The 70,452-nt window shown below is 45.6% G+C and overlaps 5 protein-coding genes across 8 annotated transcripts in view; 3 read left to right on the plus strand and 2 right to left on the minus strand.

Annotated features, from left to right (window-relative positions):
• LOC124661189 (ethanolamine-phosphate cytidylyltransferase-like) overlaps positions 1–3,585 on the minus strand; it is a 4,520-nt gene extending 935 nt beyond the window's left edge. The window contains exons 1-6 of the mRNA XM_047199047.1: positions 3,182–3,585; positions 2,234–2,469; positions 1,908–2,044; positions 606–677; positions 429–496; positions 146–263 (exon numbers count right to left, since the gene is read on the minus strand). Of these exons, the coding sequence (XP_047055003.1) occupies positions 146–263; positions 429–496; positions 606–677; positions 1,908–2,044; positions 2,234–2,469; positions 3,182–3,552 (1,002 nt within the window). The 5' untranslated portion in view covers positions 3,553–3,585. The remainder of the gene's footprint in view (positions 1–145; positions 264–428; positions 497–605; positions 678–1,907; positions 2,045–2,233; positions 2,470–3,181) is intronic.
• Positions 3,586–23,441: 19,856 nt separating this feature from the next.
• LOC124661481 (protein FLX-like 1) lies at positions 23,442–27,068 on the plus strand. Of its 4 annotated transcripts, none has more exons than XM_047199338.1 (5): positions 23,442–23,533; positions 23,719–23,926; positions 24,555–25,094; positions 25,195–25,334; positions 26,279–27,068. In XM_047199338.1, the coding sequence occupies exons 3-5, from the start codon at positions 24,559–24,561 to the stop codon at positions 26,998–27,000; spliced, it is 1,398 nt and encodes a 465-aa protein (XP_047055294.1). In that variant the 5' UTR covers positions 23,442–23,533; positions 23,719–23,926; positions 24,555–24,558; the 3' UTR covers positions 27,001–27,068. The 4 variants fall into 4 exon arrangements, with proteins under 4 accessions (XP_047055294.1, XP_047055297.1, XP_047055295.1 ...); XM_047199341.1 differs by having other exon boundaries at positions 26,282–27,068; XM_047199339.1 differs by lacking the exon at positions 23,719–23,926 and having other exon boundaries at positions 23,452–23,533.
• A 931-nt stretch (positions 27,069–27,999) lies between these two features.
• LOC124662807 (pentatricopeptide repeat-containing protein At3g09060) lies at positions 28,000–34,883 on the plus strand. The gene is made up of 5 exons (XM_047200601.1): positions 28,000–30,163; positions 30,791–30,927; positions 32,334–32,485; positions 34,389–34,537; positions 34,770–34,883. The coding sequence occupies exon 1, from the start codon at positions 28,000–28,002 to the stop codon at positions 30,142–30,144; it is 2,145 nt and encodes a 714-aa protein (XP_047056557.1). The 3' UTR covers positions 30,145–30,163; positions 30,791–30,927; positions 32,334–32,485; positions 34,389–34,537; positions 34,770–34,883.
• Positions 34,884–36,370: 1,487 nt separating this feature from the next.
• LOC124661312 lies at positions 36,371–37,482 on the minus strand. The gene is made up of 2 exons (XM_047199177.1): positions 37,117–37,482; positions 36,371–37,033 (listed from the first exon to the last, which is right to left on the minus strand). Exons 1-2 carry the CDS (start codon positions 37,447–37,449, stop codon positions 36,587–36,589), a joined length of 780 nt encoding a protein of 259 aa, XP_047055133.1. The 5' UTR covers positions 37,450–37,482; the 3' UTR covers positions 36,371–36,586.
• Positions 37,483–45,518: 8,036 nt separating this feature from the next.
• On the plus strand, positions 45,519–49,160 carry LOC124668557 (coronatine-insensitive protein homolog 1a). Its single transcript, XM_047205674.1, has 3 exons — positions 45,519–46,053; positions 47,487–47,961; positions 48,046–49,160. Exons 1-3 carry the CDS (start codon positions 45,542–45,544, stop codon positions 48,850–48,852), a joined length of 1,794 nt encoding a protein of 597 aa, XP_047061630.1. The 5' UTR covers positions 45,519–45,541; the 3' UTR covers positions 48,853–49,160.
• Positions 49,161–70,452: the final 21,292 nt, after the last annotated feature.

Genomic DNA, 70,452 nt, shown 5'->3' on the forward strand with positions numbered 1-70,452 from the left:
GCATCATGTGACAAAACAAAATATGTGAGGGTCCGCTAGCAGAAGATCTCTGCATTGTATTCAATTATCTTCAAACCATATGCTTGAAACTAACACTCAGGTTCAAGAAATAGACTAAATCAACTTGCAAAATTTTGTAACATACCATATCCCTTGAAACTTCCCATGGTGCGCCTATTATAACTTCATCGACGTAGCGACAAGCAAGTACACTAAGGGTACGCTCATGGAGGTGCATGATAGGACAACAGCCTCTTCTTTCCCTGGACAACTGGTTCTCATAAGCATGGCAGCTAACCTTATACAAGACAAGCTACATGTTTTCTCTTTTTTTTTTTTGTAGTAACACTCGTAACAATATATATTTGATGCTAATTTATGCTCAAAAAATCCCTTAATAATCTTAAGTGAAGATATTAAATAAGCACCTGATGGCCTGGTCATCATGAACACCGACAAGAAGGAAGTCACCAAGTTGCCTGGCAATTCTTAGGATCTACATTAGACAGTAACATCTAGGTTTAATGACAGCATATGAACCACACCAAAGACCATCTTCTGTGAGGTGTTGAGAAAATAATTTGCATGAGAACCACAAAAGGTACCTCAACATGGCCGGCATGGAAAAGGTCAAATGCACCATCTATATACACCACGCGAGCACCTGGCGAAGGAGCCTGAATGCACATGAGTACTTCTCAATAAATGGAACAGAATGGCATAGTCAATGTAATTCTGCCAAGGGTAGCAGTAAGACCATGGATAAAACGGTACAGTTGAGGCATTAAGTAGTATTTTTACATTTGGTTAAAATAAAAGGGTGTACCCAGTGCTTAAAGCTCGGCCTACCTCCCACCCTCAGGGTGCAAGCGGTAGCGGGCCATCTGCGGCGCCGCAGATTTAGGCCCATTTAAATACATACGCGGGCTCCCACAGAAAATGAAGAAAAATAAGCGGCGGATGCGGGCCAGCCCGCAGTTACCGCATAGTGCCGCGAATCGCAGCTCGGGGCGGCGGATGCGGACCGGGGCGGCGGCGGCGGAGGCACGGAGCTCTTCCTCTGCTTCACCTCCCGCCCCACCATCGTCTACTCTGGCTTGCGCCCCTCCGCCTCCTCCAAGGCCTTCAGCCCCGGCCGCGGCGGCGCCGGCGCTGCGCCCGTCTCCGGGAGCCTCAAGGGGGTCCAGTCGCCCATGTTCCCAACGGGTACGACGGCGGCGTCCGGGGCCCGACGCGGTAGGATGGAGGCCGCCGAGCCCTCCTCTCCCAAGGTCACATGCATCGGCCAGGTCCAGGTCAAGGGTGGCAAGCGCAAACCCAAGTACGGTTCCGCGGCGTCCGCCGCCGCGCTGCACTCCCTGTCCCGCCGCGATGTCGGCGGGGGTCTTGGATCGGAGTACAGCTTCGGGCGTGTGGACGACCGGAACAGCGGCAAGAGATGACCGGGACAGCTGCGCTCTGCTCTCCCTTGTGCGAGCGCCCGCGCTCTATCGCCGGCGACAAGAAACGTCATAGGGAAGCAAATGTACTAATGTAGTACTACTAGCAAAGGCAGGGAGGAAATTCCAGGAAAGCCGATTGATTCGCTGCGGCAGAAGCGGTCTCCGCGTACACACGCGAGAACCATGCGGGCTGCCGCAGGCGGCCCACTGATTGGCTGTGGACAGATGCAGAAAACATGCGGGCCCCCGCATCGTGTCCCACTTGCAGCCTGATCCCACCCAGACCCCACAATGTGTGGGAGCTTTCAGCACTGGGTATGCCATTTTTTAACATTTGGTTACATTAACTGAAATATATCAGGACATTTTTTCCTATAAGTGCCTAAAAGGCTGATCAATAAAGGAAGTATCAAGTAAGAATAATAAGCAGCAACAACTGAGACGGAGTTCCTTAAAATCTCATACCTGCCCATTTGAAAACTGCATTATCCGGCGGGAAGTTGGAAGAAAATTGGAAAGCTGAGGTTTCTTCTGATCGCATGATTCAACTCCAACATTTTCATTACTGCCCTGTTTATGCTTGAATGTTAGCAATATTCTCCCTGTGTCGAAAGAAATTGTTCCCATGTAAGATTGCAATGGGCAAGAAAATGATATTGTCTAGGATGAGCATGGAAAGCATTTTTCAAGCAACGCACGGTATGCTATTATACAAGATTATAAACAATATGCATCAAGAGTATCCTATCCAAAAAAACTAGTGGCATTACTAATCCATATGGTCATCTTACCGACTATATCGGTGCTTGAAACACCTTCAGTTCGCCTGATTTGCTTGTATCGTCCAGCCTTCTTTGCTAACGCATAAGCATCAGTTCCATCAGGTAGAAGACAAGGATCGTCTCCATGTATAATGTAATCAATGTTGTATTTACTGAAGAGCGTATTCATGAATTCTTCTGTAATTTCATAGGGCGCATTGGGAATGACCTCATCCACCCACTTCAATCCACTGACAAGTGTCAACCTAGAATATGAAAACATAAATACACACATAATAGTCAGTGAGCATATACATTTATCAAAACTTAGTAATTCAAAGTTACTGCAAAAATAAGACAGAATTAGACCATCTCAATACTTTTATACTTCGCGGGGACCAAAAAGCCCGAAATTGATCTTTTGAGGCAGAGGTAAAGGTAACCTAACTTCATCAATGATATAATTGAGCATACGCAAGCGAGATAACTTCATATGAGAACTGAGTTCTAGCTCAGTGGCAAGGCAAGCGAGTGCGCAGCCAGCCCACCCGGGTTCGAATCCCCATCTCGCGGTAATTTTGCAGGGAGGGGTGAACTTTAAACCGGGTTATCATCCTAGCGTCCATCCGCTGGGAGAGTCTCATCCTACCTAACAACGTATAGCCAAGGGAGGGATCATTCCCCCGTTGGTCAACGTTTTTATAACTGAGCATACGCAAAATAAAATTCAGATGATTTATGCATGAGAAGATTAGCACAGAATCCCAACTCTTGCAGCTAACTTGCAATATTAGATACATAAATAATGAGAAAGACGCGAAATCCAGGTATTCGGACAAATTTCAGAGAATATGGCATACTAGTACTTATTTCAACAAGGTTTCCAGATAAATTTGCTATACTACTGCTAACGCCATCAACGCGCTCTATTGAAACAGAATAACGTATTTCACAGGACAAGGGAAGCAGTGTAGTTACCTCTCTTCCATGGAAAGCACGGGCGGACCCTTATTCGCCACAATCTCCTCATCACTGACAACTCCCACGATCAGCTGATCTCCCAGCAACTTGGCCTGTCGCAACGCATTTGCGTGGCCATAGTGCATGAGATCAAAGCATCCATCCATGTACACTCTCACAGGCCTTTGCCGTTCCTTCTTCTTGGGAAGTTGTCCTAGATATGGCCAAAAGTATGGAGCAAAAGGAGCACCAATTCCTCCAAAGTAGCCCGTAGATAACCAAAGAATTGCTACGGTGACCATAACTCCCCCGATTCCGAAAAACTGGGAATAATACCCACCATTCCAGAGCCCCTGGTTGTTCTCAAACGCTAGCATACCCATCATCATCTTGAGGAGTAGATGCACTGCCCTGGTATTGCTACTGAAAAGAAAAAAGTATACAGCCAAAATGAGATTTCACAGTAGATGCATCCCCCCATGGCAAGAAACGGTACCATAGATGTAAATTAATGGAAACAAAAAAAAAACCTCGCTGTCCAAACTTTTGCAGCCCAAATATTTATGCTGTGTTTAGAACAAGAGAGTGACCCGAAAGTAGTATGCACCGCTTTCAATAGTTAATTGTGAAAGGTCAGATGGATGTTGGACGTATAACCAGAACTAACTAAATTTGCGCAACGTGGTTAGCTAAGAAGTCACGTTGACAGAATCGTAACCACCAGACATTTTGGAAAGCTACAGTCTGAGCGCTGGAGAGTTCAGAACAAACTTGTATTTGCGTTGAGTACAAGTTACATAGTAGCAACTAGTGGAGCTCAGGAATCCATGAGTTCTTTTTTTTCTATGTACAAACGTTTGTCACGCAACAATCTGAAGCAACTGATCATCTAAATTTGTACCACAAGGGGGAAAACCTGGCAAAATGGGACCATAATCTTCAGCTGTTGAAACCTCGAATTTCTCACAATAATCGAGCGAGGAATAATCTGGTTCCCACTGCAAACAGCCTAGCTCAAATTCAATTATGCACGCAACTAAGCAGAATCTAGAGCGGCGTGGGCTCAACCGCGGGCAGGAGCACGGACACAATCACGGGACAGGAGATAGAGCGAAGCGGCAGCTCAAATCGCCCCACCAGTGAAATGCTAACTTCAATGCCGCAAACAGAAGATATAATCAAATGGCGCAGTGCACGCGCGCGTCCACCCGCCGACGATCCGTGGTCAGATGCGGCATGGATCGATCGGTGAACCGAAAGTGGGGGGAAGGAAAAAAAAACAAGCAACACCTAGAAATAATTTATCGCGATTTTGTTTCCCTTGAACAGCGAGGCGCGAGATTCAGAGAGAGGGTAAGAAAAGGCGCGCACCGGAACGAAGGGGGCAGGCGGCAACGGCGGCGGCCGAGATCGGGCGACGGGTGGCGTGGGGATCTCCGCCGGGGCGGGGCCGGCTGTGGCGCGGGCCTCGCGGGAGAACCCGTCCGTTGGCGCGGCGGGGCGGGGGAGATCTGCCACTGCCGCGACGCGGTGCTGCGTGTGGCGCGGCGCGGGGCGGGGCGGCGAAGAATCCCTGCGTCTGTCTTGTCTCCGCCCGTCCCCGGTTTTTCAGGGGAAGAGCCAGCCAGCCGGAGACGAGACGCGCACGGGACGAGACGAGACGAGACGACAGCTCTTGTACGTCTCGCAAATTGGCGTGTGGTGCTGTGTGTGGGCTCCTCCCCTTCACCAACTGCTTCCCCCACCCTGCGCGCTCGCTAAATATCCGCGTCTCACCTCACGTGTGCTCTCATGTTCTCTTCTCCCATCTTGCTGATTTTGCACCGGCTTGCAAATTAAAGGTTGGTTTTGTGAGGGGCTCTTTCCACTCCAAAAATTCTTAGAAGGCAGGGGTATTTTTTTCTCCCTCCCAGTTTGTCGTGGTTTCGGTATCCCAAGGAACACGGGTATCTCGGCAAGATCCTTGAGGTTATCAGCCCACAGGGGGCTAGAAGCAACGCTCCAAGCTCAACAAAGCCATGGCGACGTCGGAGCAGCACGACAGAGAGAGACACGATCTTACCCAGGTTCATGACCCTCGTGATGAGGTAAAACCACAACGTCCTGCATTGGTGTGTATTGCTACGGCTCCGAGAGGAGTATGGTGTTACAAGGTGGTGACCAGTTCTTCCCAGCTATAGATGGGATCTACTCTAGGTGGAAGACGATGGCATCTAAGTGGTACCTTCGCCGGATCATAATCCACTTCTGCTGGGCAGCTGCCTCTCCATTCATAGCGGCACTAGCCCTCCTCTCCCAGAAAATTTGGTAGAGGGGTAACCACAAATATGCCCAAGGAAGAGGACAGTTGTCCCTAGCTAAGCCCATGGATCTGGTCCATGGCCACGCCAAATGCCTTGGCTCACATGGGTGGTTGTGGACGATGTCGACACCCCTGTCGTACTCACCGCCCACCCCGCACCTTTAGGGAAAGGGGGCAACGGCTGCTTCACTTTATGCAGGCAAACTTGGAACTTCTCTTATCTTATCTTCTGGGGTGTGTCACGGCTGGCGTCACTGCTCGTCAGCTTCGTCAATACGCAACTAGCTTGCGAAGGACCCCGCGCAGCATCTTGATGACCCACAAGTATAGGGAATCGCAACAGTCTTTGAGGGAAGTAAAACCCAAAATTATTGATTTGACACAAGGGGAGCCAAAAAATATTTATAAGCTTTAACAGATGAGTTGTCAATTCACCTGCACCTGAAAATAGACTTGCTCGCAACAGTTTATCAGTAGTAACAGTTTTATAGCAGTGGTAGTAGTGAAGTAACAACAGTAATGAAATGAAAACAACAGTAGCGATGATTGCAGTAGACAACATGATTAAATATTGTAGGCACATGAATGGATGAACAGGGCGCTGCATAAATGAGATAGTTCATATAATAGCAAGACACATGCATTGCAAGTAATAATGATATAAGCATCCTATTATAAGATAACCATAGGTGTGTGTTCCTATTTAGTCGCGTGTGCTCACAATGAGAAACTTACACGGCATCTTTTATCCTACCAGCCCGTTGCAGCGGGGCCTCAAGGGAAACTACTAGTAATTAAGGTACTCCTTTTAATAGAGTATCGGAACAAAGCATTAACACTCCATGAACACACGTGGTCCTCACATCATAGCCATCCCCTCCGGTTATCCTCTGTGTCACAACATTAAGCATAGCAAGTTGCAACAATGTCAAAAATACTAACACCGGATACTAGGCACTATGCCCATAATAATCTTATAGCTATTACATGACCAATCTCATCAAATCCCTACCATCCCCTACAACCTACAACTGGGAATTACTCACACATGGATGGTTGATGGAGCGGCGATGGCGATGATCTCCTCCAAATTCCCGTCCCAGCAGGGTGACAGATCGGAGTTTCTGGTCCCGGATTGGGGTTTCTGGTGGCGACGGAGCATCGGAACTCTTTCTGGAAAAACGTCGAACCCCCCGGTATTTTCAGGTCAGGGCTTCTTATAGAGCGAATGAGAGGTCGAGGGGGTGGCCGAGACTGCCAGACCACCCCTAGGCACGGCCAAGCCTGGCCCGCGCCTAGGGAAGGTGTAGGCCCCTCGTGGGCCCCCTCCGTCTCGTCTTCTGGCTCCGTGAGTCTTCGGGTGAAATATGGATTTTGCGATATTTTTTGGAAATTTTCCTGAAAGTTGATTTTCTGCGCAAAAACGAGACACCAGAGCAATTCTGCTGAAAACAGCGTCAGTCCGTGATACGTCTCCGACGTATCGATAATTTCTTATGTTGTATGCCATATTATTGATGATACCTACATGTTTTATGCACACTTTATGTCATATTCGTGCATTTTCTGGAACTAACCTATTAACAAGATGCCGAAGTGCCGGTTCTCGTTTTCTCGCTGTTTTTGGTTTCGAAATCCTAGTAACGAAATATTCTCGGAATTGGACGAAACGAAGACCCAGAGGCCTATTTTTCCACGGAGCTTCCAGAAGACCGAAGAACATACGAAGTGGGGCCACGAGGTGGCTAGACCACATGGCGGCGCGGCCAAGGGGGGGCCCGCGCCGCCCTGTGGTGTGGGCCCCTCGTTAGCCCCCCGACTCTGCCTCTTCGCCTATATAAAGCCTCCGTCGCGAAAACCCTGAGGCGAAGAACCACGATACGGAAAACCTTCCAGAGCCGCCGCCATCGCGAAGCCAAGATCTGGGGGACAGGAGTCTCTGTTCCGGCACCCTGCCGGAGGGGGAAGTGCCCCGGAAGGCTTCTCCATCGACACCGCTGCCATCTCCACCGCCATCTTCATCACCGCTGCTGCTCCCATGAGGAGGGAGTAGTTCTCCATCGAGGCTCGGGGCTGTACCGGTAGCTATGTGGTTCATCTCTCTCCTATGTGCTTCAATACAATAATCTCATGAGTTGCCTTACATGATTGAGATTCATATGATGATGCTTGTAATCTAGATGTCATTATGCTAGTCAAGTGAGTTTTACCTATGTGATCTCCGGAGACTCCTTGTCCCACGTGTGTAAAGGTGACGAGTGTGTGCACCGTGTGGGTCTCTTAGGCTATATTTCACAGAATACTTATTCACTCGTTGAATGGCATAGTGAGGTGCTTATTTATATCTCTTTATGATTGCAATGTGTTTGTATCACAATTTATCTATGTGCTACTCTAGCAATGTTATTAAAGTAGTTTTATTCCTCCTGCACGTGTGCAAAGGTGACAGATGTGTGCACCGTGTTAGTACTTGGTTTATGCTATGATCATGATCTCTTGTAGATTGCGAAGTTAACTATTGCTATGATAATATTGATGTGATCTATTCCTCCTACATATGCATGAAGGTGACGAGTGTGCATGCTATGTTAGTACTTGGTTTAGTCTTTTGATCTATCTTACACTAAAGGTTACTAAAATATGAGCATTATTGTGGAGCTTGTTAACTCCGACATTGAGGGTTCGTGTAATCCTACGCAATGTGTTCATCATCCAACAAGAGTGTAGAGTATGCATTTATACGTTCGTTATGTGATCAATGTTGAGAGTGTCCACTAGTGAAAGTCTAATCCCTAGGCCTTGTTCCTAAATATCGCTATCGTCTGCTTGTTTACTTGTTTCTCTGCGTTACTACTTGCTGCGTTACTACTGCTTGTTTACTTGTCCCGGGCAAAGCACTTTTCCAGTGCCGTTGCTACTACTTATTTATACCACCTGTATTTCCCTATCTCTTCGCCGAACTAGTGCACCTATTAGGTGTGTTGGGGACACAAGAGACTTCTTGCTTTGTGGTTGCGGGGTTGCATGAGAGGGATATCTTTGACCTCTTCCTCCCCGAGTTCGATAAACCTTGGGTGATCCACTTAAGGGAAACTTGCTGCTGTTCTACAAACCTCCGCTATTGGAGGCCCAACACCTGTCTACAAGAATAGAAGCTCCCGTAGACATCAAGCACTTTTACGGCGCCGTTGCCGGTGAGGAAAGGTAAAAGGCACTCATACTACGGTCCCGGGTAAAGTATTTTTCCGGCGCCGTTGTGTGTGTGCTCGAAGCTATTTCCTTTAGATCCTGCAATTGCATCTTTTTGTTTCTTGTTTACACTAGTTTGGCATAATGGACAACAATGAGCTTCTTATTCTATTTCCGATTTAAAACATGGATTGTTTGATGCGAAAATTAAAAAACCTATGAAATCTTATTTGCATGCTTGGTAGTAATATTAGTATGAACGCTTTGAACACCATTGTTGATAATGATATAGAAAGTTCTAAGCTTGGGGAAGCTGGTTTTCATGATCTTTTTAGTCCCCCAAGCATTGAGGAGAAAATTTTCTTTGATGATACTTTGCCTCCTATTTATGATTATAATGATAGTGGTCTTTTGGTGCCACCTACTATGGAGAGTAAATTTTGTTGTGATTATACTATGCCTCCTACACTTGATGAGAATAATAATGATAGCTACTTTGTTGAATTTGCTCCCACTACAACTAATAAAATTGATTATGCTTATGTGGAGAGTAATAATTTTATGCATGAGACTCATGATAAGAATGCTTTATGTGATAGTTATATTGTTGAGTTTGCTCATGATGCTACTGAAAGTTATTATGAGAGAGGAAAATATGGTTGTAGAAATTTTCATGTTACTAAAATGCCTCTCTATGTGCTTGAAATTTTTGAAGCTATACTTGTTTTATCTTCCTATGCTTGTTACTTTGCTCTTCATGAACTTGTTTATTTACAAGATTCCTATGCATAGGAAGCATGTTAGACTTAAATATGTTTTGAATTTGCCTCTTGATGCTCTCTTTTGCTTCACATACTATCTTTTGCGAGTGCATCATTAAAACTGCTGAGCCCATCTTAATGGCTATAAAGAAAAGAACTTCTTGGGAGATAACCCATGTGTTACTTTGCTACAGTACTTTGTTTTAAATTTGTGTCTTGGAAGTTGTTTACTACTATAGCAACCTCTCCTTATCTTAGTTTTGAGTTTTGTTGTGCCAAGTAAAGTCTTTGATAGAAAAGTAAGTACTAGATTTGGATTACTGCGCAGTTCCAGATTTCTTTGCTTTCACGAATCTGGGTCTACCTCCCTGTAGGTAGCTCAGAAAATTAAGCCAATTTACGTGCATGATCCTCAGATATGTACGAAACTTTCATTCAATTTGAGCATTTTCATTTGAGCAAGTCTGGTGGCCTAATAAAATCCATCTTTACGGACTGTTCTGTTTTGACAGATTCTACCTTTTATTTCGCATTGCCTCTTTTGCTATGTTGGATGAATTTCTTTGATCCATTAATGTCCATTAGCTTTATGCAATGTCCAGAAGTGTTAAGAATGATTGTATCACCTCTGAACATGTTAATTTTTATTATGCACTAACCCTCTAATGAGTTGTCTCGAGTTTGGTGTGGAGGAAGTTTTCAAGGATCAAGAGAGGAGTATGATGCAATATGATCAAGGAGAGTGAAAGCTCTAAGCTTGAGGATGCCCCGGTGGTTCACCCCTGCATATTTCAAGAAGACTCAAGCATCTAAGCTTGGGGATGCCCAAGGCATCCCCTTCTTCATCGACAATATTATCAGGTTCCTCCCCTGAAACTATATTTTTATTCCGTCACATCTTATGTACTTTGCTTGGAGCGTCGGTTTGTTTTTGTTTTTTGTTTTGTTTGAATAAAATGGATCCTAGCATTCACCTTATGGGAGAGAGACACGCTCCGCTGTAGCATATGGACAAATATGTCCTTAGGCTCTACTCATAGTATTCATGGCGAAGTTTCTTCTTCGTTAAATTGTTATATGGTTGGAATTGGAAAATGCTACATGTAGTAACTCTAAAATGTCTTGGATAATTTGATACTTGGCAATTGTTGTGCTCATGTTTAAGCTCTTGCATCATATACTTTGCACCCATTAATGAAGAAATACTTCGAGCTTGCTAATTTGGTTTGCATATTTGGTTTCTCTAGAGTCTAGATAACATCTAGTATTGAGTTTTGAACAACAAGGAAGACGGTATGGAGTCTTATAATGTTTACCATATGTCTTTTATGTGAGTTTTGCTGTCACACGTTCATCCTTGTGTTTGTTTCAAATAACCTTGCTAGCCTAAACCTTGTATCGAGAGGGAATACTTCTCATGCATCCAAAATACTTGAGCCAACCACTATGCCATTTGTGTCCACCATACCTACCTACTACATGGTATTTATCCGCCATTCCAAAGTAAATTGCTTGAGTGCTACCTTTAAAATCCCATCATTCACCTTTGCAATATATAGCTCATGGGACAAATAGCTTAAAAACTATTGTGGTATTGAATATGTACTTATGCACTTTATCTCTTATTAAGTTGCTTGTTGTGCGATAACCATGCTTATGGGGACGCCATCAACTATTCTTTGTTGAATATCATGTGAGTTGCTATGCATGTCCGTCTTGTCTGAAGCAAGAGAGATCTACCACCTTCATGGTTGGAGCATGCATATTGTTAGAGAAGAACTTTGGGCCGCTAACTAAAGCCATGATTCATGGTGGAAGTTTCGGTTTGGACATATATCCTCAATCTCATATGAGAATAATAATTGTTGCCACATGCTTATGCATTAAAGAGGAGTCCATTATCCGTTGTTCATGTTGTCCCGGTATGGATGTCTAAGTTGAGAATAATCAAAAGCGAGAAATCCAAAATGCGAGCTTTCTCCTTAGACCTTTGTACAGGCGGCATGGAGGTACCCCATTGTGACACTTGGTCAAAACATGTGTATTGCAAAGATCCGGTAGTCCAAGTTAATTAGGACAAGGTGCGGGCACTATTAGTATACTATGCATGAGACTTGCAACTTGTAAGATATAACTTTCATAACTCATATGCTTTATTACTACCGTTGACAAAATTGTTTCATGTTTTCAAAATAAAAGCTCTAGCACAAATATAGCAATCGATGATTTCCTCTTTGAAGGACCATTCTCTTTACTTTTATGTTGAGTCGGTTCACCTATTTCTCTCCACCTCAAGAAGCAAACACTTGTGTGAACTGTGCATTGATTCCTACATACTTGCATATTGTACTTGTTATATTACTCTATGTTGACAATTATCCATGAGATATACATGTTACAAGTTGAAAGCAACCGCTGAAACTTAATCTTCCTTTGTGTTGCTTCAATGCCTTTACTTTGATTTATTGCTTTATGAGTTAACTCTTATGCAAGACTTATTAATACTTGTCTTGAAGTACTATTCATGAAAAGTCTTTGCTATATGATTCACCTATTTACTCATGTCATTACCATTGTTTTGATCGCTGCATTCATTACATATGTTTACAAATAGTATGATCAAGGTTATGATGGCATATCACTTCCGAAATTATCTTTGTTATCGTTTTACCTGCTCGGGACGAGCAGAACTAAGCTTGGGGATGCTTGATACGTCTCCGACGTATCGATAATTTCTTATGTTCTATGCCATATTATTGATGATACCTACATGTTTTATGCACACTTTATGTCATATTCGTGCATTTTCCGGAACTAACCTATTAACAAGATGCCGAAGTGCCGGTTCTGTTTTCTGCTGTTTTTGGTTTCGAAATCCTAGTAACGAAATATTCTCGGAATTGGACGAAACGAAGACCCGGGGGCCTATTTTTCCACGGAGCTTCCAGAAGACCGAAGAACATACGAAGTGGGGCCACGAGGTGGCCAGACCACATGGCGGCGCGGCCAAGGGGGGGCCCGCGCCGCCCTGTGGTGTGGGCCCCTCGTTAGCCCCCCGACTCTGCCTCTTCGCCTATATAAAGCCTCCGTCGCGAAAACCCTGAGGCGAAGAACCACGATACGGAAAACCTTCCAGAGCCGCCGCCATCGTGAAGCCAAGATCTGGGGGACAGGAGTCTCGTTCCGGCACCTGCCGGAGCGGGGAAGTGCCCCGGAAGGCTTCTCCATCGACACCGCTGCCATCTCCACCGCCATCTTCATCACCGCTGCTGCTCCCATGAGGAGGGAGTAGTTCTCCATCGAGGCTCGGGGCTGTACCGGTAGCTATGTGGTTCATCTCTCTCCTATGTGCTTCAATACAATAATCTCATGAGCTGCCTTACATGATTGAGATTCATATGATGATGCTTGTAATCTAGATGTCATTATGCTAGTCAAGTGAGTTTTACCTATGTGATCTCCGGAGACTCCTTGTCCCACGTGTGTAAAGGTGACAGTGTGTGCACCGTGTGGGTCTCTTAGGCTATATTTCACAGAATACTTATTCACTTGTTGAATGGCATAGTGAGGTGCTTATTTATATCTCTTTATGATTGCAATGTGTTTGTATCACAATTTATCTATGTGCTACTCTAGCAATGTTATTAAAGTATTTTTATTCCTCCTGCACGTGTGCAAAGGTGACGAGTGTGTGCACCGTGTTAGTACTTGGTTTATGCTATGATCATGATCTCTTGTAGATTGCGAAGTTAACTATTGCTATGATAATATTGATGTGATCTATTCCTCCTACATATGCATGAAGGTGACGAGTGTGCATGCTATGTTAGTACTTGGTTTAGTCTTTTGATCTATCTTACACTAAAGGTTACTAAAATATGAGCATTATTGTGGAGCTTGTTAACTCCGGCATTGAGGGTTCGTGTAATCCTACGCAATGTGTTCATCATCCAACAAGAGTGTAGAGTATGCATTTATACTGTTCGTTATGTGATCAATGTTGAGAGTGTCCACTAGTGAAAGTCTAATCCCTAGGCCTTGTTCCTAAATATCGCTATCGCTGCTTGTTTACTTGTTTCATTGCGTTACTACTGCTGCGTTACTACTTGCTTGTTTATCGTCACTGGGCAAAGCACTTTTACGGTGCCGTTGCTACTACTTATTTATACCACCTGTATTTCCCTATCTCTTCGCCGAACTAGTGCACCTATTAGGTGTGTTGGGGACACAAGAGACTTCTTGCTTTGTGGTTGCAGGGTTGCATGAGAGGGATATCTTTGACCTCTTCCTCCCTGAGTTCGATAAACCTTGGGTGATCCACTTAAGGGAAACTTGCTGCTGTTCTACAAACCTCTGCTCTTGGAGGCCCAACACTGTCTACAAGAATAGAAGCTCCCGTAGACATCAGTCCGTGTTAGTTGCATTCAAAACACACAAGATAGAGGGCAAACAACAACAAAAGTGTTCGGAAAAGTAGATACGTTTTGGACGTATCAACTCCCCAAGCTTAGCTCATTGCTTAGCTTATTGCTTGTCCTCAAGCAATTCAGTGATAACTGAGTGCGATAAAAGAAACTTTCATGTACCTATTTTCTTAATATGCTGTATATATTCTCACTACATTATCAAATGCTTAGGCAATTCATAATAAGAAGTATGCAACTAAGGATACTCAATAGTTATGCAAGCTATGAAGAGATACCAACACAATAATAAGCAACATGAAACATAAGCATCTGCAGGGTTGCAATGTTCATAATATGATATGATAAAGTGGTATCTCTCTTGCCCTATTTGTGGAGCAAAACATAAATTCGGGGCACCTATGAAGTTCAAGAGAAGACTAAAAGTAAAAATATCGAAAGATTCAAACATCGCAGTTATACCACAATTAATCTTATTCCGGGACAAGCACATTAAACTAAGAATGACAACTATACTTTCAAGAAGGTGCTCAAAGAACGTATGGTGACTCAACATAAAAGTAAGAGATTGGCCCTGCGCAGAGGGAAGTAAGATTGCTCATGTGCTAGAGCTTTTTATTTCAAATGCAATAGGAGTGTTGAAAATATATATCTTGAGAGGTATGCATGTCTATGTCAACGACTGGCAATAAATGATTTATCATCCCTTCATATAGTGACCTCAAGAGCGGCTCCCATGTAGTTCTCCAATGCACACCATTATTTAGGATCTCTCCAGTACATAATATGCGGAGTGATACGTCCCCGACGTATCCATAATTTCTGATGTTCCATGCTTGTTTTATAACAATACTTACATGTTTTGCTTGCACTTTATAATGTTTTCATGCATTTTCCGGAACTAACCTATTAACAAGATGCCACAGTGCCAGTTCCTGTTTTCTGCTGTTTTTGGTTCCGGAAAGGCTGTTCGGGCAATATTCTCGAATTCGACGAAACGAAGACCAAACCTCCTATTTTTCCCGGAAGCATCCAGAACACCGAAGAAGAGTCGGAGAGGGGCCAGAGGGCCACCACACCATAGGGCGGCGCGGCCTGGCCTGGGCCCGCGCCGGCCTGTGGTGTGGCGCCCCCAGGTGCCCCCTGCGCCGCCTCTTCGCCTATAAAATCCCTTTCGACCTAAAAACACCGTAACTCTTGACGAAACTCCGGAAAGACTCCGGGGCGCCGCCACCATCGCGAAACTCCAATTCGGGGACAGAAGTCTCCGTCCCGGCACCTGCCGGGACGGGAAGTGCCCCGGAAGCCATCTCCATCAACGCCATCGCCACCATCATGCTCCGTGAGTAGTTCCCCCATGGACTACGGGTTCTAGCTGTAGCTAGTTGGTATTCTCTCCCCATGTACTTCAATACAATGATCTCATGAGCTGCCTTACATGATTGAGATTCATCTGATGTAATCGGTGTTGTGTTTGTCGGGATCCGATGGATTGTTACGTTATGATTGTCTATCTACAAAGTTTATGAAGTTATCGTTGTTGCAATCTTGTTATGCTTAATGCTTGTCACTAGGGCCCGAGTGGCATGATCTTAGATTTGAGCTTTATAATTATTGCTTAGATTGTATCTACAAGTTGTATGCACATGTCACTGTCCGGAACCAATGGCCCCGAAGTGACGAAATCGGGACAACCGGAGGGATGGCGGTGATGTGAGGGACACATGTTTTCACGGAGTGTTAATGCTTTGCTCCGGTGCTCTATTAAAAGGAGTACCTTAATATCCGAGTAGTTTCCCTTGAGGCCCGGCTGCCACCGGCTGGTAGGACAAAAGATGTTGTGCAAGTTTCTCATTGCGAGCACGTACGACTATATATGGAAAACATGCCTACATGATTAATGATCTTGATATTCTGTCTTAATGCTATTTCAATCATATCAATTGCCCGACTGTAATTTGTTCACCCAACACTTGTTATTGGAGAGTTACCACTAGTGTAGATAGCTGGGAACCCCGGTCCATCTTTCATCATCATATACTCGTTCTACATGTCAACTGTTTTCTGGTGCCATTGCTCTCATACTACTATTACTGCTGCTGTGTTACTGTTACTATTGCTCTCATATCATTGCTACTTTCACATCACCCCTGTTGCTAGTGTTTTTCCAGGTGCAGCTGAATTGACAACTCAGTTGTTAAGGCTTATAAGTATTCTTTACCTCCCCTTGTGTCGAATCAATAAATTTGGGTTTTATTTCACTCGAAGACTGTTGCGATCCCCTATACTTGTGGGTCATCAAGACTATTTTCTGGCGCCGTTGCCGGGGAGGCATAGCTCTACTCATAAGTTCACCTGGGGAGTACACTCTACCTCTCTCTCTGTTTTATTTTGTTTTATTTTGTTTTGCTTAGTTTACTTTTGTCTAGTTTATTTGTGCTTAGTTTATTTCTGTCTAGTATTAGTTTGCTTAGTTTACTTTTGCTTAGTTTATTTTTGTCTTGTTTTATTTGTCTCATATACCCAAAAATCCATAAAAATTTGAAAAACCAAAAAATTAAAAACTGATGTTATGGGAGAACCAACAACCTACTTGGAGCTTATAGAATGTTATAATTGTTATAGAGAATCAAGAACTGGTAAAATAATGAGTGCTATGATAGAAAAATTGAATACAATTGCTAAAATCTTGCTTGAACGCCATGATATAAACTGTTGCTCTCAACATGATACTAAACATCTTAAATTTCAATGTGGCTTTAGTGAGGAATTTTTAATTAAGAACTATAATCGGAATTGCTATATTCATTATGGGTTCGAAGAGGTAGAACAATTTGTCTTATTTATGGGAGCCTCCGAGATAGAATCCTTCATGGTTGAGAATTATGAAACTTGTGTTGTTTGTAAGGGCCTCAAAGATTATGTCTCTACTATCCTTAATTCTTGCATAGAATGCTACAATAGGAATCCTTATATCCTTGATTATAAAGAGAGACACATTAATGCACAAGAATGCACTCACAATTTGCAGAGAACCGGTGGAAGAAGAAATTGATGAACCTGAAAGCTCATTGGATGAAAAAGAGGAGGAAATTGAACCTAAAAGCTCATTGGATGAAAAAGAAGAGGAGAGCGACGAACAAAAGGAGGAAGAATGGATTAGCTACCCATGCCAACCTTCTAATGAGAGTAACTCTTTATCTCTTACACTATTTGATTGTCCTCCATGCTTACTTGGAAGAGGTTGAATGTTATGTTTCCGTGGATTCTCTTGAAATAGTACCTATGAGTAATACTTGTGAGAATAATTATGCTACTGTTATATATGATAATCCATGCTACTTTGATAAATCTTATGATAATGCTTTGTTTGTGCCTGATGTCGAAATGCATGGTACTAAAGAATTTTGTTTGGCGAATATCTATGATAAAGCTCTAGATGATGGTCCTATGTTACTTGATAATATTAATTGTACTACTAATGAAAATGGGATTGGAGAGTTCTTGACTTATTCTATGAGTCTCATATCTATTGAGATTGATCAACTACCTTGTTATATTATTAATAAAAGTGTGTTCGAAAGTTTTAATTCCACTATTCTTGAGATTGATAAAAATTATATGTTTGTGGATCATGAAAAGTATGCTGCATGTGATAGCTATATTGTTGAGTTTGTTCATGAAGCTACTGAAAATTATTATGAGAGAGGAAAATATGGTCGTAGAAATTTTCATGGTACTAATACACCTCTCTATATGCTTGAAATTTTTGAAGTTGTTCTTGTTTTATCTTCTTATGCTTGTCACTTTGTTCTTCATGAATTTATTTGTGTACAAGATTCCTTTGCATAGGAAGCATGTTAGACTTAAATGTGTTTTGAATTTGCCTCTTGATGCTCTCTTTTGCTTCAAATACTATTTCTTGGGAGTGCATCATTAAAATTGCTGAGCCCATCTTAATGGCTATAAAGAAAGCAACTTCTTGGGAGATAACCCATGTGTTATTTTGCTACAGTACTTTGTTTTATATTTGTGTCTTGGAAGTTGTTTACTACTGTAGCAACCTCTCCTTATCTTAGTTTTGTGTTTTGTTGTGCCAAGTGAAGCCTCTAATCGAAGGTTGATACTAGATTTGGATTTCTGCGCAGAAACAGATTTCTATCTGTCACGAATCTGGGCTGTTTTCTCTGTAGGTAACTCAGAAAAATATGCCAATTTACGTGCGTGTTCCTCAGATATGTACGCAACTTTCATTAGTTTTGAGTTTTCTGATTTGAGCAACGGAAGTATTTTATTAAAATTCGTCTTTACTGGCTGTTCTGTTTTGGCAGATTCTGTCTGCATTGTCTCTTGTGGACTTTAAGCGAGGTTTTCTAGACGTAGAGGGCTGTAGCTAATGTTTTATTGAGTTCTTGCAATGTGCCACTACAGGACCAAGGTGGATTCAAATTTTTTGAGTACTAACCCCTCTAATGAAGTTTATGAGAAGTTTGGTGTGAAAGAAGTTTTCAAGGGTCAAGAGAGGAGGATGATATATGATCGAGAAGAGTGAAAAGTCTAAGCTTGGGGATGCCCCGTGGTTCATCCCTGCATATTTCAAGAAGACTCAAGCGTCTAAGCTTGGGGATGCCCAAGGCATCCCCTTCTTCATCAACTTATCGGGTTCCTCCCCGAAACTATATTTTTATTCGGTCACATCTTATGTGCTTTACTTGGAGCGTCTCGTGTGTTTATTTTCGTTTTGTTTATGTTTGAATAAATTCGGATCCTAGCAATCCTTGTGTGGGAGAGATACACGCTCCGCTTTTTCATATGAACACTCGTGTTCTTCGTTTTACTTTTAATGTTCAATGATAAAAGTTGGAAGCTATTGCACTTATTTATATTTGGTTGGAAACAGAAAATGCCTCATATGTCTTGGATAATTTGACACTTGGCAATTGTTTTGAGCTCTCAAGTAGATCATGATTAAGTTTTTTCATGTAGTTTAAACCTATTAGTGGAGAACTACTGCAGAGCTTGTTGAAATTGGTTTGCATAATTGATCTCTCTTAAGGTCTAGATATTTTCTGGTAAAAGTGTTTGAGCAACAAGGAAGACAGTGTAGAGTATTATAATGCTTGCGATATGTTCTTATGTAAGTTTTGCTGTACCGGTTCATACTTGTGTTTGCTTCAAATAACCTTGCTAGCCCAAAGCCTTGTACTGAGAGGGAATGCTTCTCGTGCATCCAAAACCTTGAGCCATCCACTATGCCATTTGTGTCCACCATACCTACCTACTATGTGGTATTTCCTGCCATTCCAAAGTAAATTGCTTGAGTGCTACCTTTAAACAATTCAAAATGCTTCTCAATTTGTGTCAATGTTTTATAGCTCATGAGGAAGTATGTGGTGTTTATCTTTCAATCTTGTTGGGCAACTTTCACCAATGGACTAGTGGCTACATCCGCTTATCCAATAATTTTGCAAAAAGAGTCGGCAATGGGATTCCCAGTCCCGAATTAATTAACTTAAATAGACACTCCTCCATGGTTTGTGATTGTTGGACGACACCCGAAGGATTCGGTTAGCCATGGCTTGTGTAAGCAAAGGTTGGGGGGAGTGTCATCATAATAAAACTAAAATAAAAGGGCACTCCTTCATGGTATGAGATTGTTGGCAGGCACCCGAGGATTCGGTTAGCCATGGTTTGTGAAAGAAAGGTTGGAAGGAGTGCCACCAAAAAATAAAAATAATTCATGGGAGCCGCTCTTTGAAGGTTGTTTGGCAAGGGGGTTAGAGTGCCCACTACCATTCGTTGACAACAACAAACACCTCTCAAAACTTTACTTTTATGCTCTCTTTATGTTTTCAAAACCAAAGCTCTAGCACAAATATAGCAATCGATGCTTTCCTCTTTGAAGGACCTTTCTTTTACTTTATGTTGAGTCAGTTTACCTATTTCCTTCCATCTTAGAAGCAAACACTTGTGTCAACTGTGCATTGATTCTTACATACTTGCTTATTCGCATTCATTATATTACTTTGTGTTGACCATTATCCATGAGATATGCATGTTACAAGTTGAAAGCAATCGCTGAAACTTATATCTTCCTTTGTGTTGCTTCGATGCCTTTTCTTTGAACTTATTGCTTTATGAGTTAACTTTTGTGAAAAACTTTTGATACTTGTCTTGAAAGTACTCTTCATGAAAAGTTTTGCTATATGTTATCTATTTGTTAGCAACTATAGATCATTGCCTTGAGTCACTTCATTCATTTCATATGCTTTGTAATAGTATGATCAAGGTTATGTAAGTAGCATGTCACTACAGAAATTATTCTTTTTATCGTTTACTCGCTCGGGACGAGCAGGAACTAAGCTTAGGGATGTTGATACGTCCCCGACGTATCCATAATTTCGATGTTCCATGCTTGTTTTATGACAATACTTACATGTTTTGCTTGCACTTTATAATGTTTTCATGCATTTTCCGGAACTAACCTATTAACAAGATGCCACGGTGCCGGTTCTCGTTTTCCGCTGTTTTTGGTTCCAGAAAGGCTGTTCGGGCAATATTCTCGAATTCGACGAAACGAAGACCAAACCTCCTATTTTTCCTGGAAGCATCCAGAACACCGAAGAAGAGTCGGAGAGGGCCAGAGGGCCACCACACCATAGGGCGGCGCGGCCCGGGCCCGCGCCGGCCGTGGTGTGGCGCCCCAGTGCCCCCTGCGCCACCTCTTCGCCTATAAAATCCCTTTCGACCTAAAAACACCGTAACTCTTGACGAAACTCCGAGAAAGACTCCGTGGGCGCCGCCACCATCGCGAAACTCCAATTCGGGGACAGAGTCTCGTCCCGGCACTCTGCCGGACGGGGAAGTGCCCCGGAAGCCATCTCCATCAACGCCATCGCCACCATCATGCTCCGTGAGTAGTTCCCCCATGGACTACGGGTTCTAGCCGTAGCTAGTTGGTATTCTCTCCCCCATGTACTTCAATACAATGATCTCATGAGCTGCCTTACATGATTGAGATTCATCTGATGTAATCGGTGTTGTGTTTGTCGGGATCCGATGGATTGTTACGTTATGATTGTCTATCTACAAAGTTTATGAAGTTATCGTTGCTGCAATCTTGTTATGCTTAATGCTTTTCACTAGGGCCCGAGTGGCATGATCTTAGATTTGAGCTTTATAATTATTGCTTAGATTGTATCTACAAGTTGTATGCACATGTCACTGTCCGGAACCAATGGCCCCGAAGTGACAGAAATCGGGACAACCGGAGGGGATGGCGGTGATGTGAGGGACACATGTTTTCACGGAGTGTTAATGCTTTGCTCCGGTGCTCTATTAAAAGGAGTACCTTAATATCCAGTAGTTTCCCTTGAGGCCGGCTGCCACCGGCTGGTAGGACAAAAGATGTTGTGCAAGTTTCTCATTGCGAGCATGTACGACTATATATGGAAAACATGCCTACATGATTAATGATCTTGATATTCTGTCTTAATGCTATTTCAATCCTATCAATTGCCCGACTGTAATTTGTTCACCCAACACTTGTTATTGGAGAGTTACCACTAGTGTAGATAGCTGGGAACCCCGGTCCATCTTTCATCATCATATACTCGTTCTACATGTCAATCTGTTTTCTCGGTCCCATTGCTCTCATACTACTATTACTCAGCTCGTGTTATCTGTTACTATTGCTCTCATATCACTGCTACTTTCACATCACCCCTGTTGCTAGTGTTTTTCCAGGTGCAGCTGAATTGACAACTCAGTTGTTAAGGCTTATAAGTATTCTTTACCTCCCCTTGTGTCGAATCAATAAATTTGGGTTTTACTTCCCTCGAAGAATGTTGCGATCCCCTATACTTGTGGGTCATCACGGAGCGGTGTTTGTTTATTTGTTTATTTTATATTTTGTTTGGGATGAGCACCCAACGCCTTGCTTTTTTTTTTTGCAATATTATGGACCAGCACATTATGCATGCTAGTCGCGGTATGAAGTCATAAAGTTAAAACAAAACATAAAACAGGTTGTAATTTTGAAGGTTTAAAGATAGCACACAAGCAATTCACTTTTGAGTGGCAGTGAAATACCACATATAGGTATGTATGATGGACACAATTGACACTTTGGTTTTAGGTGGTTGGATGCATGAGTAGAGCTCATACTCAATACAAGTGAAGGCTAACAATAGACTGAGAAGCGGCGCAGAATGGCGGTTCGCCGTGTGGGGTAGCCTTTCCATCGACGAGGTAGGAGCATGAGGCCCACGCACAAGATCTACTCCATCTTGGTGGCCTGCGTAGAGGTGGTGCTGAACAGGAGTGCGTGCGGAGCCGATGAAGCTGCAATCATCCCGGGGGCAACTCGCCGTGAGTGCGTGGGCATGAAGTAGCGGGTCAGCAGGTCGGCGCAGCTGTAGGTGGCGTAGGGGCATGCCACGTGGATGGCCTTCACGACGTCCTCCATGCGCTGGTTCTGGCGGTAGCCGTCGATATGGTGGCCGCCTGAAACATTGCACGTTGCTGCTGCGTGCGGCCCTTCCGACAATAAATTCTTGTCGAGGCACATCGCGTGCCCCGGTCACACAACAAGAATGCAACCGAGTGTGAATAGGCGTGAATTAATGGTAGACATATACTAGATCTAGTACTGCACAAATACTAGTTGGGACGTGAGATGTTTGGAAGATGGGTGGCTTCAGCGAGCAGGCGCTGCGTCACGTTAGTGATGGACGAGGACTGCGGAATCACGGTCGAGTTCGAGGGTTCACAACCTCCATCATGGCCTTGCTATCGCGCACGGGCAAGCGCATGGACCGCAACGACGGAGGAGCTACGCGCGCAGGGGTGCCGCAGGCACCAGGTGGCTCGAGCGGCGATGCTAGGTGGCATGGTGGCGCCGGCGTGGGGAGGCAGTAGCCGCTGAGGTGGGAAGGCTAGCGGTAGAGTTGGGTGGGGTGGAGGGAGAGAGGTGAAGAAAAAGAGTTAAGTGAGACCCACCAGTCAGTGGGGAGGCAAGCTGCGGAGTTGGAGGGTGTTTTTGCAAAAAAATCTCAGTGCAGGAGACTGGCCAACATAGTGCCATGTTACCAAATACGGTCCTCTACGGCGAGCCAGTAACTTAGATGAAAAAAACTGTACTACAGTATCATATTTAGTGACTGCCGTATTCCTAAAGTCGGTGACTATATGTAGGGGGTGTTTGGTGTGGCTTTTTTTGGCTTTTGGCTTTGGCAAAAGCCACCAAAAGCACCTAAATAGGTGCTTTTTTTGGCTTTTGGATTTTGGAAGCCAAAAACAAAGATCCTATTCTTTTGGCTTCCAAAATCCAAAGCCAAAAGCAGCTATTTGAAGTGCTTTTGGTAGGCTACTGCCCAAAAGCCAAAAAAAGCCACACCAAACACCCTCGTATTTGGCTCGGTACCACCGATGAATTTTACTCCCGAAAAAACCCCTCGACCCCGACCTCAACTCTCCTTCTCTCGTCCCCCTCTTTATCTCGTTCTGGCGGCGCGGCGCCCGGGAGCAGAGGCGAGGCGGGCGACCTAGGCGGCGACGGAAGGCAGGCGCGCGGTGTGCGGCGGGAGGGCAGGCTAGCAGCGGCGGCGGGAGGGCAGGCAAGCAGCGGCGACGGCGGCGGGCACGAAGCCAGCACCGTCGAAGACAAGCAGGCAGGCAGCGGTTTCTCTGCAAGGTGAGATGAAATCCATCCTGTTTTGATTGCATCGGTTCCAGCTCAGATCTGTGCTATATTTGCAGCAATTGCCTCTTGATTTTGTGAGGAAAAAACAATCTTGATTGAAACTAGAGTCTGTAATTTGAATACATATATTGTAGATCCTTGATTTTGTGATTTTTGATTGCATACATATATTGTAGATGGGCAAGAGGATGGATAAAAAGAAAAAGATGATTAGGGGAGCTGCTGTTTTTGTGGCTCTTGCTACGGTTGCTGTACTTGTTCGAGCTATTATAAGGAAGAGAAGACCCCGTATAACCTACTCCTAGTAGTAGCCCACACATTTGCGCACGTCCATTCACCTATCTAGTCTCTGGTTAAACTGCTTGGAAGCTGCATTGTGTTTGGGTGAGAGTATCTGTGCTTTCTCTGTTTGTTTGTCTTTGCTGCGCTCTGTGAATTATTTATGTGTGCCTTTGTTTGGGTTTTGCTTCTTTTCTTCAGTCTTGAAGACATTGTTCTTATGATCCACTCCATAATGCTTTTATTTTCATGAGTGGCAGTATTCTGGTTGAGATCACTGGGGTGGAATGCATGTAGACAGTTAGTGTCTTGCACTGGCGAGGTTTAGCTCAATATTTCAGTCAAAAAGGTTTAGCTAAACATATTTGGTTAGCTGACTTGTCCTTTTACATTGCCCCTAAGCTGGGTTCTTGATATGTAGTTTTAGTTTTGAACTTTTGATGTCTGCATGCTAGATTGCTAGGAGCTCAAGCTTGTAGGTGTTGGAGGAGTGTTTTGGTGTGTGCACTCAACCCTGGATAATGCTGGAAGCCACCCTCCTATCTACATGCAGCACCTGTACTTATAGGGACTAGTGTATCTATATCTGATACTGTATATATGGCGGAGCATCTGACAACATAGCAGTAAAAATAAATGATTTTTATTCATATGTGATCTGGATGCCTCGCTGATACCTGATGGACACTTACCCCCCTTGTTTGCCTTGTTTTGACACTACTTCCTATTTTAGGATAATGGCTCATCGCGGACAATCAGATGGACGAACTCCAGGCCTAATGCGCCATGGTGCGTTCTCTACAGCCAGCCTCTCTGCCTGCCAACCTTTAGAGCCTTCTCCTCCCACCATTTTGGATATTCTGGAGAACAAGCTTGCCGCGCTGACCGGAGAGGCAGAAAAGCTTATCAGAGAGAATCATCGATTGGCATCAAGCCATGTGGTTTTGAGACAGGATATTGTTGAAACTGAGAAAGAAATGCAAATGATTCGCAGCCACCTAGGTGATGTCCAGGTAGAGACTGATATGCACATAAGAGATTTGGTGGAGAGAATCAGATTAATGGAGGCAGACATACAGGCTGGTGATGCAGTGAAGAAAGAACTTCACCAAGTGCATATGGAGGCAAAGCGGCTTATTACTGAGAGGCAGATGCTTACTTCTGAGATACAGATAGTGACTGAAGAGATGCCGAAGTTCCCTGTTGACAATAATAACCTTCCGGAATTGGTTGCGGAGCTAGATGGGCTACGGAAAGAGCATCACAGTCTAAGGTTTGTGGTAGTGTCTCTTTTTTTAACATTTTCCGTGCCAACCTGAGCTTTGGTATTCAATATGGCTTTAATAATATGATTTTTTTCTACTAATTTTAAGGTCCGCGTTTGAGTATGAAAAAAATACAAACATCAAGCAAGTTGAGCAGATGCGGACAATGGAAGTGAACTTGATAACCATGACTAAAGAGGCTGACAAGTTACGAGCTGATGTGGCAAATGCTACAAACCGAGCACATGGTATTTGATTTCTCCTCATTCCCTTAACGTCTATGGCATAGATTGAACTGGGCTGCTATGTTTTCATGGAGAGTCGGAACTCATCAGGCACTATGCTGCATTCTTGAGGCAGGGGAGGAAGGGTATATGTGTTGGGGGTGGGGCCATTATGTAAATAGTAAATCCCACAAGTTTTAAACATCTTCGAACAGTTTGTGCCTATGTTGTTCCTCTGCATTTGGGTCATTCCTACCCCTTACCCATCACCAACTTTGTCGTTTCCAACAGAAATGGCAGATTGGTACATGTGTTTTTTTTACCTTTTTTATTACTTATTATGTCAAAGTAGTTGAGCCATTATGTACATAGTAGATCCCATTAGTTTTTTGTGTGTCTTAATTCTTTGTACCTATGCTTTTCCTCTTCTTGGATCATGGGTATCCGTACCCATCACTAGTTTTCTGATTTCCTGCAGACGTCGCAGATTGGTATTATCATGCCTAGGTACATGTGTTTTCTGGTTCTTTCTTCCGTGTTACTTGCGTCAAAGTAGATGAGTTTATGAGTTATTATGAAACTTGCGCACCATAGAAATTGTTTGATGTAGCGCAACAAATTGGTTAACTTGTTTCTACTAGCTTGTGTGATTAAGTTAGGTGCCTTGTTATTAGACTTGTTGGAGGAACTACTAAGATCGGCCAAATATACTTTGCAGTTATCTTACCTGCATATTTGACAACACTAGCGCTAAACGGCTAATGCCATGAGAAGTTACACTGCATGAATTCATTAAGCGCATGGCATGCGAGATTGCAACATAATACTTGATATGCTTCTACTGGTGTTTATGATTGGCTTCTACATTTCTCTGCATCCACATATTGAGATGCATATGTATGCATACTTTGCTCCTTTCGAGTTTAGTGGCACTTTAATGCTTTAATTGCATCTGATTTTGCACAAAGCAGGAGCACATGTGACAGCTCCACAGCCTGGGACTGCACAAGCTGCCGGGACGTCAGCAGTCACAAATCCGTATGCAAATGCATATGCCAATCACCCCTCCGCATATCAGCAAGGGACTGCTCAAGCAGCAGCATATCAGCAAGGGACTCCTCAAGCAGCACCATATCAGCAAGGGACTCCTCAAGCAGCAGCATATCAGCAAGGAACCCACCAAACGGCGCCGTATCATCAAGGAACCCCCCAAGCTGCGGCATATCAGCAAGGAAATCCCCAAGCTGCAGGATATCAGCAAGGGAACCCCCAAGCTATGGCATACCAGCATGGAGCATATCAGCAAGGAACCCCGCAAGCTGGAGCTTATCAGCAAGGAACCCCACAAGCCGGAGCATATCAGCAAGGAACCCCACAAGCCGGAGGATATGCTTACCCAACCGCTTATGACGCCAATGCTTACCAGATGCATGCTAACGCGTACGCCGCCTATTCTGGCTATCCAGTTGCAGGGTATGCACAACCCGGTTATCCTGGCACGTACGCTGCACCTCAGCATCCAACAACCAGTGGCGCGGCTACTGATGGCACAAACGTGTACGGTGCGGCTGCTAGCACGGGGTATCCTGCTCCGCCGGTTCAGGCAAGCAGTGGAGCTGCTAACCCGGGACAGGCACCACCAGCTCCCTATCCTGCAACGTATGACTCTACAAGTGGAGCCCAGAGGTGAAAGCCGGGGTTGTAACATGAATGATGGTCTCTGTGCCATGCACATTTTATCAGACAGTGTCATGGTTATTGTTAACCTTGTGTACATTCACTGTCATATCTTTATGGAAACTGTTTAGTCTTTCGGAAGTTTGCACGGTGAATTGCAGTTTGTAGTCTTAGGCTAGAATTGATGGGCACAATTGTTGGTTAATGACGAGTCAATCTGTTCCAGTGGTTGGAAATGTCGGTACATTGATAGCGCAGATAGAGAAGCCAACCTTTTCTTTGTCTTGTGATGAAAATCGGAAATGTTGGCTTCTCACTTCTCGAAGGAACCTGGACGGTTTGGTAGAAATCTGGTCACAGCGTTGCAATTGTGTTGAGTTAGGGCATGTACAATGGGGTGATGTCAGCCATCCCTGGGGTGACGTCAGCCATCCCTTACGGATGTCATATTGGATTTTTGCTTAGTTGAAGTAGAGAGATTGAAGAAAAAGAAGGTTGTCTTCCCTTAGCTAATGGATGATCCCATATGAAATAAGAGAAGACTATTTTCTCCATTATACCATTTATTTTCCCTTATGGTAACTTAATTTCCTTCTAAATTTAATTGATTCTCAATAATTACTAGGGATGACAATAAGAGATAATACATTGTACCACTTATATTTAGTGTCTTCTCTAGATGACATAAACTGCTAAGAGAAGGTGTGCCTTCTCTAACATTGTACGTACCCTTACAAGCTATGCGTATTAGTTTCAGAGCATCCTGCTTTCCTTTTTTTTTTGAAACCAGAGCATCCTGCTTTCCTAGCATCTTCATTCTTCAGGCCCACTGCTTTCAGAATTTCTCTGGTCGCCCAGCCTACAAACATAACGGGCTGCAGGGCCTTACCAGGATGCGTTCACCACCCAACCCAAAAACCCTAGCACTCCCTCAGCTCACGAGTTAAACAAACAGCGACTATCCCACAACCGCCTTGCCGCGCCCGTGCAGCCGCCGCGCGCGGCGACGGTGATGCCGCCGCCGGCGCAGCCCGACCACGAGCAGCCGCAGCCGCAGCCTCACCACGAGACGCTCCCCATCCACCGCCTTCTCGAGCTGATCAAGTCCGATCCCGACCCGGCCGCCGCGCTCGCCCACCTGGAGCGCCTCGTCGCCACCTGGCCGGCCTACACCCCGCCGCAGCCGCTCCTCTTCCACCTGCTCCGCCGCCTCGCCACCGCCTCCCCGTCCCGCCTGCCGCGCCTCCTCGGCCTCCTCCCCAACCTCCGCCACCGCCCGCGCTTCTCCGAGTCCGCCGCGCTCGTCGTCCTCTCCGCCTTCTCCCGCGCGCTCATGCCCGACGCCGCGCTCGCCGCCTTCCGCCGCCTCCCCGCCTTCCTCGGCTGCAACCCGGGCGTCCGCTCCCACAACGCGCTCCTCGACGCCTTCGTGCGGGCCCGCCGCTTCTCCGACGCCGACGCCTTCTTCTCCTCCCTATCCCACGGCGCATTCGGCCGCCGCATCGCGCCCAACCTCCAGACCTACAACATCATCCTCCGCTCCCTCTGCAGCCGCGGGGACCTCGACCGAGCGCTCACACTATTCGACTCCCTTCGCCGCCACCATGGACTCTCTCCCGACCGCGTCACCTACTCCACCCTCATGTCCGGCCTCGTCAAACACAGTCGCTTGGACAACGCGCTCTACCTGCTCGACGAAATGCCGAGCTATCAAGTACAGCCTGATGCCGTCTGTTACAATGCGGTGCTCGGCGGGTGTTTCAAGAGCCGTGAATCTGAGAAAGCAATGAGGGTGTGGGAGCAGCTGGTGAGAGATCCTGGTGCAAGTCCCAACCTCGCCACTTACAATGTCATGCTTGATGGCTTGTGTAAGCTTGGCAAGTTTAAGGAGGTGGGCGAGGTATGGGAGAGGATGGTGGCAAATAATCACCAAGGGGATATGGTTACCCATGGGATCCTGATTCACGGTTTGTGCCAGTCAGGGGATGTGGATGGCGCGGCAAGGGTGTACTCAGAGATGATCAAGACTGGGCTTGTTCCTGATTCCGCCATATATAATTCCCTCATCAAGGGCTTCTGCCAAGCGGGCAGGGTAGACGAGGCTTGGAAATTCTGGGACTCGACTAGTGTTTCTGGGATCCGTAATGTGTCAACCTATAATATAATGCTGAAGGGGCTTTTTGATGGTGGTATGATCGATGAAGCTAGAGACTTGTGGGAGCGGTTGAAGAAAGACACTTCGTTCTCCCCTGACGTTGTAACTTTTGGCACTATGATCCATGGGTTATGCGAGAAAGGGTTTGCTAACAAGGCACTTCAAATCTTGGACGAAGCGCAGATCAGTGGTAAAGAATTGGATGGATTCTCATATTCATCCATGATATGTGGATTGTGCAAGGATGGGAGGCTGGATGATGCAGTAAGGTTGTACGAGAAGATTTCTATGGATGGCTGCAAACTTAGCTCTCATATTTACAACGCACTAATAAGTGGGTTCTGCCAAGCATCTAAGTTTACTGATGCTGTAAGAATATACAATGAGATGACGGACAGTGGCTGTCCTCCTACTATCATCACGTACAACACTCTAATAGATGGTCTGTGTAAGGCTGAAAAGTATCAAGAAGCTTCAAGCTTTACAAGGAAAATGATAGAGAAAGGTTGCACACTAGATGTCAAGACTTATGGTTCATTGATTCGTGGTCTCTGTAGAGATAAAAAGATTGACGCTGCCCTTGCTCTCTGGAATCAAATTCTTGATAAGGGTATTCGGGCAGATGTCATGATGCATAATATCTTAATCCATGGTCTTTGTTCTGCTGGGAAAGTAGATGAAGCTTCACATCTTCTTTCAGAGATGAAAGAGAAGAATAACTGTCGCCCAAATCTAGTGACCTATAACACACTAATGGATGGATTTTATGAAACGGGTTGTTTTGACAAAGCAGCATCTATTTGGGCAGCTATTATAAAAAATGGTATGGTGCCAGATATAATTTCGTACAATACAAGAATTAAGGGTCTATGCTCTTGCCACCGAACACCCGAGGGAGTCCAGTTACTGGAGGAGTTAGTCGCACGAGGCATTATACCAACAGTCATTACATGGAATATACTGGTCAGAGCTGTGATCAAATATGGACCTATTCAAATATGAGGCCTTCTAATTGCTCATGGTAACGTCTTCTTTTCCTTAATTCGGCATGAGATAGACTTGCAGATTAAGGCCGATGTGACGAATTTCAGTAATCCGGCTAATTTCCTGTCTTAATCACCAGCATCCAGCAGTATGCCCTCTAAGCAGAAATGAAAGCTTTTCTGTTTTCACTACGTGCATTTTACGAACAAAATGAAGGATGAAAGCACTGAAGTTTGTCAAATCCTGCTTCATAGCTGTATGCTGGTTATTTTAGCTTGTTGAGGCTAAGCTGTCCTTAAGGTCTGAGTGCATATCTTTTCTTGTTTTGTCGCCCATTTTTTGAGTAAATAAGGTCAAGCAATAGTAACTGACAATCTAAGTGGGCTTACATTAATAATTTTCAGTTTAGTTTTCTCTTTCTTATTTTTGTGTCGTATAATAGTTAGGAAGTAACCATAGAGGTCAAACATACATAATTGCTATCAATTGAGAAACATGTGGTTTATATCTTAAATGAAAGCTATATCATGTTCACAGATGACCTGAGCAAGAAACCAAAATGTCGATTAAAATCTACTTCTACTTTTCAAGTTTTTATGTGTGTTTTAGTGCAAGTATACACCTATTTTCTTCTTGTCTTGTTTCTATTCTCAGCTTCTTGCAGTGTTGTATTCCGTTCACAGATGACCTGAGCAACCAGGGCAATGAATTCGACTCAGCAGCAACCTTTGTACATTCAACCTCAATCGTCTCAATGACAGCATTTGCCATTGTAAGACCGAGTACTACCATAAGCCTAAGGTAAATGTTGAGCCAAGGTTTTCCATGTTTAAAGAAAAATGTTCGCCATTTAGTACTGTTATCTAAAGTTCAAGTTTTTCAAATCAAAACTAGTGAAACCGTTTACTTAACCCCTAAACCCATCCACACCTGTTTTCATCCCCCGGGACACATGGTCACCAGCTAGAATAACTTGGGAAAAAATAAGTAAAATGAAACACTGTGATCCACATCTCATACCCCAAGCCTATCTAATCTTCTTTCCCCTCCCTCAGATTGCAATTCATCTCCTTCCATCCAAGTCCACCTCCATCTACCATGCTCTGTTCCTTGACACAATAAGCATGATAATCATGAGATCTGCCTCTTCCTTGGGCCAGTTACCACCACCTTGATTCCATCTATTCCAGTGAGTTTCTAATCTCAGCCTGGCCTTCTCTAGCATTACATAACCCCCTTAGATCCTTTCTCCTCTGTCATTTCAGTCTGTTATGTCGCCAGATTTGAAACATGTTTTTTCTAAGTGCATCTGGACTGTAACACCGTTACCTTGTTTTGGCTTTTGAAAGTTACAATTGCTGAAACATATCTCTGATGCAATAGTGAAAACAGCTTGAGTTTATCAGATCTCAGGTTTGAGAAACCTGTGGTTTATAGGTCAAGCTACATTGCAAATGTCATCTTCAATTATAAAAATAAAACCCTGCTAATTTTCTAGTTATAACACGATTAAACCCTGCTGCTACTTTTAAACTTTCATTCTTTTGCTCCCAACTAGACAGTTTAGCCGTTCCTTTTCCCCCACTCGTCAGCTTCTGATGGTAGTATATCCTGTTCACAAATAACCTGAGCAACCATGCCCATGAAAATTAGAGCAACATTCCTTCATTCTACCTCAGGCATATCAAAACTGCATTCACATTTGTAGGACCAAATATTGGTGCTGGCCAAAATTAGATGTTCATTTGAGATTTTACCCTGCAGTCTATTTTGCAATCTCTTGGTTACTCGCTTTGAATTGGAATCTGAGGAACATGATTTTTCTAGCACATCAGTGCCATAACCTGTCTTTTGAAAATTGTATTGATTAAGCATATCTTATCTTTTTCAGATACATGATTCTTTCTTAGCGCATCAGGATTGTAGCCATGTTACCTTGTTTTTGCATTTGAAAGTTGTATTGCTGAAACAAAGCTTTGATGCAAGATTAAAGATGGCCTTATTTTTACTAGGTATCTGGTTTAAGAAACCTGTTGTTTATAGGCCAAGTACACCTTAACTATTTCTTTGATTACAAAAGCTATATAATTCAATATTAATTTAGAGTGTTCAATTGTTCATTCCTAGCGAAAAGTGTTGATTAAACTCTATTGCTACCTTTTTTATGTTTTACCAAGTATACAGCTCTTTCATTCTTCTCTTATCAGCTTCTGGTGGTGATATACCCTATTCATAAATGAGCTGAGCAACCAGGTCAGTGGAAACTAGACCCGGAGCAGCAACCTTCCTCGAACTCCACTGGAGGCGTTGCATAGATGGCATCCACAGTTATAAGACGGAGTGTTGCCATCAGCCCAAGGTAAATGGTGTTTCAGTCTTTCAGCAACTATGTCCAAGCACATTTTACATGTCAATACCTCACTAGCTCTTTAAATTCATCCAGCTCTTTGGCTCTTTGCCTGCTATTCTAAATGTGCTTCTCTTCTTAGCCATCTTGTGAACCACATTCCTCTGTCTTCCATACATTACCGACCTCAACTAGTGTGAATGCATTGAACATAAATGTTGATATGGGTCTTTTTTTGTGGCAGGGTTACTTCATTCCTGACCATGGCCTATTTTTATCTGTCCACAAGTACCAGAATCACCTCAAATCACACTAGGTTGATTTTTCCTAGGTTGGCAAATTGTCTTTTTATTTGGCATTATCCTTGATACCCACTTTGAACCATTGTGTTGCGTGACATGAATTCTTAGAGAGCATCTGGATTGTAACCCTGTTTTGGCATTTAAAGTCGTAAGTGCTGAAACATACCTCTGATGCAACAGTGAGGACAGCTTGAGTTTATCAGATCTTAGGTTTGAGAAACCTGTGGTTTATATGCCAAGCTACACCACAAATGTATCTTCTATTACAAAAACTATAAATATTCATATTAATTTTATGTACTTCAAATTCAAATTGCTAGTGAAAATATTTATTGAACTCCACTGATACTTAAAATTTCTAGTCTTGAGTATATGGATCTTCATTCTTCTTTTTCTCTTCTTCTGGTGCCAATATATCCTGTTCATAGATGACCTGAGCAACCAGGCTATCCTGAAAACACACCCATGAAGTGTTGGGTGCATCAACATTGTAACGATGTTACATTGTTTTGGCATTTAAAAGTCGGAAGTGCTGAAACATACATCTGATGCAACAGTGAGGACAGCTTGAGTTTATCAGATCTCAGGTTTGAGAAACCTGTGGTTTATAGGCCAAGCTACATGCCTACATTGCAAATGTTATCTTTTTTTCTTTGCGAATGTTATCTTTGATTATACTACCTCCGTTCCAACGAATAAGGCTTATATGTTTTCCAAAAGTCAAACTGTACAGTTTGACCAAGTTTTTAGGAAAAATAATTAATACAATCCAAAATCAACATGGAAATACATCATGCAATATATTTTCATATGATATCTATATAATATCATAGTTCTTGATTTTTTTAAAGTTTCGTCAAACTTCACATAGCTTGACTTTAAAAAAAGGCCTATTCATTGGAATGGAGGGAGTAAAAATTATGACCATCGATATTTATTTGATGCTGCTAATTTTCTAGTTATAGCACGATTAACTAGATAGTTTAGCTGTTCCTTTTCCCCCACTCGCCAGCTTCTGGTGGTGGTATATCCTGTTCACAAATGACATAGCAATCATGCCCATGAAAATTAGAGCAACATTCTGCAACCCAGGCATTTCAAAACAACATCCACATTTCTAAGACCGAATATTGTTGCTGGCCAAAATTAGATCTTCATTTGAGTTTTTAACCTGCAGTCTATTTTGCAATCTTTTCTATTGCTTTGAATTGGAATTTGAGAAACAGGATTTTTCGAGCACATTAGCGCTGTACCCATTATTTTGAAAATTGTATTGCTTAACCATATCTTATCTTTTTAGATACATGATTATCTCTTAGCGCAACAGGATTGTAGCCATGTTACCTTGTTTTTGCATTTTGAAAGTTGTATTGCTGAAACATATGTTTGGTGCAAGATTAAAGATGGCATTTCTTTTACCAGGTATCTGGTTTAAGAAACATGTGGTTTATAGGCCAAGTACACTTTAAATATTATCTTTGATTACAAAAACTATACACATCAATATTAAGAGTGTTAATTATTCATTCCCAGTGAAAATTATTGATTAAACTCTATTGTTACCTTTTTTATGTTTTACTAAGTGTACATCTCTTTCATTTTTCTCTTATCAGCTTCTGGTGGTGATACCTTATTCATTAATGAGCTGAGCAATCAGGTCAGTGGAAATTAGACCCAGAGCAGCAACCTTCGTCGACTCCAACTGAAGGCATTGCATAGATGGATCCACAATTATAAGGCAGAGTGTTGCCATCAGCCCAAGGTAAATGGTGTTTCAGTCTTTCAGCAACTATGCCCAACCTACATTTTACATGTCTATACCTCACTAGCTCTTTAAATTCATCTAGCTCTTTGGTTCTTTGTATGTTATTCTAAATGAACTTCTTTTCTTAGCCATCTTGAGAACCAGATCTCGGTCTTGCATACATTACCGACCTCAACTATTGTTGATGCATTGAACATGAGAGTGTTGATATCGGTCTTTCTTGTGGCAGGGTTACTTCATTCTTGACCATGGTCTATTTTTATCTGTCCACGACTACCATAGCCACCTCAAAGCACACTAGGCTGATTATTTCTAGTTCGACAAATTGTCTTCCAGTTGACTAGACTCGGTAAGGAATGGCGTCCTGACTTTTTCTTGTCTTCTCTTGACTAAGAAAAATTCTTCCACTCCCTCTCCGTCCCAAAATAAGTTGCTCAATTTCGTCTAGATACGGTAGTATATAATTTGCTCAATTTTGTCTAGATACGGAAGTATATAGACACATTTTAGTTATAGAGACACCCGTATCTAGAAAAAGCTGAGCAAGTTATTTTGGGACAAAGGGAGTATATTTTCTTCATTATGCATTGTTGAAACCTATACCTTTTATTTGACAATATCCTTGATACCCACTTTGAACCATTGTGTGACATGAATTCTTACAATGCATCTGGATCGAAACCTGTTTTGGCATTTAAAAGTTGTAAGTGCTGAAACATACCTTTGATGCAACAGTGAGGACAGCTTGAGTTTATCAGATCTCAGGTTTGAGAAACCTGTGGTTTATATGCCAAGCTACACTACAAATGTATCTTCTGTTATAAAAACTATAAATATTCATATTCATTTTATGTAGTACCTCTGTCCATAAATAGATGTCTTAGATTTATCAAATTTTGGATGTATATAGACACTATTTAGTGTATAGATTCATCCAAATTTAGATAAATATAAGACATCTATTTATGGACGGAGGGAGTACTTTAAATTCCTAGTGAAAATATTTATTGAACTCCACTGATGCTTCAAATTTCTAGTCTTGAGTATACAGATCTTCATTCTTCTTTTTTTTCTCTGCATCTGGTACCGGTATATCCTGTTCATAGATGAACTGAGTAACCAGGTGATCGTGAAAGCATACACCATGATGTGTTGGGTGCATCAGCATTGTAACGATGTTACATTGTTTTGGCATTTAAAAGTTGTAAGTGCTGAAACATACCTATAATGCAAAAGTGAGGACAGCTTGAGCTTATCAGATCTTAGGTTTGAGAAACCTGTGGTTTATATGCCAAGCTACACCACAAATGGATCTTCTATTATAAAAACTATATAAATATTCATACTCCCTTTGATCCAAATTACTTGTTGCAGATTTAGGCAAAATGTTGCCTAAAATCTGTGTAAGTTCATTTAATATGCTACAAGTAGTTTGGATAGGGAGTATTATTTTTATGTACTCCCTCTATCCCAAAATGACTTGCTCAACTTTTTCTAGATGTATCTATAACTAAAATGTAGACAAAGTTGAGCAAGTTATTTTGGGACGGAGGGAGTACTTTTGTTGAACTCTGCTGATATTTAAAATTTCTATATAAGTATCATATTATTTTATGTACTTTATATTGCTAGTGCAATTTTTTCTTGAACTTCGCTGGTACTTAAAATTTATAGTCTTGAGTATATGGGTCTTCATTCTTTTTTTTTCCCTCTGCTTCTGGTGCCGATATATCCTGTTCATAGATGGATGACATGAGCAACCAGGCAATCGTGAAAACATACCCATGATGTGTTGGGTGCATCAACATTAGATTGCTTTGGCTTTGAAAGTTGTATTGCTGAAACACAGAATATATCCTTGATGCAAGATTGAAGACAGCTTGAGTTCATCAGATCTCATGTTTGAGAAACCTGTGGTTTATAGGCCAAGCTAAACCTTAAATCACAATATCTTTTCATATTACTGATTTATACAGTTTACATCGCTAGTGAAAATACCGATACAGGTCTATTGCTACAGTTTTTTTAAATCTAAGTGCAGCATCTTCATTCATCTCTTTTTTCTTTCTTCTCAGCTTCTGGTGGTGACATATCCTGCTCATAGATGACCTGAGTAACCAGGCCAATGAAAATTAAACCCAGAGCAGCAACCTTCCTCCATTCCACCTCAGGTGTTGCAAATACAGCATTTGCAATTGTAAGACCGAGTATCGTCATCAGCGCAAGGTAAATATTCATCCGAGCTTTCGACCCTGCACTCTCCTTTGTAATCTCTCTGATCTTCTGTGCTTCGATCTTGGCCTTCACCTTGATTTCCTCCTTGTTCTTAGGCTTTTTCTTCCCAAGGCTTTTGAAGAACATTCCTTCGTTTTTCTCCACCTCGATCCAATCTTCGAAGTCTTCCAACACCCTCTCGTTCATTTCTATCTCCTGCCTTTCCATTTCAGCCGTCTCCTCGTAGGCCTGCATCTTGCTGTCCAGCCGCTCCATTATCTACCACATGAGAAATTCAATTCTTTTGTGAGATACCGAAGAAGCAACATGCTGTTTAACCTTCCATGGCAAGAGATGCTCACCTGGTCCCCAATCTGATCGAGCTCTTTCATGGCGTTCTGCCCAATCATATCGAACTCGCTGTCGGCATCCTTGGTGAACTTGGTCAAGTAAGCGGACCGCTCGTCCAAGAAGTTTGTGATCCGGACCTTCTGCGTCTGAAGCATGGCAATTTTGGCAAGCACCTCCTGCTGACGGCCATCTCCCCCGTGCGGTAGGGGAGTGTCCGATCCAGCATCTTCAGAGCTGCAGACGCAGATGGAAGATCTTCTCCTGCTTGGAAGCGCGTGTCGGCGGTGCCACGAGGATCTCCGCGGCGAGGGAAGGGATGTCCGAACGGTGTGAAGAGTAAGCATCTCCTCTTGGTTGCTGTAATCTTTGGTATGCTGCTTTTGGCCTGCAGAGTAATCGTGCAGGGGTTTGTTTCTGCGCCCCTCGTTGCCGGAGCCTGAGAACGATATCCACGCTGTTGCTAGGTGCCAAGACCAAGTTGCCCCTTGCGTGCCGTGTGTTCACTCGGGTCCATTTCAACCCATGCCACTTTCCCTGGGAATGGGACCCCGCTGTCTCAACCAGTGCCTATCCATTGCACCTGTAGCGCTTTGTGTAGTAAACCGTGCAATCAACGGAGGGAGAGAGTCCCCCACCCGCTGCCGTGCAATCATGAACTGGGCCAAAATAAGTGCGCTAGCTGGGCTGAGTCTACCTCTGTTGGGTACAGATAGAGCTGGGCTACAATGAATGGACACCTACAGCGAATCATTCGCCCTACAAGGCTGCGATCATGTCTGCAGATGCGAATTAGCAGGTTGTCGACAAATACCGTGGCCATTGGGTGTTCAATAAATTTTTTTGCTGGTGGGAATTCAATATTTGACTTAGCTAAGACGTGATTTCCTTTCGTATTTGTCGTCCTGAAAGTGATTTTGTCGTCTAACTGGCAGGAAACACACTTGTCTGTCACTTCTGCTTCATCTTCTGTGAAATGGAAATGGGATCTGCTGCTTGATAGTTCTTGTTAATCTGTCTGTTAAGCTTTGAGGCTTCTGCACACTTGTTACAGCTATTCCACATCCATCCTCGCATAATTATTAGGCTAGAAAAGGTCTCAGCGCTCAGTGATGTGTGTTTGCAATAGAAAGGGCAATTCAGAACTGCAAAAGGTGCTGTCAGTTCTAAATGCAGACACTTTCTCTGCACAAACCACATCATGAAGTTATTTCCCCTTGCAAAATCTCAGAGTGCACATGACTAGTTGAGTAGGATCCTTCCGACTGACCCACCCATACCCGCTGGGTACTCGAAAGAGCAGAAATGGCCTGCACGATCATGAGACCCTCGTCCTTTGGCCCATACCTATCTCTATCTGCCAACAGGAGTAATGACGCAAGGCAATGGAACATGCAGATGCCGGCAGCTTAAGCTGCAACTAGGCCCCTTACTTAATCTTATCGCAAACACTTTCGGTACACCTTCAAATGCTCCTGTTGCGTCGCTAAAAGATTTCAGTTTTTTTGGGTCGCTCCATGCGTCGCTGTCCCCTGCACCGGAGTCCGGACCGCTTCGTCGTCGACGATGGAGCCGCCTGGCAACGCACATCTTCTGCAACTTGCTTGCAGGCTGCCTTGCAAGTCATGGACGGCAGGGTTAGTTAATTCGGTTCCTCAACTGCGAAGTCTCGTCATCTCCCTCCCCAGGAGCGGCGCGAGTTGCATCACGCGTACCGATCTTATCGCTTCGCCGTTCCACGGTAATGGAACCGTGCTGCATGTGCACTGCTCTAGGGAGTGCGACCGCAAGTCATAGGACATTTTGATGCGGTGGTATGGAATACTTTTGCTAGCATGGTTGGCTATCAGCTCAACTTAAGTTCACAGCTGAGAGGTCCCAAGATACTTCCTCCGTTTTGACATTAGTCAAAGTCAAGTTTCGTAAAGGTTGATAAACCATTTATCAAAAAATGTAATCATCCATGATCACAAATTTATATATTTATATATAATTTTTTTTTTAGATTCTTCCAATGCCGCTTTGCCAGATCCATATGGTCATGCACCCAAATAGCTTCTGATCTGTATCCCCCGACTAGTGTGGCCAATATCTTTGGTAATAGGCTTCATGGTATTGACCATAGATTTAGAGCGTTTGCCATGATATGGTCGCTATGGCTGTGTAGAAATGACAAAGTTTTTAATGATAAAAATTGCTCTCTCCTGCAGGTCATTTACAGATGTACAACTACTCTCCGTTCATGGTCTGCACTACAGAAGGTGGAGAACCGAGACCTGTTTACGGAGGTCTGTACACGGTTGGAGGACACAGCGAGGGATACTTTTTTCCTACATGGGTGGCAGCATAATCTACGGATTGGCCCTCCGCCTTCTTCCTAGGCGTTTTACATTCACTTAGCTTGTTATGTAATTCGTCTCCTTTTATTTTCAACACTATTGAGACTCGTTGAACGGCTGTGTGCATCTTAGCTATGCAGAGGTCAGGTGTAATTGCTTATCATGAGTAATAAAGCGCCCATTATCTAATTTTTTTATTTATATATAATATAAAAATACATTTCAAGATGATTCTAATAGTACTAATTTTATATTTTAACTATTAATAGCTTTTCTAAATTTTTATTCAAAATTGGTAAAGTTTGACTTTGACTAAACATAGAATCTGTGTGAGCTACACTAGTCGCACATCTGTCAGTCCAAGCTTGCTATTGGGATGCTAGGACTGCGAGCCTCGTCTCCTTCTCTTCATCCATGTCGCTGAGCTCAACTGGTAGCCGATCCAGAGTACCTCCTCCTTTTCCACCTCGGGCCATGTAGGCGAGATATCCTAGGTAGTCGTTTGTGTCATCTCGGGCTCGCTGAAGAAGAGATTCCTCTCGGGCTTTGGTGGCTTCTCCGTGGCACAAGGACGCAGCTACACACGCGTTTGTGTGGCTTCTTCGGATTCGCCGACGAGACCCTGGCCTCGTCGTCGTTCTTCTTCGACTTCTTCCATGGAAACTCCTTTTTTCCCATGGTGTCTTGGGATGAACTAGGGATACTTGGCTGATTTGGCAATGGGACGATGATAGAGGCGTTGTCGGTGATCTGAAAAAGGACGACCGAGGGGTAACCTTCAATTTCCAGCGTGGGTCTCCACGCGCGTGCCCTTGATGGCGGCGTAGAAGCAAAACCACTGCCCTCTAGTCTTGACGCGGCGATGAAGTCGAAGTGCGTTAGGCGTGTGCCCAAAGCAGGATGGAACGAACAACCAATCACTATGCGTCGAGCCGTTGGTCTGAACGTTACCCATTTTCTATCTATTTTGTTCTCCTCGGGCCACTGGAGGGCCTAAGACACTTGTAGGCCACTATCTTGTTCGACGATGGTGGTTCTAGAACGTCAACATTGGCGAAGGTCTACACGTACGGACAAGAGAAGTACGGACGCGCAACTCTGCGTAGACTTTCCGCAATACAAAAAAAAAGTTCATAGCTAAACACGCAATTCCAAGCTACCAGGCGGAATACACTGCATGAAGGCCGCATCTCGGAGAAGATGCAAGCGTGTCGCTTGCGCGCGCATTGTCAACAACCTTAAATTCACCTCTATCTTCCGAATCACAAGACCAGGTCGCGTCGAGCATGTTTCTGAATGAAGACCGCGACCAAATCCAAGTAGTATCGTTATCCCTTCAAAATTCACGCAAAAAATTGTTTGAAAATCCGAATTTATGTAGCGGCCATTGTCTCGGAGTAACATGCAAATGTCTCGCTCGCTGCGTGGGGCCGTACATGAATTTACTCAGTGTGGTACCCGTATCTCTCGCGAAATTCATTACAGTAGTACGTTCGTCCATATAAGTACGGCAGAGCTCTCTGACGGACTGCGGAGCCCGGTCCACTTGTCAGAGGCCGTGGACGAAACACATCCGACATCTTTGGCTGTCCATGTGGGCCCGTCTGCAGCGAAAGTATCGGGGACCCCGCCAGGTGGACGGTGCACCTGAGGAGAAGAAGTGCGCTGGATTCGCTCGGTCGAGATCCGGCACACCGCGCACTGCACAAGATATTTGTTCCCGCTCCGAGATTCGCGCATGGAAAAAGATCGCGTGACCGTCCTTTTCTTAACAAGAGAGCAAAATACAGTAAATATATCTGAGCTCCATTTTTTTACAGCATATCTGAGCTCCTGTGCAGGTCTCGATGGACGTGCTGCTGGCTGCTGCGATCTCTTTGTCTGTCCAGCCGTGGCCACAGGAAAAACAAAAAAATAAACTGATGAAGAATCTACCCTGGCAAGATCAAGATTACAGTACACGAACCTCTGCGAGCACAATTATATTTAGATCTTGGAACCCAGAAAAGTCAGTGATGCTCCCTGGCCGTACCAGCCACTGTCTACTAATTTAGTGCTCTTGCTGTTAAATTATCGCGATGCTGATGCAACATGATTTTGATAGGGGTGGTGCTGGTATGGTACGAACGTCCTCATTGAATTGAAGTAGGCATCTCGGCTTCGCCCTCTCCAGTACGTAGGATGATGGATGCAGCTACGAACAGGTGTCGCCGTCACGACCCGTCTGGGTGGGCAGTCACGAGCTCAACTGCCTCGCCCTTCATTGGCCCTAGCTAGCTCAACTGACATTATTTCCTTCCGGTTAGATTTGCAGGCTCATAGGCTGAGGTTTGAAAAGTACTCCAGTTTTTGGAATCAATCAAAATAATGTTAGAATCTGGCAGAGCTAATAGAATCTAAGCCTTTTTTTTTGTTCTTCTTTGGAGTAAGAACTTCATGTAATTTCACGGCAATTCGTTTTGCACAATCTTTATTTTATTTTTACTTATTGGGAACCAAAGGAATTCATCTTCAGTTTGAAACCGCGACAAAGTGCACACAAAGTCATGAGGAATTCCAACGAACGAATGGACATGATATGCCACCTAACCATTCCTGTTGACATCCAGTGTCTTCTTCGAGCAGGGCTACACAAACCTCATCCTCGACCATTGCCATTGTTGTACCGGATCAAACTAGGCAAGTTCATTACATGCATGTCTAACTATGGTGTGCCATCATATGGTCATGACCAAGCTTGTCTCTCTTGGTAGCACTCCTTCCCCTCTCCCCCCTTCTCTTCTGGTCCCTCTCATCCTGCTTCGCTCCTCTTCGCTGCTGCCCGACAATGTTCGTAGTTTAGACCAACTTATGAACGATTCACTCTTTTTAAAACTTGTTGCTACTTTTTCTTTGAATGCTACTATTTCGGGATTTAGTCAACTGGTCTCAATGTTGGACCAGGTTGTGGAGTGATTGCATCCGAAGCCGGATTGGCAAGTCCGCGTCACGCATTGGATCATCGTATTCCCACACATCACCCGCCCCCCTTTTTTGAGAGGTGTTGTTCGGTGACAAAGAAACGATCAGCGCGCAAGGCGCGTCTGTCGTGTTTGATAAAGATGGAAGTTGAAGAGCTCATCCACTCTGGTTGAGTCGACGATATTTCTTTCTTTCTTTGTGTGTAGTCCTCTATGGTTATCCTCCCTATTATCGTGTTGAAATTTTAGTTTTCTTTCTTCTTCCTTAGTCGGGGATCACTTGTATTCATACTATTCTTGTATTCTTTTTTCACTCAATTTAAATGATTGAAAGCAACATTGGCACCTTTTGTACTCCCTCCAATGCATATTAACTGTCGCAGATTTAGTACGAAATCAGCAGGACCGGAGGGAGTAAAAGAAACCTAATTAAATACTTGTTCATTATCCACACATATATATTTGTCGACAAGAAAGCATGGCAAGACAAGAGCCACCTTGCAAGCATGGTTAGCAATTAAGCAATCGCGTTCTAGTGTATTGGCACACATCATGTTACCAACTGCCATCTCTTTATACATGTCGCTGCCTTTTCCGTGTACACCCTGCTAATCCTAGCTTTGCACAGACGGTCTTATCCATTTTTTTGTAATGCCATTTTGAGGCAATTTGGTGGCCCAGTGAAAAAGACTAGGACATCCGTATAAATAAAGGTAGATGGGCAGGCAACCACAAGTACGCAATAATGCCGTCCACAAGGCTATGCAACTATGCAGCAAGGCGATCTTGCACAGGATCGAGGGTGATTATCCACTAGTTGTATAAAATCCACTCGCCGCTATATACGACCACATGAGCAGCTGCCGTGACCACACTATCTTTTCGCTTGATGTGCACTTTCTTTTTGGAGGAAAAAACTACGAATTGCTCTATTTCCTACGACTGCTTCCTTGGTTGATAATGTGTCGAGTAGGATGCCGCCAAAATCCAATTTATAATTGGTTTGAACTTTGAAGATTTTTAATCTAAATCTGGTCCAACATTTGGCCTAGAAATCTCCTCATAAATTGTATAATGGCTTGTTTGATTTAAAATAATTGTGTATGATTTTCGAAGGATTTTGATTCATAGGATTATTTTCGTTTACTCCAACCCCTTTTACAATTTTTTTCCCGTGCAAACAAACACTCCTTGATTTAAAATCCGTAGTTTTCTAATTCTATAGGATCAAAGAGGACATGTCATTCCAACCATGTTCTTTTACTATTCCTATGTTCTGAAAAGATCCTACGAATCAAACAAGACCTAAGTGGAATTTTGAGGGAATCCCACTTCGAAGCGAACCAGTACCCTGGCCCCTGGGTGTCGCTCACAGGGTGACACCAGGGGCATTTCCTCACGTCGCCGCCAAAGATCCCCCTGGCCGCTGCCCTTCACGCCGCCACAGCCGCCGAATGGTTGGTCTGGGGTGGTGGTTTGCCTGGGATGGCTGCCACGGCAGCTAGGGTGGCGATGGCAGATGTGTCGCCGTGAAGCGATCTTGGCGGCGGCCATGGTCGGGGAGGTGGTGGAGGTCCTCTCCCGGCGGCGCCATGACCGGCGGTGGAGGTTCATGGCCAGGCTGGGTGGTGGTGGAAACCCTAGATCTTGATTTGGGTTTCTCCCATGCCGCCTCCCCGGTCATCTTTGCTGCGTGGTAGGTCCAGATCCGACGGGGATCGACCTTGCTCTGCCATCATCGTTCTCATTGCTGGCCTAGCCTTTGGGCCGCTAGTAGGGTTTGGTGCGGCAGCTTGCAGGTTGCCGACAGGTGTCGTGGGGGCTGCTCGCTCGGGTTTAACGGTCCTAGGGCTCCTCTCGCGCCAAGACGGAGATCTACGTGCTGCATGTCCTTCTGGATTTGGCTGGAGTGTTGAGTTCTGGAAGGCTCCGTCGGCGAATGGTTGCACCTTATGCCTGGAGTTTGCTGGATCGGGTGGTATTCGATCGTGCGCATCCATGTTTTTATTCTGACCGTTTGGTTTTGAAATGAGCGGCTCGAAGCTCTATTCTATGTTGTCACAGATGACTTTCTGGACCACGGTGAAATCAGAAACGGAGAATATCGTGAAGGCCGAATTGGAGGACTAGCTACGGAGGTTCGAGTCTTTGTGCCGTTGAGGGACTTGCTTGATATTCCGAGTTTCGCAGCAGCAACATGCAAGTGGGGGCGACAACACAAATGAAGTTTAGAGTCTTACATTTCAGGGTGAAAATCCAAGGTCTGGCCTTAATTGGTTGTGTATGACAACAGGGGCGGAGACAAGCCCAGGCCATGACCCTGGGCGTGGCTGCGTTTTCCTTCGTTGACTGTACAAACAGTAGCTACAGTGCTCCGAAGGTGGCATGGGGCGTCTGCTCGTCCTGGCTACCCTAGTGTATGGCAATGTCTCTTGTTGAAGACATTGTTTTGAAAGCGGGGACTATCTTTCAAATCTTTTAATCGAGCGGCGACGGTGCTTTTGCATTGTTTTCTTATTGAAGGCGTCGCTTTTGGAGAGCCTGGATTCCAGGTGTTGTCTTGGTGTTGAATGTAGTGTTGATGTAGCGGGATTTTTTATTTCTTAGTTTTCTTTTTTCATCCATACTACCAAGGTATTGCATTGTTGCAGGGACTAGATGTAATCGATATCTTTCGATAATTATATAATCCCTTTATCGAAAAAGTGGGAGTTTTGAGGTTATTCCGCTGCATCTCTATTCGTTGGCGTAAGTAAATTCAAATAAATGCTTTTCTGAAAATGAAAAAAGAAGTCATGTGATGAGCAGATGAGCATCAGAGTGGAGCGGTACAGGCTAGTGATCTAGGAGCAGTAGAGTGGTAGGGGTACTGTGTTGTACCGGGTGGGCGAAGCCATTTATCGCCTCCACCGGCAGAGCGGGGCGGGTCTTACGTGGCGCCCCACCACCGGACGAACCCCGCAGCTAAAAACAAGTAAACGCTGCCTCCTCTTCCTCCTATCCCTCCAATAATTCCCTTCCCCTCCCTCGCCCACACCGGCAACAAAGCGCGCCAGGAATCTCCATGCTCCCGCCGCTCCCCGCCCTCCCCCCAGATCTCCGGCCGCCCGCCGCACTAGCACCCGCTCCCGACCCGTCCGATGGGCGGGGAGGTGCCGTCGCCGCGCCGCCTCACCCGCGCGCTCAGCTCCGACAGCACCTCCTACCTCCCCGACGAGGCGCTGCACCTCGTCCTGGCCCACGTCGACGCGCCGCGCGACCGCGAGGCCGCCTCGCTCGTCTGCCGCCGCTGGCACCGCATCGACGCGCTCACCCGCAAGCACGTCACCGTCGGCTTCTGCTACGCGGCCCGCCCGTCCCGCCTCCTCGCGCGCTTCCCCACGCTCGAGTCGCTCGCCATCAAGGGCAAGCCCCGCGCCGCCATGTACGGCCTCATCCCCGACGACTGGGGCGCCTACGCCGCGCCCTGGGTCGCCGCCCTCGCCGCCCCGCTCGACTGCCTCAAGGCCCTCAAGCTGCGACGCATGGCCGTGTCAGATGACGACGTCGCGGCCCTCGTCCGCGCGCGCGGCCACATGCTGCAGGAGCTCAGGCTCGACAAGTGCTCCGGGTTCTCCACCGACGCGCTCCGCCTCGTCGCGCGATCCTGCAGGTACGGCCTCTCCCGGACCGCTTCGCCTTCTCCTGCTGCTCGCCTGCTGCATCTCTGTGCTGTGCCCCCTGTTTTCTCCCTCTTTGCATGTTGATGACGCGTGCATGCGTACTTCCCTTGCGGTAAATTGGGCAGTTGATCTGCTCTGCCTTATCTTCCTACTGCTACAAGATATTTGTGATCGGGTGGAAGTGATTACCGGTGTTAGCTGGTTTCGCCAAATCGAGTAATAATGGATAAGGACGAGCTACGTGTCAGTTCCTACAGTTAGATATTTGTTCTGTTCTACCATGGACTGTTATCAATGCACAGCCATGTGTCGCTCACTCACTTCCTGGGTTCATTGGAGAGAGGTGTGAACTTACCTTCCACACACAATTTCTCTGGGTAGCGTCAAGACATTTCTAGTTTCCTACAGCAAATTCATATGATCATTACATGCAAGATTGCTGGAGGGAGATTTAGGAGATCTGGTGTAGTAATTCAGTTCTTCACCTGTGATTCCTTTGTAACATATATGTCTGATCCGGGTGTGCGTGAAGAGTCGCTAGTTTATAGTTACCGATTCCAAGCACTCTCCGAGGCCCCAACCAGTTCAGGCTTAAGCAAATTTTATTTGAGGTTGCACCATCAGGTGGTGATCTATCTTCCCCAGGAGTGCTATCGAGCAACTCCGATTGGACTTACAAGACTACTTCCGTCTCTGTGAACCATTTTTTGAACCAAAACAAAGTTGCAAGCTGGTGGTTTCAGTTAACAATCACTCAATCAGTTCTATCATGATCAGATTAATGTGGCACTGTGTCATGCTGTCATGTCTTTCAAGCATCATCTTTTCCTTCATTTTTCTCTTTTGGTACAAGCCTTTCCCACGGACCAATCAATTCTGCAACTATGTAGCTGTGCCAGGAAAATTATTTTCCCCTAGAATGCAAGTATGATGTGTGCTGAAAGTACAGATCCATTTTCAACGTTTGAGCTTGTGAAGCTCACATTTGGAAATGGGCGACCCAAGTTTAGCACTATACAAAGGAAGTAATGGGTTAGGCAGAATTGATGTACATCAGCATGCTCTTTTATGGCTGGAAATGCCTCATAATGCAACCATGAATTGATAAAACAAATTGGCTTGGTTTTTTATGGTTTTTGCTGTCCTCTCCTACTAATACTATTAATGAAAGAGGACATAACATGGGCACATGTTCATTAGGTTTGCACGTATTTCCTGGTTCATCATCAGTCCACTTTTCAATATTGGAGGCAACAACTGTTTCGACTGCTCTGGTCGTATATTGCTTCTTACTTTCCCTTCTCCCTTTGTTCTTAGCAAATCATGTGTGGTTATACATTATTTCACAGCGATTCCATTATCATCACTGTTATGATTGCGAGCTATCGCTGCATTAACATGTTATTCTAAATTATCTTGGCAGATCCTTGAGAACTTTATTTCTCGAAGAATGCTCAATAACTGATAAAGGTGGTGAATGGCTTCATGAACTTGCTGCCAACAATTCTCTTCTGGTGACACTGAACTTCTACATGACTGAGCTCAAAGTGGCGCCGGCTGATCTGGAGCTTCTAGCAAAGAACTGCAAATCATTACTCTCTTTGAAGATTAGTGAGTGTGATCTTTCAGATCTGGTTGGTTTTTTCAAAGCAGCCAATGCATTGGAAGATTTTGCTGGAGGAGCGTTCTATGAGGTAGGAGAGCTCACAAAGTATGAAAAGGTCAAGTTTCCACCAAGAGTATGCTTCTTGGGGCTTACGTACATGGGGACAAATGAGATGCCTGTTATCTTCCCATTTTCTGCTTCACTTAAGAAACTGGACTTGCAGTACACTTTTCTCACCACCGAGGATCATTGCCAGCTTATCTCAAAATGTCCGAACCTATTTGTTCTTGAGGTAATGTTTCTCATATACTGCTGTATTTTGGGTGTGTGAAATTTGTGATAATCTCATTTTATTGACAGTAGGTTCTGTCTACAGGTGAGGAATGTAATAGGAGACAGAGGGCTGCAGGTTGTTGGCGATACATGCAAGAAGCTACGAAGACTTCGAATTGAGCGGGGAGACGATGATCCTGGTCTAGAAGAAGAGCAAGGAGTTTCTCAGTTAGGTCTGACAGCTGTAGCTGTTGGTTGCCGTGATCTGGAGTACATAGCTGCCTATGTATCTGATATCACCAATGGGGCTCTGGAATCTATTGGGACTTTCTGCCAAAATCTCTACGACTTCCGGCTTGTCCTACTTGACAGACAAAAGCAGGTAACTGATCTGCCACTTGACAACGGTGTTCGTGCTCTGTTAAGGAGCTGCACCAAGCTCCGGAGATTTGCTTTCTACCTGAGACCTGGAGGGCTCTCGGACACGGGCCTTGAATACATCGGGCAGTACAGTGGAAATATCCAGTACATGCTACTGGGCAACGTTGGTGAATCTGATCTTGGATTGATCCGGTTTGCAATAGGGTGCACCAACCTGCGTAAGCTTGAACTGAGGAGCTGCTGCTTCAGCGAGCGAGCTCTGTCCCTCGCTGTGCTCCAGATGCCCTCACTGAGGTACATTTGGGTGCAAGGCTATAAAGCCTCTGCAACAGGCCTCGAGCTCCTCCACATGGCGAGGCCCTTCTGGAACATCGAGTTTACGCCTCCCAGTCCGGAGAGCATGCTACGCATGGCAGTTGATGGAGAACCATGTGTGGATACTCAAGCCCAGGTTCTTGCCTACCGCTCCCTTGCTGGACAGAGGTCGGACTGCCCTGATTGGGTGACCCCCTTGCATCCAGCTGCATGATTGTAAATACATCCAAGTTGTGTGTACCTTATGTTCCCTTGGGTAACAACCTTGTTCAGTATGGTAATTTGTACGGATATAGATAATTTTAGCTACTCTAGCTGTTTTGTACCGTAATAAGATAGTATAGTGCTGCTGTAGCTGAGGTGTATTGCAATAAGTTGCTGTTGTTACTTTGTACCACTATGTAATCCTGGGAATGTGTATGTAAACTAAGTTGCTCTGTGCTTCGAGCGTTTGAACTTGCCACTTCGTGCTACACTATGTAAATATGTAATCCTGGAAGGCCACAAAGGTGTGTTTACTAAGCTGCTCTGTGCTTTGATCTTTGATGAGAGGTGTGCTCCATCCCATGTCTATCAAATCATGATATATGGATTTACTGATTATGCATATGTGCTTAAACTTTGAACCCGCTGCTCTGTGCTCTCCCTGTCGTTGACAACTGAGAAGAGAAGGTGCAACTAAGAATGGCTGCATTTCTTCCATGGCCTATCAACACGGCCGGGGAATAGGACGGCCACCGATAGGCGATACCGAAATAAATAGCCGCTTAGCATCTGGATTTTCCGACGTGGACTGGGTTATGAGTACCTGGTCTCGGACCTCTCGGTGGCTAGCAGGCGGATGAACAAGTGGCCGATCGCCCCGGTGATTAGTGCTACGTCGTGAGGAAGGCGACAAGGTTGCGTGGTCAGCTTAACAGACGGACAAGAATGTACGAGTATAAAACCCACCTGTTTGGTGGTGAGTAGGTAGGCTAGAAAACAAAATGCGTAGATTCGAGAGGCCGAGAAGATATCTAGTGCTACCACCCCTTTGCATGCTACCGTGCTACCGTACAAAAAAACGTATTTTATACATGTCAAAAAATTATACGAAAAATTGTGAGTGCTCATGAAGCATGTCCCTACAACATCCCAAAATTTCATATCCAAAATCGACATGGACACTGAGAAACAAAAAAGAGAAAATCGGCATGAATAGTGCTACCTAGTGTCACAAAAGGACAAATCAGAAAATGACACTATTCATGCTGCTTTTCTTTTTTTTGTTTTTCAGTGTCCATGTCGATTTTGGATATGAAATTTTGGCATATTGTAGGGACATGCTTCATGAGCACTCACAATTTTTCGTATAATTTTTTTGACACGTATAAAATACGTTTTTTTATACGGTAGCACGGTACCACCTAAAGGGGTGGTAGCACTAGATATGTTCTCAGCCACTGAATTGCCAGCCACTGAATTGGCAAGTGAAGAGAGTGATGTTTTCTGTCGGCTTGTTCAGAGAATGTACCGTAGTTGAGTACATATGAGCGAGGTCTTTGATCTAAATGGTTCTTTTCAAACTTTTAACTATTTTTGGCCCCTTCTCAAACTTTAAAACTTCCATGGCCCATTTTCATCATAGTATCCTTGATGGCTTAACTGGAGTATATGACCTGGCTGAACCTTCCCACCGGGGGCAGCCGCCTCACCCTCAGCCGCCTCCATGCCTTCGACGGCTCCTGCCTTGGCGCTTGGCGCCCCTCAGCACTTGTGGTTGCCGGCCAGCAGCCGCTCGCAGCTTCTCGCTTTCCCAACGGATATCTGTGTGACACTGTTGTTGTAGTGGAGGGGCTCGGGTCCTTGTAGCTGCCACCTGCTGCCTCGGGGGGGGACTGTCTCCAAGGTGGCTCTTCCTGCTAGTGCAACGCCAAGGATTCCATTGAGGTGCTAGCCACTGGGACCTTCAAGACCCACGTTGCAGTTGCCAGTTGTCGTTGCTGAAGAGGAGAATGTTCTCGGCTCGGCCCGCGGCAACGCTGGCGTGTGTAATGTTGTTGAGGCGTGAGCGAAGTCCTGCGGTGGCATCTCTGCTGCTGTTGATGCTCTTGGAGACAAGGCTGACTGGGTACATGTGGGTCGGAGTGGCCGCACGCGAGCCGTTGTCGTCTTTGCTTTGGAATGAATGCCTCGAGCGTAGTCTCGCATTCAAGCGTTGGGCTCGTGGGAGATGCTTTCGGTGCCTCGAGCGTGACCACCAGGTCAACACATGCAGTGCGCCCTTCATTTGCATTCGGTGTCGTCGTCTTGGTCATCGGGAGCGTTTCTGCCGTGCGTGCTTTCCCAGCGCTCGTTCTCGCTCTCCGGACACATGTGCTCGTTCTCCATATGTATGTGCACCTTGCGGGCAGAGCCTCTCTCCGCCTGCTCTGCCTTGTAGACCCTCGGCGTCCCGGAGTTGGGTTGAGGTCGTGTGTCATTCGGCATCGCCTACAACATCGTTGCCTCCAAGGTGTTGCGAGAAGGTCAATGTCAACGCCAGTTTGGACTCCCGTTTTCGGTGTCAGTTTGCCTTGTTGCGCATGGAGCTCACTCAGTTGGTTGCTATGCGCGTCGAGGAGGCATCTCGCCCTCTACGTGAGGAGGTGGCAAGTCTCAAATTATTGTTGGCACGCGTTGGTGTTTCCTTGGAGCCGGCGAAGGCATGTTCTTCTGGTGGACATGAGCTCACCACCGTGCAGGCTTCGCTTCCATTTTCGGAGTCATCTGTGATTGAGGAAGAACATCTCTACAACCGTTTCTCTCCTCGTGGCAGCCCCTGCCAGTCGCCGCAACCTATTGTACCGGCTGACTCTAAGAGCAAGGACATAGACGAGTTCTAGGCTCCGGTGTTGCAAATCATGGAAGAGCTACATCAGTTGCCTGGGGTTTCTCCTGTGGTGCTTCCGTCCGTGTTGTGCTCTTTTGAGACCTTGGAGGTGGCCACGACACCCTCTCCACCGCAATCGGAGCCTTGCGAGTCGCTGCAGCCTATTGTGTCGGCTGACCCTAAGTGCAAGGACATAGATGAGTTCTTGGCTCCGGTGTTGCAAATCACGGGAGAGCTACATGAGTTGAGTGGGGATTCTCCTATGGTGCTTCCATCGGCGTTGTGCTCTTTTGAGATCTTCACTACTAGGAAAAGGACTATAGATGGAATTAGTAGTGCCGGCGCACCAGCAAAAACATGCGCCGGTGGCAAATGGTGCCGGCGCACCCATGTGTCACCGCGCCAGTGATGAAGTCCTACTACCAGCGCACCAACCAGAAACATGCGCCGACGATAAATCCTGGCCGTGGCTCGCCCGATCCGGGCCAGGCCCAGGAATTACTGCCGGCGCACCAGGCCAGGGGCGCGTCGACGGTAATTCGCTCTTGCCGGCGCACCCTTGGCCTGGTGCGCCGACAGTAATTCCTGGGCCTGGCCCGCACCAAATACAACCGGGTGGGCTAAATACTGCCGGCACACCCACACCCTGGTGCGCCAGCAGTAACCTGGGCAATTATTTCTGCCACTAACCGGCCACTTACCCCACTACTCCCACACAACTCCTCCCATACAACTCGACCCAGCCAGTTTTTGCCCCTTTTTACCCCAAATTTAGCCAATTTGACCAAAGAAATTAATATTTTTTGAGCAAATCTTCCCTTCCTAAATGCATCTCCCACATTCCTATGTAGATCTAGGTCTATCTATCCCGCAGTGACCGCTCAATCTAGATCTAGATCTAGATCTAGATCTAGAAAGTCGGAATCCATACGTCATGGCCGCGGCGTGATGTCTCGATCTCGTCTACTAATATATCAACCAAATAGGTGATTAATGAATAAATTGAGGAATGAAATTGTCGTATATTGGAAATTTGAAGCAAAGCGCATGTGTCGTATATATATGTTGTGTTTGTGCTTGTGTCGGCGTTGAAAATGAGTTGTCAACATTGCACCGAAATGTTGATTCGTTAAGTTCCGTTTCGGCACATTTCTGGCGCTCCTAGGTCCTACTGTGTAGGAAGGTCATGCCGAAATTTTCCCCGAAAACTACCGATGGATGCATGGTTTTAATCAATTATGTATCTTGCCGTGCATGCGATAATGATCATCAAGATGAGGGACGTGATGAGATATCTCAAACACGCAATCGCCGACACGTATGAAAATAACCTCAGAGAGATATTGTGTCCATGTCGAAAATGCAAACTAGGTAAATGGTTTGACCCCTATTCAGGCAAAGTGCAGGGACACCTGCTCACTAATTGTTTCATGCATGGACACACTCAATGAATAAGTGATGATGACGCGGAGGTCAATGGGGAGACGGCAGTAGGTGGTAATTACCGGCAAGAAGGAGGACATCATGATATTGATGACGATGAAGAGTTTGTCGCACAGGACGATGCAGATCAGTCATGATGAAAAAATGTTGAAGACGCGGACAATAACCTTGACGACGACGAAGAGATGCCGCTAGCTTCAGTCGTGCGGGACCCTCATCTTCAAGATCTGCTTCTCGAAAAGACGAAAGACGCCATGCGGGAATCAAAGCTTGAGCAACTGGACAGACTCAAATACTCCGTTGCACGACTCAGGTTGCGGGTTGGAGGAGTCCCGCTTGAGAGTAGTTGGAGGAGGCCTTGCAAAAACCTTGAAGGTGGCCACGAGACACCCTCCGCCGCGGAGCCTTGCCAGTCCTTCGCATCTTTGGACTATGGAGCAGTGTTGGTTGCCAGCTCAGATGCTCTTTTTGCAAAGGAGCTTTGTGGTTTGCTCGCTAGTTTGGAGGCGGCTAGCCCATGATATGGCAAGGAAATTGCCCGCGTCTTGGCAGTGAGAGGACATGATCAAGAAGGTGGAGAAGTCTCTTAGGAATGGAAGTTTGATATGCTGTTTAAGTGATGGACTCATTCTGGATTGTCATGCCCTTTTAGTGGGTCTTTTCTGCGACATTGTGCTCTTGGGTTTGTACCATTTCGGTCCTCCAAACATACTACGAAACAATTTACAATTATTTATTTAAGTTTTTGTAAAGATGTCCTATTGTGAGTCATTGACCTCCTACATATCGGAAGAAAAGTAAAAAGTACACTGTTGGCCACCGAAATCCACACTCTTTTGGTTGATTGGGCTGACATACATGTGAAACCCCACCAAAATCATCATCACAAAAACTTCTAATGGACAAAAGGAACAAATCAACCTGGATAGTTCTATCTCTTGTGGTAAATAATTATTTGAATTGAGACTTAGGGACCTAATTTAGACTTTGGAAATAGTTCAGGGGAGATTTCTTTTATATTATTTTGGCCCTCCAAACATATTATGAAACAATTTTATAATTATTTTCCCCACCTATTCCAACCAAAAAAATGAGGGGCCTAATTTAAACATACTATGACACTCCATGTCTAAAATTTTGAGGTGATTGTAGCAGTATCTACAAATACCATGTCGAGATATGCGTCGTTTTTTTTGTCTATACAGTCCTTGTGGCTATGTATGTATAGAAAATCCTGCATACCTGACAAGGGATTAACTTATCAATGCCTATGGATTGTAGGCTAGGGTTTAGTTAGAAGTAGAGGGCAAGTAGATCTCGAAGGTTTCAGCCGAAAAGTACTCGACGAATATGAAAACTAGGGTTTGCAGACAATGATTCGATGATTTCCTCGTCCCTCGACTCCCCCTTTATATAAGAGGTGGAGCCGAGGGTTTCGCTTTGTACAAGTTACAGAGTCCGGGACGGTTTCTAACTCATCCCGCCAAATTACAAATAACACTTCCTATTACAACTCTATCTTTTCCTTAAATACATCTTGGGCTTCCGAATCTCCTTATTCTTCGGGTAGTGGGCCTTCAATAAACCCCGGGTACTATATTCGGCAGGCCCATTTGGGATGCCTATGTCAGTAGCCCCCGAGATTTTTCTTGAATCATAGAGTCAGGGAAAATCTCCACTGTTTATTTTTACTCGAAAGCTTTAACTTTTATACTTGTTCTCATAAAATTCTATATTGTACAGGGATATTGGTAGTTGGGGCTAGTTCATCTGACGGATCAGGTACTAGTTAACTGCTCTAGTGGCAATCCGCAAAAACCTACTTCAAAATCACGTCCCCGGACATGATCTCGGGATACTGGTGTAAACTTCGACAGGTGCCGCTTAAGGTCTTACCATTCCGTCGAGTCCCGAGTCAAATTTATCGAGTACCTAACGCGTCCGTTAGGATTTTTCTTCGTATCCGTTGATACGGATAAAAGTAGCAGAGCGCAGTCTTTGGCGATGCCACGCCCAGCAGAATGGATCCGGGGTCTTACCTTCGCAAATTTGCGGCATTCGAAATTGATCGCAACTTTGGCGTTACGAGAATATATTGTCGAGTGCTTTTCCGGCTGTTGGAATGGCACATTTTATCGAGTCAAATATGACTTATATTGCTCTCCCGATGGGAGTATATGTAGAGTTAATTATAACTCGAAATATACTCTCTTGCTCGTTCTATTTTTCCTTTGTTAATTTCATCGGGCACGCGAACGGCGTTCCCGATGGGAGTAGCCCCCGAGGCTACAGCCAAGAACTTGTGCTTGGTTGTAGGCTCAACATTTTAATCCACCTTGTCACTATATTGTCATTACTTCTCAATATGAACTCTTTTCTCTTCTTCTTCTTCTCTCTTTTTTTTTTTTTTTTTTTTTATCTCTCGGGTGCGCGAACAGCGCTCCCGATGGGAGTAGCCCCCGAGGCTACAGCCAAGAACTTGTGCTTGACTGTAGGCTCAACATTTTCTATATTGTCATACTCGAAATTTGACTTTTTGTCAAAGTAGCCCCCGAGCATTTGGGCAAAAACTTGTTTCTGGTACAAAGGCTCCCGAAATATTCAAATAACGTATCCTGTCGCCATTCTTCTTTTATTTTTCTTGTCGACATATTTTCCCTTGTCAAATTTTCTTCAACTCTATCAATGGTCGAGATTTTTCTGCTTTGTGGGTCCATCGTTTCCACCACGTTGACACGTCGTGCAAGTGGGGGACACACGTCCTCCGCTTTTCCTGGCGCACGTACGGTAACGCCTATCCCGAGTAAAAATACTTTTTTGCCCTTGTATCTAGAAGATCTATTCTCACCACACGATTTCCTCATCCAACGGCACACCGCTTCACCCAATTCTTATATAAACCTGTCTTTAACCTCCGTTCATCCCCTCGCTTGCGCCGCTCACCTGTTCCTCTTCGCAAATCTTCCCCTGCGCCCAACTCTCTCTGATTTCCCGCACTCGCACACATTGCTCTGCCCATTGCCGTTGATGCCACCTCGTGCGCGTTTGACTCGCCACAGCACTCCGGAGTCCAAGATGGCCGCTGAAGATCTTGAGTGGGAGAGATCCAAAATCTCCAACCAAGATGTCAATGTGCTGAAGAGGCTCGGCCTGATGAAGAAGGAAGACGCCATCCGCTTTCCCAGCGAAGAAAGCTACCCCAAGCCTCCAATGGAGTATCGGGTTAGTTTCGTTGATCATCTTATCCGCGGTCTCTCTACCCCAATCCAAGATTTCCTCCGCGGTCTTCTCTTTGTCTATGGGATTCAGCTGCACCAGCTGACCCCCAATTCCATCCTTCATATTTCTATTTTTATCACGCTTTGTGAATGCTTTCTCGGAGTCGCTCCCAATTGGGCTCTTTGGAAGCGCATTTTCTGCCTTCGCCGCAATGGCGCGCACAACGCCACCTACAACATAGGTGGCGTAGTTATCTGTGTCCGAACCGATGTCGATTATTTCGACGTCAAATTTCCCGACTCTGTCCAAGGATGGCGCAAAAGGTGGCTCTATATACACGAAGAAAGCGCCAATTCCGTGGAACACAACATAGTTCCTTTCGACGGAAATGCGAAGATTCAACGCCGCTACTCCTGGGACGCCGAAGCTTCCGAAGAAGAGAAAAAGGCGACAGAAGCTCTTATGTCTCGTATTCATCAACTTCAAAATACTCGAGGCAAAGAGTTATCTGGTGTCCAAATCACTGCCTATTTTCTTAGGATTAGAGTGCAGCCTCTTCAGGCTCGCAAAAATCCCCTTTGGACGTACTACGGTGCCAATGACGCCAATAGGCTCTCCAATGATCTTTCTGTGAAGGACTTGGAGAAGCTTATTCGAAGAATTACCTCGCTGAGCAAGAGGGATCCTATTCCTTCCTCTTGTCGCGTGGAACCCTACAGCTCCACCAATCCTCTCCCCGAGGTATTTTGTCTTCTCGAATTTTATCTTGTTGTGAATTTTCCCTGCATCTCATTGCATTGATACCTCTCTATTTTTCCCTTTGTCGCTATTTTCTTGTAGAACCACCCTACTATGGCTTCCCTTCCTCCTCTTCCTGAGGATGGAGAAGTCGAAGAAATGGGCATTGTTACCGACGACAATCAAGAAGTTCCGTCCTTTGTGAATGATCCCGTGGATTCTCGAAAGTCTGCGGGATCTTCCGAGGACACCACGTCGATCCAATCTCCTCCTCCCGCTGTTTCCCCACAAAGGAAAAGGAAGAGGAACGATGTCGAAGATTCCGGCACTTCTAAAGCCGAAGAAGTTGTTCCTTCTCCTCCGAAGGCAACTTATGATCCTTATGTTGCATCCCTCGTCAGTTCGTAAGTTCCTCGGCTTCCTCTTTATTTCTGTAATCGAAGTTTTTCCTTGTCTTGCTTTTTATGCTATTGCTCCTTACTCGCAGTGATGACGAGGAAGAAGTACCAACTCGTGACGTAGCTCCTCGGACGAGCACGTCACACACTTTAGTTATTTCAGAGAAGCCTGTTGAAGGGGAAGAATCGTCGCCTCCTCAACAGAATGTTGATACATCTACTCTTCCTTCAAGCCCCCTTGTCCCTTCGCCAAAAAGGGCAAGGGTTGAAATGATCGTTGAGCCTCCTCCTCAATTGAGCAGCTCTTCATCGCAGCTCTTGGATGATGTAAGTTTGTCGATGTCTATATTTTTTCTATTTTGCTTTTGTGGACCCTTACTTTTTGTAATGCCGAAGTTTTCCCCTTCTTTTCTTCTTCTTTGACAGCCTATGATCAAGGATCTTATCCGCATCGGATCCCAATTTATTGGGTACCGCGAGTATGCCAGCAGAGCCGAAGGTAACGACTTTTATACTTGTTGTTTTTCCTTGGTTTTTTACTCCTGCTGCTTGTCGCTATTTTTGATCTTTCTTCTCTCTCTTTTCCACATCTCAACAGAAAAACTGGCATAGGCTAACGAACGTGCCGAGACACTTGCTCGAAAACTTGAGCAAAGTGAGGCGGCTCGCAAGAAAGCTGAGCTTGCCGCTAGCGAAGCTAGAGCTGAAGCTGATGATGCCAAAGCAAAGGCCGCTAGTGTCGAGGAATTGCAGCAAAGGCTCAAAGATGCTGAATCTGCCTTACACGAGCAAAAATCTGCACAAGCTGCACGTGAGCAAGGGATCATCAAGCGTTTGAAGTCGCAAAGTCGACGTACGCTGAGTAATATTCTCAATTTCTTCTATTTTATTGTTCTTCCTGTATCTTTGTTTTCAACTAATGTTTTGTCTTATGTGACAGACCAAACAGACCAAGATTTTGATCTGGAGAATCCCGTCAATGACCCTCTCCTTGACGCACTTTCTCTTTTGGAGCTCCATGGACGCGAAATTCGTGAAGGCGTGGCCAATGCCAATGCGGGTTTGTCGGCGTTGTTCCCCTACTTCTTCCCGAAGAAAGAGGAACCTTCGACTTTCCTTGACCTTGCCAAGCTTTTCAATTCATCGGAAGATCTTGGACCGAAGATGCGCCATGAAAATATGAAGGTGGCTGTTGAAAATACTGTTGCTCTGGTTGCTGACAGCCAACAGACTCTCGACTGGATGAAGGTTGGCGACACCGATCAGATAGAACAGTCGAGATGGAAGTCACTGATTAAGGCGGCCAAGCCCAATACGAAGAAAATCTTGGCGTATCTCGGGATCAAGCCAACTTCGACTCCTAGCTCCTCGAGGCCGGAGGTCTAGTTGCATGCCTCCTTGTTTCTTTTTCTGTTTCTTTTGCTCCTGTCGCCATTTTAGCCTTGGCGACAATTACTCACTTAGTCCTCCTGGAGAACTTTCTTTTGTAATACCCATGTAAATTTTCTAGCAAGTAATGAAATTTCCCTTCGTGCTTTTCATTGATCCTGGGCCTTTCTTTTCCAGTTAATATTTGATAACTACTCGAGTCCTCCTTGTTCTGCCGCTGCTTCACCTGCATCTTCCTTCTCGAAGAAAATACTAGTCGACCATAATCTCCTCGAGAGTTCATCAAGCAGACATTTGTCGGAAGATTTGCAAGAACTTCGACAACAACTTCAGTCTATGAAGAAACAAACTTTGGCCATGATGGAACAATCTCGAAAAGCCTCCGAAGGAGAAAAACTTGCTCTTCATCAAGCCGAAGAAGGCTGTGGCTGCTAGGGATGCTGTCATGCTTGGAAGCAAAGGGAGCCACAACCCGAGAAAATAGCATGCTTGAGCTAATGCTGGAAGCTAGCACAGATATGCTAGGTACGTTTTTGCTTTCTTTTGATGCCTCTTCTTTATCTTGCTGTGCCTTTCTTCCAATTTCTTGCCCTGTCGCTTTTAACAGGCTCAGTTCTTGATTCTGCTGCCGAAGACCAGAGAGTGAATGAGAGGACAAATCTTCTTGTTAATCTCTCCCTTAATCATGGGTGTTTATTCTGGGCCACTCCTGAACGAACCCAACAAATTGTTAGGTTCCAAGATCGTGCTTGCCAGGTGCGCGATTTTCTCAGCTTTTGCACGTCGACATTAACCCTTGTCTATAGGAATCTGTTTCCCCGAAACGAGGTTCCAAAAACTCTTCCCGAATTATTGGAGGTATTCAGAGATGCTCCTCGCATCCATAACTTTGTGCGGGCTCAACTTACTGCTGGAGCGAGATTTGCCATGATTATGATAAACATTTGTTATCCAAAGTTGGACCTGACGAAGATTGTTGCTGGTTGCTTGGCCAAGAAAACGCGTCGAAAAAATGATATTGACTCGATCGATGCAATGGTAGCTCCTGTAGCTGAATCGATGATAGATGAACTTCTTCGGATGGACTCTGAGTTTTTTACCAAGGGTTCTTATGCTGAGCATAAGACAACCGAGGGCTTGTCCGTAGATACTATCTTGGGATTTAACTGACTTGTATTATATTGGAAATCTTGTATCTCACTCTTTTGTAATGTTCCTCCTCTTTTTTATGTTTCCGAAGAATTTTATTGTATATTGCTGAGGTCCTCTATGTTGTTGAAGCCCCCGAGCCTAACTAGGCGAAGATTGCACTATTTTTCCTTCCTTGAAATCTATTTTTTCTGCTGGGTAGATTGCCCCTTGGGTAGATTGCCCATTTTTGAGTATCTTTGATGCCGAAGTTCTATATTTGCATGGCGAGGTTTTTAAACCAAGGCACTTACGTTTTTTGATGTGTACACTATATTTATGATTGCTGTCTTCCGACTTTGTTATATTTGGCGAGGTATTAATGTACCAAGGCGAAATATTTCAGTGAATCTATATTGTATGTATTTTGAGACTTGGGCGTTTGAGCCCCGAGCGTGTCGAAAAATAAGAAGTATATCTCCACTATCTTTATTATATTGCAGCACCACGAGCCCGCCTCATTAAAAACCTTTCCCGGCCCCACTCGGTGCCCCGAAAAAGGAAAAGAGTGCGTCTGAAAACTCGTGGGCGTTTCAGTACATTGAAGTTTTTACAAGGACTATATTTTAGCTCTAGGCGTAGAACCGCCTGAGTTGTGCCACGTTCCAGGGGTTTTGCTCCTCCACCCCTGTCTTCTTGTCCTTTATCCTGTATGCTCCTCCTCCGATTACTTCCGTGACGATGTAAGGGCCAAGCCATGGTGACTCGAGTTTTTCATGACTTTTTTGCGTGAGCCGAAGAACTAGGTCGCCCACCTGAAAAGATCTTGGCCGCAAACGTCGACTGTGATAATTTTTCAAGTCCTGTTGATATTTGGTGACCCTTGATAATACTTCGTCTCGAGCTTCGTCGAGTGCATCTACATCGTCTTCCAATGCTGTTTTTGACGCTTCTTCATCATATGCTGTGACTCTAGGGGAGTCGTGCTCTATTTCTATTGGAAGTACTGCTTCCGCGCCATGGACTAGAAAAACGGGGTTTCTTGTGTCGCCGTATTTGGTGTTGTTCGGATGCTCCACAGCACACTTGGTAGTTCTTCAGGCCAGGTATGTCGAGCTTTTTCTAAAGGTCCCAACGGACGTTTCTTGATGCCATTGCAGATGATGCCATTGGCTTTCTCGACTTGCCCATTGGTTTGAGGATGTGCAACTGACGCAAAGTTCAGCTTGATACCCACCTCTTTGCAATAGTCTTTGAATTCATTGGATGTGAAATTGCTGCCGTTGTCTGTGACGATGCTGTGGGGCACTCCAAATCTGAAGACGAGGCCTTTTATGAATTTTACTGCAGATGCTCCGTCTGGTGAATTTATCGGCTTCGCTTCTATCCACTTTGTAAATTTGTCGACAGGTACTAGCATGTATTCCTTTCCTCCTGGCCATGATTTGTGTAACTTGCCCACCATATCGAGTCCCCATTGTGCAAAGGGCCACGACAAAGGTATTGGTGCTAGCTCTGCTGCTGGAGAGTGAGGTTTTGCGGCAAACCTTTGACACGCGTCACAAGTTCGTACTATGTCCTTAGCGTCCTCAATTGCTGTTAACCAGTAAAATCCTGCCCGAAAAACCTTGGCTGCGATAGCTCGACTACTTGCGTGGTGGCCACATATCCCTTCGTGTACATCCTTCAGAATTATTCTTCCTTCTTCAGGTGTGACGCACCTTTGCAAGACGCCTGAAGATACTTCTCTTATATAATTCTCCCTTAACCACTGTGAAAGCTTTGGAGCGTCGAATTACTCGCCTTGCCTCGACCTGGATCGTCGGGTATTTCTTTCCCGAGTATATATGATATGTATGGCTGCATCCACGGTATCCGTATTACCATGACCAGGTCTTGCTCTTCTTCTTCTTCCTCTTGCTTCTCCTTGGTAGCCCCGAGGGTTTCTTCTCCTTCTTTTTTGATTTTGTCGACTCAGTGGATCTTTCTGTTATCTCTTCCCAAAATACACCTGGTGGGACTGCAAGGCACTGCGACCCGATATTTGCAAGAACGTCGGCTTCGTCGTTGCTCAATCTACTAATATGATTTACTTCGCATCCATCGAATAACTTCTCGAGCTCATTGTACACCTCCTTGTATGCCATCATGCTATCATTGACTGCGTCACATTGGTTCATAACTTGCTGAGCCACAAACTGTGAATCGCCAAAGATTTTTAGTCGAGTTGCTCCGCAGGCTTTCGCCATCTTCATCCCGTGTATGAGAGCCTCGTATTCTGCTTCATTGTTAGATGCGTTAGGGAACGTCATCCGAAGGATGTACTTCAACTTGTCGCCTTCAGGTGATATGAGTACTACTCCTGCGCCAGCCCCTTCTAGTCTCTTGGACCCATCAAAGTTCATAGTCCGGGTTCTCGACAAATGCGGAGGTCCCGTATTTTGCAACTCCATCCACTCTGCGATGAAGTCCGGCGGTATTTGCGACTTTATTGCTTTTCTTTTTCGTACGTGATGTCCCGAGGGAAAGTTCTATTCCCCAAAGGGAGACACGACCCGTAGCTTCCGGATTGTTCGGTATATTTGACAAGGGAGCTTCGTTGACCACTATGATCGGGTGTGCCGAAAAATAGTGGCGCAATTTCCGTGCTGTCGTGAACACTCCATATGCTAGTTTTTGGTACTGAGGGTACCTTTGTTTTGAGGGCGACAAGACTTCGCTCACGAAGTATACTGGCCGCTGCACTCCATGGATTTTCCCTTCTTCTTCTCTTTCGACAACTAACACCGTGCTAACCACTTGGGGTGTGGCTGCAATATACAACAGGAGAGGTTCCTTTTCCTTTGGAGCCACCAGGATTGGTGGTGTCGAGATTTTTCGCTTCAGATCCTCGAAAGCTCTATCGGCCTCTTCGTTCCATTGGAATTTATCTCCTTGTTTTATCAGCGCATAAAATGGTAACGCTTTTTCTCCTAACTCGGCGACGAATCTGCTCAAAGCTGCGACTCGCCCGGTTAGTCTGCTGTATTTCTTTCAACTTCGTTGGCTTCCTCATTGTTACTATGGCTTGTATTTTGTCGGGATTTGCTTCAATCCCTCTTGCTGAAACTAGAAATCCCGAAGTTCTCCTGCTGGGACGCCAAAAGAACACTTCGTCGGGTTCAGCTTGAGGCAGAATTTGTCGAGGTTGTCAAAAGTTTCTTTGAGATCCTCGATCAGCGTTGCCCCCTTTTTTGACGTTATGACGACATCATCGATGTATACTTGCACGTTTTTCCCGATCCGTGTTGCTAAACACTTCGCATCATCCTCCGATATGTTGCTCCCGCATTTTTAGACCGAAGGGCATTGTCTTGTAGCAAAACACGCCGTAAGGTGTAATAAACGCTGTTTTGGCTTCATCATCTTCTTTTAATCTGATCTGGTTATAACCAGAGTATGCATCCAAAAAGGAAAGACGTTCACAACCTGCCGTGGAGTCGATGATTTGATCGATCCTTGGGAGGGGAAAGTGATCCTTAGGGCAATGTTTGTTGAGGCACGTAAAGTCGACGCACATGCGAAGGACTGTCGTGTTTTTCTTTGGCACCATCACTGGGTTAGCTACCCATGTGGCTTCTGTAGATATCTCTCTGATAAAACCAGCTTCCTCTAGTCGATTTATTTCTGAAAGCATGGCTCTGCGGTTTGGTTCCGAAAAACGCCGCAAAGGTTGTCTGATTGGTTTCGCTGTTGGATCCAAATTTAGGTGGTGCTCGGCAAGTTCCCTGGGTACTCCTGGCATGTCCGCTGGACACCATGCGAAGATTTTCCAGTTCTCACGGAGGAACTCGACGAGCGCGCTTTCCTATGCGATATCCATGTTGTTTGCAATGGATGTCGTCTTTTTGGATCCGTCGGGTGAATCCGCACCTCCTTAGAATTTTTCTCTGTGTTGAAGGTTGATTCTTTGTTTGGCCTTCCAACATCTGGCGGTACGTCGTAATCGGTCATGCTTTTCGACGCCAAGTATTCAGCTTGCATCCCGAAGGTTTCTGATAATCGATGGAAATCCTTGTCGCACTTATCAGCTAAGGCAAAACTCCCTTTGACCGTGATTGGTCCCTTGGGTCCAGGCAATCTCCATAACAGGTATGTATAGTGTGGTACTGCCATAAATCTAGCGTATGCTGGTCGTCCCAACAAAGCGTGGTACTGCGATGGGAAATCCACGACTTCAAACTCCGGTTTCTCGATTCTATAATTTTCTCGGGTTCCAAAGCTGAACGTCAAGGTTGATCTTCCCCAATGGGTAACTTGGTTTCTCCGGTGTGATGCCGTGGAACCTTGTGTCCGTTGGCTTCGGGTTTGCTAAGGATATGTTCATCTTCCTCAATGTATCCGCATACATAAGGTTTAAGCTGCTGCCACCATCTATGAATACTCGAGAAACGTCAAATCCTGCGATAACTGCGGCGAGAATAAGTGCTGACTGCCCTGGTCGAGGAACTTGTTGCGGGTGGTCTGCTATGGTGAAGCCGATGTCTTGCCCTGACCAATTGAGGTACTCAACTGTTGGTGGAGGCATTTTCTCTGCCATGAACACCTGTCGTGAGATTACTTTTTGAGCTCTATTGGACGGCCTTCCCTTATGAATCATCAACACTGCTCCGTTGGAATTAGGATCAACATAGGGTGGTGGTGCAGGTGCTGCCGCTATTCCGAGCTGGTGTCGATTGTCCTCTGTAATCGCGGGAGGTGGCGGTAGGTGAACTTCGCTCCTGGGCTCCCGAGGATTTCTCTGTGCTGCTCGAGCGTGAGCATTTTCTGCGCATCTGAACATTGCCTGAAAATTTCGACAGTCTTTCTGCAGGTGCCCTGACTGTCTTTTCCCATTGCTGTCGAGGAAGAAGTGCATCTGGCACGGTCCGTTCAGCATTTCTTCGGGGGACACGAAAGGTCTTGGAAACCTCGGCCCGCTATTTTGTCTATTGCGGGAGTCGTCTCTGTTGTCGCTTCTCTGCTCATTACTTCTCTGATAATCATCTCTATTATTTCCTCCTGCGCCGGCTCGGAATCCAGCCGAAATTTGCCACTGGAGCGTCGTAGTTCGATACTGCCGAGGAAATCGTCGCCTCGATTGATAATTTAGACCACGGTCCTCCTGCGGCGACCTGTGTCGTTTATTGTGGACAGCGTCTTCTCCGTCCGCCCATCTATTTGCTATCTCCATCAACGCGGATACTTGTTTTTGGATTGGTCCTTCCCAAATCCTCGACAAAATCTCCACGCCTAATTCCTGCGACAAACGCATCTATTGCTCTCTCGTCAGATATATTTTCTGCCGAGTTTTTTATGATGTTCCACCTTTGGATATATTTTCTCATTGACTCATCTGGCTTTTGTCGACATGCCCTCAGCTCTTCTAACGACGCGGGTTTTTTGCACGTGGACCTGAAGTTCTTGACGAATACGTCCTCGAAACTTTCCCAGCTGTCGATGGATCCTGGCGGAAGTTTTTTGATCCAAGATCGTGCGGCTCCACTTAAGTGCACCTGAATACTTTGCATGGCTGTTGCTCTAGTTCCTCCGAGTTAGCTTCACCGTCTCGAGGTAATCAATTAGCCGATCCTCCGGATCTTGCAGGCCGTCGAACTTTTTGAAGTGATCGGGTAACTTGAATCTCGAGGGGACTCGAGTTTTTCGGACTCTTCTCGTGAAGCACGGTAGACCGCACATATCCTCGTCATTAAGCTCCGGGGACTGCCGATGATCTCTTCCGCTTTGCCTCGCTCTATCGACCCTTGCTTGTGCTCCTGTATCTCTTGCTCCACTTGGTCCTTCCGGAGCTGCCGCCGTTGCTTCGCCGCAGGTCGTGGACTATTTTGCCTTGCCGCTCCTTCGGGAGGCGTTGCTACGAGCTGCTGTCCCCATAGCTCCAACCCCTGCTAACGCCATATTGTATAATGTTTCCCTTGGATCTCCCGGGGGTGGTCCGGATGCAAGGATGTAAGCTTGTGTCGCCATATACCCAGCTTACGGTGTCTTAGGGATAATATTTCCTCTTGTATCTATCGACATAAAAGACATGTCGAGGTTTTGCACCAAGTGCTCTCTTTCTGCTTCGGGTATGTGTTGTAACCTTGATCTTCCTCCGTTCCGAGCCTCCCTGTGGCTATCACCCGAAACTCTAGATTGTCCACTTAGATCTGCCCTTCTCCTGCTGGATGCAGAAGCTGCCTCCTTTCTCCTGTTCAACTCAGCTGTCTGTTTTTCTATTTCTCGGGCAGTTCGTGCGAGCCTATATTGATAAGCTTGCAGTTCTTGAGCTGTGGCTGTCGTCGTCATTGGTTCCGAACCATCTAGGGCTTTTGCCGCTCTATCCCAGGCTGCCTGTGGAAGTTGAACTCTGACGCGTGGTGTGGGCCCGACATATTTAGTGCCCATACCTCTCCTTAGATCTGAGGGATCGACAAAAGGATTTCCCAACTCGTCGAAAGCCTCCGATGTTTCCTCTTGATTTTCGATAGCATAAATCCGATGATATTTTGTACTCAGATCTATGTTGGGTTTGGTGACATCATTGTTGAGATTGATGAAGACCTTGCCCACTGTGAGAGATTTGTCGATGAAGTCGTAACTGTCGACATCGCTTGAGCCATCGCTTATATATGAGTCCGCAGATGACTCAAACGATGCGTTGCTGAAGATCTTGGCGAGTTTCTCTCTTGCTCTGATGCTGACGTAACGTGTTGCCGAAGTTTCTTCTTCTGACTCAGTTGACGATGCATAGCTTGAAAAATCGGAATCGACCGCCGACGATCCCGACGAAATCGGAATTTCGACACGATACGACCCTTCCTTCTCGACGCGAAAGTGGAACCTTCCGAACGTCATCTCCAAGGGCTCCGCCAGATACGCATATGCATCCAAACGGGAGGGTGGGTGAGGAACAAAATCAACAAGACCAGCAGCGATCTGTTTACCTTGATCCATAGTGTTGCTTCCGGTTGACGATGTCGAAGATCTTGAACGTGCCATCGAGATCAGATCCTTACGCCTCTAATTCCCACAGACGGCGCCAATTGACAAGGGATTAACTTATCAATGCCTATGGATTGTAGGCTAGGGTTTAGTTAGAAGTAGAGGGCAAGTAGATCTCGAAGGTTTCAGCCGAAAAGTACTCGACGAATATGAAAACTAGGGTTTGCAGACAATGATTCGATGATTTCCTCGTCCCTCGACTCCCCCTTTATATAAGAGGTGGAGCCGAGGGTTTCGCTTTGTACAAGTTACAGAGTCCGGGACGGTTTCTAACTCATCCCGCCAAATTACAAATAACACTTCCTATTACAACTCTATCTTTTCCTTAAATACATCTTGGGCTTCCGAATCTCCTTATTCTTCGGGTAGTGGGCCTTCAATAAACCCCGGGTACTATATTCGGCAGGCCCATTTGGGATGCCTATGTCAATACCTCACACAGATTTGTCAGGGGTGTATTCATGCATGGATCAGGAATACATGCATGAACGGAGCGATTTGCCGGTCTGGCGCTTGACAAGTACTATGTGACCTCACCACAGGAACGGACGTGTACGCCGAGGGCCGGCGTAGCCACGCCTGGCCCTCGGCGTAGGCTACGCCGACGGCAGCCCTCGGCGTATCGCCTCGGCGTCCAGGTCCCTCGGCACATGGCACCGCGCCGTCGGCGTATGCCCGGCCGTCGGCGTACGTCGCCTATGCCGACGGTGCTCGTTCGCCCTCGGCGTCGCGGCCTTCGGCGTCTCGTGGCAGGGCGCCGTCGCCGTTAACGGACGCCAGCATACGCCGACGGCACTGCCCTCGGCATAGGGCAGGTGGCCTGCGTGGGTAGAGGCGACGTGGCCGTCTGTGGTGCTGCCAGCCCAGCCTCTACGCCGACGGTATGGCCCTCGGCATATGCATGATGCATATGACGCCAGGCTGGGACACGTGGCGCGCGGACAGCACACGGTCTACGCCGAGGGCAACCCCCTCGGCGTAGACCTGACCATATGGTCTATGCCAGGGTCTATGCCGACGGCATTGCCCTCGGCGTAGGCCTGCCATATTTTTTTTTTGCTGTTTCAGCCAAAATCCTGTTCCAATTCAATTGCAATGCAGTTTAGCAGGTCCAATTCATCCAAATTCATCCAAAATCGACCAAATTCGCCATAATTCACCAAAATAGCATATAATTCACATAGTAGCATAGATGGTGCACATAGTAGCATACACGAGAAGAGCGGAGAGTGCCATGTCATCCAAATACATAGTAGTAGGTAGCAAGCAAGAAGCCCAGTGCTGACTAGCGGAGGAAGGACCTGGGCGGGGTGTGTCCGCCCACATCGTTGGCGAAACGAGCAGCCCGGGGTTGCGCTCCGGTAGAAGCTGCAAAAGAACCACCTGGAGAAGGACCGGAACTACGCCCAGGAGAAGTCGACGGAGAGGCACCGGGAGTAGTCCCAGGAGTAGTCGACGGAGAGTCACCAGCAGAACGCCCAGGAGACCGACCACCTTCATGAACCGGTGTGACCTCGCGCCCACCCGGCGAGGCCTGGTTCCCGGAGCATCCCGTTCCCTACGTGTTCCCTACATGTTAGCAACTTGCGAGGCAAAGGAAAGTGGTAACTACGGGTTTGGCAAAGAACTTACCTCCGGTGTGGATCCGTAGTAAGTCGCAGCGAAAGCTGCCCTCGATGGCATGATAGGCATGTCCCCCGCCACGGTAACTCGAGCCGGTGGCGGTGTACCGATAGACATAGAAATCATCATTTCCTGCAAGATAGGTTACAAGTCGGGCTTTGCGGAAATAAAGCATCAAGCCGAGACTTGTCATCTACTAGCGAGAAGAAAGATTCGGACTTACTCCTATATACGCCATGTAGGCCGTATTCGCCTATTCCACCGGGCAGCGGCCTCGCTGATACGCTTCATTGCAGGCTTCGAAGGCCGCCTCGAACTCGAGGCTACAATTTCAGAAACAATGAATCTCGTCAACACTTAGCCATGTAGGAAGGAAAATCGGAAAGAGGATGAAAATGAGGAAAACTTACATCGTAGGCGGGTGGACGAGCAGGCCGTGGACGAGGCTGGGGGCTGTCGGCGTTGAGGGTATGCTTGAGACGCGTGTAGCTCGTGGCGTGGGTAGGCTTGACCACCTTATTCAGAAAGGGAAACGGCCATGCGGACGCCCGCGACTTGACGGGACCAACGACTCCGGGTCGGTCGGCATGCGCAAGGGGTCATCCACCTCCGGGTGACGAGACCTCACCATGTCGCGGTAGTCATCCTTGGCGGCCTTGGCATTGCCGTAGTGCTGTGGCTGAGGCAATGCGGGATTGGGCTTACGCTTCGTCCGCATCATGTCATATATCTCGGCATCATGAAGCACCACCCCGATTCTGCTGCCTCGGCCACCTGCATCGCGAAAAGAAGAGTTATGCGTATCACAAATGAGACATGACGGGAAATGAAAGAAGGTCGTTCCATGTATATACATACCTTTTTCCTCTTGAAGCGGGTGTAGTCGCGGCTTTCCGCGCAGTGTGTGCCACCGGTGCCTCGGTTCTCCATGTTACGCCTCGACACGGCTGCAAACTCCTCGTCCTGCCTGAGCCACCTCGCCCTAATCAGCTCCTCCCATGCCTCCCTATGCTGCTCGGCCCACTCGGGACAAACCTGAAAACGCAATACTCAACTCAAGATAATTCAATGAAAACTTAGGTGCAATGTAGAATCTCATTGACATTTTACTCACCAACATGTACTCCTCAATGGTCATTGCCCATTCCTCCGTAGGCTGGTTACCAACATAGTACTCCTTCTTGACCCTCTTACCCTTGTTAGCCCAGAAGGCACTAGCGCAGGTGACCTTTTGGTTGTACCACTCGCTGCGGTGTCAACCTCTCGCAAGCGCCACGCAAAGTGAGACGCGCACTGCGCGTCATGCTCCGGGTCCACACGATAGAAGCACTTCAATCATGCATAAATCAGTTGTGAAAGTCATGAGTTAGCACATTAGGGTCATCAACTATGAACGGTGCTCGAGAAATATATGCCTTACCCGAACTTGGTGGTCACGGCTCGAGCAGCTGTCGCGAAGCCTACGGCGGGGGCATCCTCATAGTCCGCCCAAGTAGTGGCTAGCTTCGTCGGGCCACCGGGGACCGTGCTAAGGGGAGTGTATCTGCCGGGCCGAACTTCTTAATCGAGCCCCAAGCAAGCTGTTAGGCATGCGGGGGGCTTGGCCTCCCATGTCCGATTGCTTGCAAATAAATCACACATTAGTACACATGCCAAATTGTTTATTATGCCCAAGATGAAAATACATGTTCGAAATTTCTGAAGTAGTACACTTACTCATCGCTCGAAGGAATGATAAGGGCCTTGTCATCATGGGTCTTCGGCTCCTTCCTCGCATCGGGGACTCTAGCTTCTCCACGAATCTTCAAGGGATTCGGCGCACCTTCACCCTCCATCACCTCCAACTCAGCCCTAGAGTCCGACTCGTGTGTAGACTCCGTCTCCATCTCCACCTCCCCACTAGACGGACCCTCAAGGTACAACTCAGGAGCCACGTCGCCAGAAGCGGAGGGTGGCTCGTCAAAGTCCATGTGTACCCCGCCGCCACCTCGTCCTCGTCGTC

Source organism: Lolium rigidum, chromosome 6 (genome assembly GCF_022539505.1).
Source record: "Lolium rigidum isolate FL_2022 chromosome 6, APGP_CSIRO_Lrig_0.1, whole genome shotgun sequence".
Taxonomy (NCBI): domain Eukaryota; kingdom Viridiplantae; phylum Streptophyta; class Magnoliopsida; order Poales; family Poaceae; genus Lolium; species Lolium rigidum.

Bases quoted from the DNA above. Each gene is read 5' to 3' on its own strand.
- LOC124661481 (XM_047199338.1), top strand. From the start codon at position 24,559: ATGGCTCATCGCGGACAATCAGATGGACGAACTCCAGGCCTAATGCGC. The intron at 25,095-25,194 runs GTTTGTGGTAGT...ACTAATTTTAAG, and splicing joins AAAGAGCATCACAGTCTAAG to GTCCGCGTTTGAGTATGAAA. The intron at 25,335-26,278 runs GTATTTGATTTC...TTTTGCACAAAG, and splicing joins TGCTACAAACCGAGCACATG to CAGGAGCACATGTGACAGCT.
- LOC124662807 (XM_047200601.1), top strand. From the start codon at position 28,000: ATGCCGCCGCCGGCGCAGCCCGACCACGAGCAGCCGCAGCCGCAGCCT.
- LOC124661312 (XM_047199177.1), bottom strand. From the start codon at position 37,449: ATGCTTACTCTTCACACCGTTCGGACATCCCTTCCCTCGCCGCGGAGA. The intron at 37,034-37,116 runs GTGAGCATCTCT...CTCATGTGGTAG, and splicing joins TCGATCAGATTGGGGACCAG to ATAATGGAGCGGCTGGACAG.
- LOC124668557 (XM_047205674.1), top strand. From the start codon at position 45,542: ATGGGCGGGGAGGTGCCGTCGCCGCGCCGCCTCACCCGCGCGCTCAGC. The intron at 46,054-47,486 runs GTACGGCCTCTC...TTATCTTGGCAG, and splicing joins CTCGTCGCGCGATCCTGCAG to ATCCTTGAGAACTTTATTTC. The intron at 47,962-48,045 runs GTAATGTTTCTC...TTCTGTCTACAG, and splicing joins CGAACCTATTTGTTCTTGAG to GTGAGGAATGTAATAGGAGA.